The 72,089-nt window shown below is 38.7% G+C and overlaps 5 protein-coding genes across 5 annotated transcripts; 4 read left to right on the top strand and 1 right to left on the bottom strand.

Annotated features, from left to right (window-relative positions):
• Positions 1 to 10,242: 10,242 nt before the first annotated feature.
• LOC147498532 (protein FAR1-RELATED SEQUENCE 5-like) lies at positions 10,243 to 11,259 on the top strand. The gene is made up of 2 exons (XM_086563262.1): positions 10,243 to 10,394; positions 10,605 to 11,259. Exons 1-2 carry the CDS (start codon positions 10,243 to 10,245, stop codon positions 11,257 to 11,259), a joined length of 807 nt encoding a protein of 268 aa, XP_086419388.1.
• A 26,413-nt stretch (positions 11,260 to 37,672) lies between these two features.
• On the top strand, positions 37,673 to 38,158 carry LOC147498531 (uncharacterized). Its single transcript, XM_086563261.1, has one exon. It carries the CDS (start codon positions 37,673 to 37,675, stop codon positions 38,156 to 38,158), a length of 486 nt encoding a protein of 161 aa, XP_086419387.1.
• A 270-nt stretch (positions 38,159 to 38,428) lies between these two features.
• LOC147498530 (uncharacterized) lies at positions 38,429 to 39,121 on the top strand. Its single transcript, XM_086563260.1, has one exon. It carries the CDS (start codon positions 38,429 to 38,431, stop codon positions 39,119 to 39,121), a length of 693 nt encoding a protein of 230 aa, XP_086419386.1.
• A 1,332-nt stretch (positions 39,122 to 40,453) lies between these two features.
• Positions 40,454 to 41,080, top strand: LOC147498529 (uncharacterized). Its single transcript, XM_086563259.1, has one exon. The coding sequence runs from the start codon at positions 40,454 to 40,456 to the stop codon at positions 41,078 to 41,080; it is 627 nt and encodes a 208-aa protein (XP_086419385.1).
• A 21,105-nt stretch (positions 41,081 to 62,185) lies between these two features.
• Positions 62,186 to 63,066, bottom strand: LOC147498528 (uncharacterized). The gene is made up of 2 exons (XM_086563258.1): positions 62,979 to 63,066; positions 62,186 to 62,748 (listed from the first exon to the last, which is right to left on the bottom strand). Exons 1-2 carry the CDS (start codon positions 63,064 to 63,066, stop codon positions 62,186 to 62,188), a joined length of 651 nt encoding a protein of 216 aa, XP_086419384.1.
• Between the last annotated feature and the right edge of the window lie 9,023 nt (positions 63,067 to 72,089).

The raw sequence follows: 72,089 nt of genomic DNA, 5'->3' as shown, positions 1-72,089 counted from the left end.
AAACAAAAATCAACTAGAATTTAATTATAAAATTTATCCTACAAGATGTCAATTAAGATCAAAACAAAGTGGTGAATAAAAACTCACTACTATGCCGCGGGATTCAAAGAAAGAGATGCATCGATTTGCGCATAGATTTCACTTTGGACTTTGGACTTTGGACTTTGTACTATTCTCCAAGTTTTATTCCATCGTGCGCTAAAGAGTAAGGACTTCAATCTCAATTCTCAAACACCAAAATAGAGTTGGTTCAGTTGGTTGTAATGTTCTATCGAAAAAAAAAGAGTTGGTTGTAAATTGTAATGACTAATGTGTAAGTTCTCATCACATGCATCTCATTACATTGTGCACATAATTTTGTTAGCCACGCCCTTGTCACCTCACATCACATCACATCATCATATTATTTCTTTAGCAAACAGAGAAAGTTGAAAGCTCTGACCTCGTCACATCACTCACATGCGTCTCATTTTTATTCACAGTTTGTCCATATTGGATATATATCGGTAAAATTGCCGATATATATCGGGATTTATTGTTTATATCGCAATTTTAATAGATAATATCGGCCAAAAAATCAAAAGATATATGTCTAATAAGTTGAAAATATCGATTATATCGTCGAAATAAAGATATATTTCGGTTTTTTCGATATATATCGGGCTAAAAAGGCTTAAATATTCGGCTGCGAAATATCAAATATTTTGATTTCGGATTGCTTAAAAAATGAAATATTTCAGCGACATATCGATTTGTCGCCCGAAATTTTCGGCCTTGGTTGAATTCATTAGTTTTTCCACTTCCTAAAAGTGAAATGATGATGATCCTGATTATCCAATGGATCTACTGATGCTAGGTTTGCTGTTATGGGATTATTAACTTCATCCCCAATTTTAACTAGCTGGTAATATTTTATGCAATCTGTTTTTGTTTTTTAATGAATTTTAATTTTATTTGTGCTTAATTATATACTTATTTAGATTATAGAGTTGGATACTTGCTTAGTTGCATACTGGTAGCAAGCGTTATGTGTTGTATTCTATTGTTTATTTGACTCCTTACCTAAGGTTAGTTATTTTGTCATTTATCAATGTATAGCTATTAAGTTTGTTTGTTATTATGTCCATGTGCACGTTAAGTGATGGTTATGTGTTTTAAATCTCTTGCAGTTTGAAGTGTTGTGCCTATATGTGTGAATTAGCATCATCAAGTGTCGGTGAAATAGTCCGTGGCATTATTTAGAGTATGTCACTTGGATCAATAGTTTGCTTAAAAGAATTAATGAGTTGGTCTAGAGCCTATGAACCTGATAATGGGGTTTTTTTTTATAGGCCGGATTCCTTAGATAGCAGTAAGGATTAAGGCTTAAATAGGTACATATGTAGCTTAATAATAGCTTAATCCATCTCCCCCAAATTACCTACTCCAGTAAGGTTAGATGAAACATATCCTTTACACGAGATAACCTTAACCCTGACCTTCTGTTCCAACTGGTTTCTGGATAAGCCTTCTTCTTTCCTATCTTAATTGAACACCTCAAAAGAAAATGTAAGTCTGACTCTCTAGGGATCCCTAGCGGAGTCGTCAAAAAACCTGTACGCACAAAAATGTGTACCTAGGTCTATGCAATTGATTTTAGAGTCGCCACTAACTTCATTAAGGAAAAGTTGAGTAAAACCTATGTGAAAGACTAGCCCTCGAAACTAGATGATTATTGGGTTTGGGAGTCAAGGTACGATGTGGGAAGGTGTTAGGCACCCACGCTCGCCTGGTAAAACCAGCCTTACTTCTATTGAGGTGTAATATTTTGAGATAGGTGAATGAAGACAACTTGAAATTTTATTACCATGTTAGATGATCTTCACTAAATTATTTAAAGCTAATAACTATATGCTATAATAAGACTAAAAAATAATTCTAATATGCAATGCTAAATAAAAAAAAGAAAGATATTACCTTGTTTGGAATGTTGCCTCATACTTGATTGTAGATTGATTGATTGATTGTTGTTGAATGATGATGATGATGAACTTGATCTTGAATTAACAACTTTGATGATTGAAACAGGTGATTTGGGAAAAGAAACAACTTTCGATGAAATAGAGCTTCTACTCAGGATTGAACTAGGAGAAGAGATGGCTAAAATGAAGAACTATAAGAACACTAAAGAAAAGAAGACTACTAGGCTATTAGCTCTGAATAACTAGCTGAAGATCATCTTTTATGAGTGAATGAGACCCCTATTTATAGTGTTTGGGCGTGGATTACAATATGGTAATGAGTTTGATCTAATGGCTGAGTGTTGATTAAGAAAAATCCAATGGCTTGATATCTTTCTGGATGCACCTCCTAAATCTGGCCCTTGATTCAAGAGGTGGAAAGAGAGGTCCGATCTCGGCCCTTGATTTCTAGGTCTTGTATATGGATTAGGGAAAAAAAAACAAACCTTAGATGTGCTCAATATTCCCACAATCTTGAGTTTCCAAACATGGCTCCAAAATAGTATATTCTCTAGAATATTATTGATTTTAAGGATCAATTCAAATCAAACAATCAAGGAAGGTTATCTAGGGATTTGGAGGCTTGAGAATAGTCTAGAAACCCTAATGAAAAGTTCCAACATGAGCTGGATCCACAGCCCATGAGCACATGTCCAGATCCAATAAAAAAGGCCCGTTTTGACCATTTTCTTAACATTGCAAATTCCCTTTGACTGGGTCAAAATTAGGCAAACTTTTCTTCACAAAAAAAGATCCTTAATCCATTAGGAAGGCCCATGAACTCTTAAAAATACCCTTGGGTTGAAATCTTACTTCAAAAATAATTTGCACTGAACAGCGCGTACAATGGGCTGAAACGGGATAGGGCAAGATTAGGGTTTCTGAAATCCAAAAAGAACCTAGACAAGCTTGTACTCATTTCAAATGATTTTTTTAGAGGAATTCAAATATTAAATAACCAAAAGCTAGTGTGCACAGGGTGCATCTGTGTGCAGGGCTGTGAACCACTCATTTTTAAATTTGTGACCGATTGTTTAAGTTTTGTTAAGTTTTAGCCAACATCAACAGTGAGGGTAAAAATGTAAATGCACCCTCTTTCCAAAACTCGCTCTCTCTCTCTCACTGCGAACTCTCCCCAAAAACTCTTTAATAGCCGAACAAAACTCGCTCTCTCTCTCACTGCGAACTTTCCCCAAAAACTCTTTAATGGCCAAACAAAAACATTTTTTTCCTCTGCTTGCTTTCTTATTTTAGTCTTCTTCTGCTATCTTGTAGTAGGGTTTATACATCTGAGAGAAGAAGAAGAAAACATGGTTTTCTCTACTATGATTAGATCAACTGTAGCAGTATCACCTCCTTCTTTCATTGAACCTCCCAAGGTGATATATCTTTAAAGAGCTTTAAATATTAATATTATTTCATTTTTCTATATATGTAGTCATGATTACTTGCTTGTTTTGGTATGATTTGATGAGTTGAACTGTGGAAATAATTTGTTAATGAATGATTGACTTTTTTGAGCTTGAACATGAGTATTGGTTATTTGGTTAAAGGTAGTATTTTGTGTTATGAGTGGAGATATAAATGAAGTTTCGATACTATCACCTTTCTTGTTGCTGGTGTTGTTTGTCTTGCTTAAGTTGCATCCCCAATTTTTATTGATTCATAGTGTGATAGTGCCATTACAATGTTTGTGAGTTTTACATCAAGAGGAGGATAAAATAATATCATATGGGCATGTTTGAATTAAATGGTTATCATTATAATGTTTTGAATATGAATTTTGTAACTTGTTATTTTGACTCTTGGTTTCTCAGTCCAATTGGAACTCTTCTCAGTTAAATTTTGAATCGTGATTTTGCAGGTTTTTTCTAATCCAAAGTGGAAACTGGAAGTAATCTTACAATTTTTCTTGAAGTACTTAAAAAAGGTGAGCCAATTGTAATAGCTTTTCGGTTAATAAATTCTTCCAATGTGACACTTGACTGCCTGAGAAATGACTGTTAAAATGGTCATGGGTTGGTTAATGGTATATAGTAACACACCCTTTCAAGATTGAATGTGGCCCAGGGTTATCAGTCATCACCATGAGAAAGCCCCTTATATTTTGTTTTCACAACCTTGGTTACAATGTATTAGCTTGCAGTTTTTGAAGTACAAAATATTGTAAGAACTGCAAACTAATCTAATTAATCAGAAATTGATAGTAAGTCCTCATGGATGCAAAACAATGATCCTTAACCAGTAGGGTAATATGGAGGATCCATAGCAGGCGTTGCATCGGAAGTCGGAACTTGTGGCTTGAAAGAACCTTAGGCATCTTTGAGGATACATTTCAGGATTCTCATCTTATTGCTTGTAGATTTCAATTATTGATGTGGGTATGAGTGTTGAGAGAACTAATAATTGAAAAGCTGATTGCTATTGCTATAATTATAGGGAAATAAAAGTTCATTCAATGCACAAGTGTTTAAGAATACCAGTAGTTTCAGTTTATTGCTGTGCTATGTCATAAGTATTGCATCTTACTTTGAGCAATCATGATATTTTAAAGTGGTAGTTGATGGGAATTTTTTAATTCCTGGATCAAGATATCGAGTTTGAGTATCTTGAACTTAATCTCTTTATTTTCCTTGTAGCCATCCATTCACACTCAAAGATCAAGCGAGTCCACAGAGGATGTAACACTGACTGATGTCTTGAGGTCCTTTTCAAGTGAAACAAGCACCAAAGCCATAATAAAAAAGATCAGCGCAGACGTAGCCCAACTACTTCTCGCACATTCTTTTCAGGTAATAAGTTGTTGCTTCTTTAGTCCTTTAGCTAAGTTGACTCTGCCTGTTCTTCAATATATTAACTGTACAAAGCTAATACCTAATATCTTTAACTTGGATTGCATGGTGATAAAACTGTTGGCGGGTGGTATGATAGGGTACTGGTGCTGTTAACTTGGATGGTCTTTGGGGGTCTCTGTATTTTGATGTGGTCGCATGGGGTGGTATGATCTTCCCTGGTGGGATGACTGTATTAGGGGTTTAGGTGGGGGTCTTGGTCTTGTTTAATTAGCTGCTGGCTAACTACTTAAATATTAATGTAATTTTTTTTAGATTAACTTTCATGGATTAAAAAAAGGAAAAAAGTGTCTTTTACTTGATTTGTCTTCTTCACGTACCTAGAGGCCATATTATGAGGGTTTTAGTCCCCGAGCTTTTAGTGGTCAACACAATTTGGGAGGAGATTATATAAGAAAGAAGGTTATAATAGAGTTGGCTATCCCGGTGGTAGTCAGGTTATAATGATGTCTTCTCAAATTGAAAATAACTTTCAATTTGAGAGGAAATCATTGCAACCGGACATCCTCTTGGGGTAGCTACCTAACTCTATCATGTACAACTTCTCAAATATTTCCTTGTATTTTAGGTTAAGAGTTGTTCCATAGACATGGATAAACAATGTCATAGTACTACATCACATACACAAAGATTAAGTGTGACCAAAATAATGTGGGAAAAGGACGAGAAAGCTGGCCTACACAAAAAGTGAACAAGAAGAATGAGAGAGAGAGAGAGAGAGGGAAAACAGAAAGTGGTTACGGTAATCATCATCTACTAGATGGAGCCTATGACATGGGGGACTTGGGTACTGCTAGTGGTGTGTCATTAACCTCTACTCGTTTATGTGATCTAAATACTATGACAATTTTTTTCTCTAACTTTTCTATTACTGAACAATTAACCTAAAGGTATGAGGGTTTCATTATGTCATTTCCCTATTATTTGAATTCACATTCAAAACACGACCTAATAGGTATGGAAATATAGGAAACTCATATAAGAAAAGAAGGTTATGATAGAGTTGGCTATCCCGGTGGTTGTCAAGTTATAATGATCTATCTTCTCAAATTGAAAAAAACTTTCAATTTGAGAGGATAGATCATTATAACTTGACAACCTCCTGGGGTAGCTAACTCTATCATGTCCAGTTTCTCAAATATTTCCTTATATTTTAGGTTAAGAGTTGTTCCATAGACATGGATAAACAATGTCATAGTACTACATCACATACACAAAGGTTAAGTGTGACAAAAATAATGTGGGAAAAGGACGAGAAAGCCGGCTTACACAAAAAGTGAACAGGAAGAATGAGAGAGAGGGAAAACAGAAAGTGGTTATGGTAATATGTGTTGACGATTGTCCGACTACAACAAAGCTTGGTGAAAAGCTACTTTCAGTAGAATCTTCAGCAACGTTTCAATGTCTTGATTCCCGAAAGCAGCTAGTGGTTGGGAGGTTTTTCAAGTCTGCACATGTAAAGTATGTAAAATGTAAGTCAATTTGAAAACCTTTTATGATGCCTACTGTTCATTTGACTATAAAGAATGAGTAGTCGTATGTATTTGCAATGACAATTGAATTTTCCATCACCAAGATGTATATGTTATTGTATTAACTGGTGTACGTAATGTATATATTTCATTGCAACACGATTGCTTGGGATGGAGACACAATTCAAGTGCACTGTAAACAACTAGAAAAATTGATGCTTAACAGATTTGTTAATGGCCAGGTAAGCTATGCACACAATTTTTTCTCATATATCATCGATGAAAATTGACTTACTTCTGGGATGCACTATGCAGGTATTAAATTGGTATCCTCGAGAGATAGAGAAGATAATTGATAGTGGTCGTAAGCCTCATAACAGAGCACTTACCAATTGGTATCTCTCTGTGTCTCTCTCTCATAGGTACCATTGTATGTGACCTCAACATCCTTTTCTGTTTATACCTCATTATATAAAACAAAGTGTTGGGTTTTATTTATTTAATTATTTATTAATGGCATTTGGTTTGGAAATGCAAAAGAAGAACTATTGTGTGATGGGGGTTGTTTATGGAGTATTACTTGTGCCTAAAGAACTTGAACTTGAAAAAGATACTTCATTTATTGCTGCTGACCTTAAATTTCAACTGCCCAATGTTGGGAAAGCTACCAAAGTGAGTTTTTTTACGTTATTTTTAGTGCTTGTTTGGATTAATGTTTTTCCCGCCATTGGAAAAAGAAGAATCTTTTATGTTGATGTTTGAATGGAATTTGGAATAGTAAGGGGTACCCAAACACACCCTTGATTATAGAACTGAAAAATGCTGAGTCTGCTTTTTCAATTTTTTTTTTCTTTTCTGCTTCAATGGGTTATACCAGTTTTCTTCCTGTGGACCAAATTGATTAGTAGCTGAAGAATAGAGATTGTTGTATGTGGATGCAGGAATTTTTTAGAAGCAGAGAGGTTAGATAGTTTTTCAGTGGAGCCTTAGCTGGTGCTATGACTAAAGTTGTTCTTGGTCCCCTAGAAACCATAAGGTGAGACATTGCAGTTTCAGTTTTACTATATAGTAATGGGATACTCACTTTAACATGCAAATAAAGCTTCATCAGTCTCTGTTCTGCTTCAAAACTTTGAAAGTTTCAACATAGTTTTTCTTAACTATAATACGGTGCCCGTGCCTTTATGATTGCTCTAAGGAGTTCAAACACACAATTCAATTCATTGTTGATGGCATAGATACATCTTTTATTTCTTCTTCTGCATAATTATCTATGGCATAGTGATGTGTATGTTACTGGAGAATAATTGCATTACTGATATTTGGTTTGTTCTTTGCACACCAATTAATAGTTGATCTTCCAAATTCCAACCCTCTGAATATTTGTGCCATCTTTTTTAGATAATATGCAGTATTTGTATTTGTAGTGAATCATATTTACAAGTTTGGTCTGTCTTCCTCTCGGATTTTTGGCATTAAATGGGACATCAGTACATTACTAAGGTTTCATGTTCGTAAATTGAGTGAATCAGCTGAAATTGAAGCTTTTTTTTTTTCGATTTTAGTTTTTTGGTATGAGTAGTTCTTGTAGAAAATCAATGTATGCTTGCTACTTTTGGTCATCTTTATAGGGCGAAAACAAAAGTATTTTCAGATATGAAGAAGTGCTCTTTCAAGTGATGCGTCGTAATGACATAATATGTGTTGTATTGTTCTTGAAATTGCAAGCAGTCCACCTATGTATTTGTTGAAAGATAAGTGGTTGAAAAGTCTTAAATAGGTTTTATTTTTGCGAAAGACAAATGCATGGCTTTTTCTTAAGATCTACAGTTGTGTTAACATATCTTGTTCTTGCTTATTTGGACCATGAATTCTCTTCATATTAGTTTAGTTTACTCTGCCCTTTCTTTTATGTTCAGCAGAAGCAATTAGCAATTGCATCCAAGAGCTCTACATGCCGGTTTGAGATGAAACATATTTCATATCTCCTCATGAGGCTTTAGGTACTTGGTGAACCTGTTTATTGCTTATGTTGCATGTTCATTTAGAATTACGCCAAATAGAATTAGATTAATGTTTTGTTTATGCTTATGTCTTGAGTTGAGGTTATGGAAATTTTACTTATGAACTCGGGTTATTTATATCCAATTTCTTATACATCATGTTTCTAAAGTTTAAGACTAACATGATTTTTTTTTTGTTGTGAAAATAGGTACACACCCTAGAATGTGAGAGTGCAGGCGATGGGGCTACTTTTAAATGTGATACTTGCCGTTTCGTATTTGTCGCATTGGAATCGATAACTCAAATGGCCAGAAGAGGAAGCTCTTTCGTAGATTTGTTGCTGTCATTTCCCATTGTTAACCTTTACCTTAGATTACCTATGTACTCCATATGTACTTCATCTTGCTTGAAATAAGTGATTTGCTTTCAATGACTCATATGGTCCATCTGTACTTCATCATGCTTGAAATAAGTGACTTGCTTTCAATGACTCATTTTTAGTCCTCTAGTTTGTATTATTGAAATTGTGGTTTGAGGATTTGAAATTGTGGTTTGAGGATTTGTTCACCTTCGTCAGTGTAATACAATGAGAAAGCTAAAACAAGAAAAAACCAAAAAGATTAAAATACCTAGAAATAGAAACAAGGGGAGCCTAGAAAAACAAAGCACACAAACAAGGGGACAAACAAACCTTCTAACAGTTTTTAAACATTGAATTTGATCGGTTTTTACTTTTAGTGTAAGATTCCTATGCATTTATCGAAGTTGGAGGAGTTATCATCGATCATGTTATTATTCCCTCGGAAACAAATATGAATAACTTTCCATTGCGTAATGTCGGTGGCAATTCAAAATATTTCAGAAGTTTCTCCATCCTAAAACCCTCCTAAAAAACCATCATTAGTAATAATGGAACCAACAACGAAAACGCTTTCCTTATCCCTTTACTAAAAAAAACCCTAACAACAATAAAACGAAAAACCCTAACATCATAACAGAGAGGAAGGATTATAGGTTTAGGGACTTGGTTCTCCACTGGGAACTTCTTATTGCTGGTGACTAATTAGTTTTTGCCCATTACTGAGGGTGCATTGCTGTTTGTAACGATGTCTTGTTATAGGTGAGGCTCTCTCTCACTTCCTCTGTACTGTCTCCAAATTATCATATTTGAGGTCGGATCATATTTCAATAAAACGAATTCACTTATAAAAAAAAAAAAAACAAAAATAGTATGATATATGAGGTCGGATGATATATCTAATGGCAAATAGACTACAATGTCATTTGTTGTTGGATACTTAATTATATGCTATATCTAATAGTTTAATATTAGTATGCTACATATAGTAATTTAATCGTAGTATGCTATATCTAGCACTTTAATAGTATTATGTTGCATCTAGTAATTTAATAGGCGTATGCTACATCTAGTAGTTTAATAGGAGTATGCTACAAGCAAAAGGAATAGTTAAGGGTAAGAAAGTAACAACACATCTTCTCTCCCTCTAACCTCCATATGGCGCGAACTAAACTTTTCCCTCTCACTAAAATCCGTTCAACTTGAGAACTCTTGCCTCCATTTCTCGTAGTGTACTTTGATCTTCAACAATTATAAGTATGAGGTTAGTTGATTTCTCTTTTGGCTCATTCTCTTTTTCATGTCTAGGTAAAATTTCACAATTGAATGGTGTGTGATTTAATGTCAAATGAAGTTGACATTGAATCAAATGAAGTTGACATTGAAATTTTCCAAAGTGGTATATGGTTTGAGCACCATAGTTATTTGGTTCTGACCATTATACTATTCAAGCATTTATGTGTTTTTTTTACTATTACCACTGTGATTACTTCATAGAGTAAGAAAACGAGTGAACATGCGCTAAAAATGCACTTGTTTCATGTAGCAATCCGATGATGAATCACTTCTCTGATGACGAAGAAGATTGGCTTCGAAATTCATGTTTTGATAGTTTTACATATGAGGATAGTGATTTTGTGGATGTCACATCTATGGGGGAGGGTGAAAATGTTGAAATTCATGAGAACAGTGATAGAGACAGTGACGGGTGTGAGGCTAGTAGAGTTTTCAAAGCAAACAAAGCAACATTCTATTCTATGTAGTTCAAGACGACTGAGGAGGCTTTCGCAATTTACAATCAATATGCAAAGTTAGTAGGTTTTAGTGTTCGTAAAGATACTTATAGAATGCGTACATATGGTGTTCATGTTAAGCGGAGATTTCTATGCTAAGCTGTTGGTGAACGAAATGTAAATAGGGTGTCACCGAGAAAATGCGACATCGAATCCAGAGAGTCGAAGGCCATCACTAGGTTTAAATGTAAAGCCTGCTTTGAAGTTGGTTATGATTTTGAATCAAATTTGTGGGTTGTGAAGGATTTTATTGGGGAACACACACATCCACTTGTACCAGATCCGAGCTCGATGTTTTTAAGATCACATAAAAATGTAAGTGAAGAAGATTTGCAATTTGCTACGAGCCTAGTTGATGTTGGTATTCGTAAATGCAAGGTGATGGATGTCTTTGTACATAGGGCTGGAGGTTTCTCAAGTGTTGGTTTTTTGGAGAAAGACTTGTATAATCATATGGGGCTTGATAGAAGAAATCGATGTATTGATGGTGACGCCAACACACTGCTGGCTTTCATGGATAACAAGGTGAAGAGAGATCCCTTATTTCATTACATTTATAACTTAAATAAGGGTGGGCAGTTGGTTAGACTATTTTGGGCAGATTCCACCTCACGTGCGGACTACAGTTGCTTTGGAGATGTATTGTTGTTTGATTCAACATACAAGAGCAACCATTACATGATGTCGATTGTTGTGTTTGCTAGAGTGAACAACCATCGACAAACAGTAGTGTTTGGTTTTGCATTGTTAACGAGTGAGTGTGTGGAGTCTTACGAGTAGGTATTGAAATCTTTAGTTGGCACGATGTATGGCAAACACCCTAAGTCAGTGATCACTGATGGTGACCCGGCGATGCGCGAGGCTGTGAGATCTACTCTCCCAAATTCGAAACACTGCTTGTGTTGTTGGCACATTATGAAAAATTGCCTAAAAAATATCCACATCCTTGGATTTTCAAAATATTTCTGCTCTATTATGTTTATGAAGTGCTCGTCCAATGAGTTCGAAGAAAGGTGGGAAACACTCGTGAAGAAATTCCAAGTCAGTAATAACAAATGGGTGAACATGATATACATGAAAAAAGAGATGTGGGCAGAATCATATCTCCATGGTGAGTTATTTGCCGGTTGCAGAAGCACCCAACGTTGCGAGAGTATAAACTCTATAATCCGGCTTCATGTGAAAGTTAGAATGCAGTTGTTTGAGCTGTTTGGAAAAATGGAAGTGGTAGTTGCAAATATCCAACACCGAGAGCACGAGGAAGAGGTGATGACGAAAGTAACCAAACCAGTCCTTCATACCCACTTGAACGATTATGCAAATCAGGCTGCATCTATATATACGCGAGCTGCTTTTGATTGTTTTAAGAAGCAATTAAAGGACGAAGTGATGTACACTGCAGATGGTAAAAAAGATATGGGTGACAATATTCGTGTGTACACCATGAGTCGCCATTTGAATAGGCCAAAAAAGTCGACTGTGAGATACAATGTTGTATTACAGGATGCTAGCTGTTCATGTGGGCTATTTGAGTTGTCTGGATTTCTATGTAGACATATCATTTCAGTTTACAAACATGAAGACGTTTGTGTGATACCTCAGGGCTGCTTTTTAAGGAGATAGACAGGGGATGCTAAATCGGTTGTTCCATTAGGAGAACCCAACTTTTCTGACCGAGCGGCCTCTGTTATATGTTTCAGTGATCTTACAACCAAATATAGCCAAATATGTTCGTGGGCCTCCCAAACAGCGGAAAGCACTGAAGCTTTCAAAGTTTTTTTTAGCTTCTTTTTCTAGAAAGAACCGAACTCCATCTGCTTCTGAAGGCAGTCGACATGCTCCTTTTGAGATGCCTAATAGTCCAACGGAAAATCCAATAACCGATGAGACTTCACCAGCTTATGAAGGTAGCCCACGTGTTCCTTTTGAGATGCCTTTTACTCTGCCTAAAACAACACATCGGCAATCGGTTAATGATCCCCCACATGTAAAATCCAAAGGCCGACCGCAAAATCCTAGCAGACTTCAAGGTCACAATGAGACGAATAAGAATAAGTGTGGCCATTGTGGTGAGACAGGTCACACAAAACCCACATGCCCACTCTTGCATCCGAAGGACGGAGGTAAGTTTTATTTACCTTTGTGATTTTTTCTTTGGTATGGTCCCAACTTTGTAATGTCTATATTTCCAATTGTATCTTTTGATTAGTTGTTGATTCTACTTTATTTCGGCAACATTTTTCGTTATGTTTCACTATTTTACAGGTCCAAGTATTAACCGCAACTATGTTGAACGCACTGCTCGAGTTGCCGACCTACGTGAGGAAGATGACGAGTTGAACAGAGATACAGGGTGTAAGTTGAAAGTTTGACGTTATAAAATTCATTTCCGTATAGACTTGTGGATAACGTGCATTGATAAGAGTGTCCGTTTATCTTTTATCGACATCAAAATATGTTACTACAAGGTGTGGGAAGACATAATAACATGCATGCATGTACATCTCACTTTTAGTTTTAGAAATATCCTTTTGGAGCACGTGACATTTTATTTCTTTGGGTTATAAGTAAGTAAATGTTGTTTGTTTCGTGGCCTTATTGAGATTGGATAAAGGAACACCAGGATCTCGAAGGTACAAGTGTACAACTGCCAATCTATGGAGCATACAAAGCCTATGTGTCCACATCAGCATAAACACAATGGTCAACAAGGTACGACACATGTTTTGGTTTCACACTTGTTTAACTTAGATGGGGATGACGTTATAGTGTAAACTTAGATTGTATGGTTCGCGCAACTCTTTTATTTTGATTTTCTGTTGAACTTACAGGATTTTGTGGTGGTGATGTTCCTAATGGTGAAGTTATTGGTCATGTTCCTAGTGGTGATGTTCCAGGTTATGATATTGGGTACAACACTCCAGAAAAATTCAATGTTGAGAATTTTTGTAGTGAGGATGGGCGGGTGTTTTTCCACATAACAGATATTTGATGTAAGGGAAAGAGATGTGCAATTGAACAATGTAGAGTATTTTTGTTGTTAGAAGCAGTTGTTGCTAATCTTCTAAGAAGATTTAGCGATTATTGTAATAGTTAGAGCAATTGTTACAACGGTATTTATTTTGGCTTCAGGTAATCGGATAGATATTGTGATTTTGCAGTTCAGGAAGAAGTTGGAACTTGTTAGTCCATGAGTCTTTTGAAATGATGAAATGTCTTCATATCATACTTTATGTGGTATAATTTGGAATATGATCCTCTATATGACATATTTTAGTGTTAACTATTATGAAAGCGGTTCTCAGTATGATACTTTATGTGGCATATCTCAGTGTGTTAAAGTAGAGTTTGGGCCTAAAGCCCACAATTCGAATGTCAAATCCCATTTAGCCTTGTTCTTTTCTCTTTCTTTCTTCTCTATCAACAGTAAAAATAGCAAACTCCAAACTTTCGACAACAGTTAAATGGTAGAACGTAACCAAACTCCAAACTTCAAACAACCTAAAAATATAGAGCTTGCAAATCCACTACAGAAGATGAAGAAGAAAACGACCAACAATAAAAAACCAGCAAGGATGAAAGCAACACCTATGAAAGCAGTTGATAGAGCAAAGAAGAGAAAAAACGAGGAAAATGTGCATTTAGAGTCAATGGGGAGGGGGAGCAAAAAGCAATGCCCGGGAGAGAAGGTCAAAGATAATTTTTAAGCTTGTTGTTAATTTATGGATTTTTAAGCATAAGCATTTGAGTTTTTTGAGGTTGGATTATTTAGAGGAATGTAATGCTATTAAATGATCGAATCTGAATAAATTCTATTATATTACTTATTTCTATACTTAATCTACAGGAAATACAGTTAGCAGCTAAGAAGAGGGAAGGGAAGGAAGTGGTAGTTCAGAGAGTGGATGAAGATAACAAGAACAAGAACAAGAAGAAAGAGAAGGTAGTGGACGAAGATAAGAAAGAAACGAAATCTTATCCTTTTCGCTCAAGCTTGTTACCAATTTTTTATCTTGCCAATAAACTCCGTGAGTCAAAAGTTGGTGTTGATTTCAATGATTTAATGGGTAGAACACCATTTGGGCACATTTTTAGAGTGTTCTTTAATGATTTGTTGGACAAACAAATGTTAGTAAAAAAAAAGCATCATAGTGGATATTATTAAAACTTACGATGAAAGGGAAGAAGCATTCAAGTTAGGAGAGGTGTTTGTCAAATTAACAACTGAAGATGTTTCTAGAGTGTTTGGTATGCCAATGAATGGGAGTCATGTGACTACAAACGTAGATGCGGACGAGTTGAGTAAAACGGAGTTTGTGACTTGTCACTTTGGCAGAGAAAATAACTTGTCCAAGGAATTGATTGTAAATGCTATTTATAAAGTGGTGAATTCATGGAATGGCAAGCAGGATGAAGAGGACTTCATCAAACTTATTTCATTATACATTATCATCACTCTTCTCTTTCCAACACCATCAAGAACACAGTGGTGGTTTTTGAAGTACTTAGAGAGTGTAAAAATAATGAATGAAGTATCCTGACCAAAAGTGATACATCAAAACCTTATGTGCCGAATGAAGATGTACTATCGTGAGCCTACAAAAGTAAAATCTTGCGCAATTCTTTTTTTGGTAACTTACAATCTGAATTCACTCTAGTTTAGCCTTGTTTTTTGTCATTTTATTATTAATTTCATTTTTTACATGTTTACTAACTTTTTTTTTGTGGCTCTTGATATCAGTACTGGTTGTGCGATCACGTCAATTTGGTTGATGCAATGCCAAATAGATCTGTTGAGTATGTACTTTCGTTTGCAAGATGGGATATTGTAACACTCAACAAAATGCTTCGTACCCAGGCCTTGTCAAATTTGACCATGGACAAGGTGAGCGAATGTATTAGAATTTGAAGTCATTTCCCTTCCCCCTATCAGTCTTCTTCGAAATTTCGATGTCGTCAAAATTTCATTCTAATTATGGAAGTAGTTTTCACTGTTCGGAATTCTGTTGCAATGTCAAGTTCATTTCATATTGATTTGATTTTTTTATCACTTGTGAAGTTTGGCTTCTTTCCCATGTCAAATGAACTTGACACTGATCATGACACATGTCAAATGCATTCGACAGTAGTTTTTTCCAATGTAATTTTTGTCCAGACAAATCCCCTATTTTCAATGTCAAATGAACACTTTACATTACATTCTTATTGTGTGAAGTAATTATCGGTGTTTTCAGGTGACCTCCGAAATCAAATTTAAGGAAGTGGAGCTTGTTACGTTGACAAGTAATCTGATTCCAACAGAAGAGGACTTAAAGAGAAGGTGTATTAAGTTGGAAGAAGAAAATCAAAGCCTGCGGGCAGAGAATGAAGCCTTGAAGGCCAAATTAAAATAAAGAAAAGAGGATGCTAAAGAGAAGTCCAAGAAGGAGTCTGTGGTTGAGGTTGAAAAGGAGATGTCACATTTTAGAGATAATGATATCCAAGCATTGCCATTGACACCATCTGTTCCAGTGGATGTGATGCTAACAAATGAAGCCAACCAAGAGGAGCTACAACCGGAGTTGCGATCAATGGTTGTAAATCAAAAGAAAAAGATGAGAACACCTACAAAAAAAGTGAAGAAGAAGAATGAGAGAGAGGGAAAACAGAAATTGATTACGGTAATATGTGTTGATGACTGTCCGCCTATAACAAATCTTGGTGAAAAGCTACTTTCAGTAGAATCTTCAACAGCGTTTCAATGTCTTAATTCTCGAAATCAGCTAGTGGTTGGAAGGTTTTTCAAGTCTGCACATGTCAAGTATATAAAATCTAAGTTTATCTGAAAACCTTTTATGATGCCCCTTTGTTCATTCATTTTGATCAAAGAATGCGTAGTCGTATGTATTTGCAATGACAATTGAATAGGCCATCACCGAGATGTATATGTTATTGTATTAACTGGTGTACGTATTGTATGTGTTTCATTGCAGCACCGTTGCTTGGGATGGAGACACAATTCAAGTACACAGTAAACAGTTAGTTAGAAGAATTGATGCTTGCCAGATTTATTAATGGTCAGGTAAGCCAAACACACATTTTGTTCTCAACTTCTCATATATCATCGATGAAAATTGACTTACTTCTGGGATGCACTATGTAGGTATTAAATTGGTATCCTCGAGAGATAGAGAAGAAAATTTATCCTGGTCGTAAGCCCCGAGCGAGCACTTAGCCATTACTTTGACACTATGACTTGCGTATGTTCGAAACCTAGGGTTATATAATACACAGTATTGCATACTATTGGTATTGGTATATTCATTACATATTCTTATCAGTATTCTTATTAGGTTATTATTAATATTTTTCCCCTTATTAGTGTAGGAGATGTTATAAGGAGAGTCCAATGGTTATATAATACACAGTTTTCCCCTATTGCATACTATTGGTATTGGTATTGGTCTTTCCTATAAATAGTGGAAAAACAGTCAAAGAAAATAGGGGATACCATTGGACTCTCCTACATTATAACATGATGGATAACGTATGGACACACTTTGATTCAATGAACACAAGATATCCCCTCACATCCATTCCCTACAGGAATGCCACGAAAGTAGTGAGTTACTAAACTTGAGTTTGTGCACTTGCATATGAAACTATTTTGTTGTCGATTTTAAGTTGTAGGTTTTGTTAGAGTATTTCTGACTGATGATATTTGTAATATCTTCTATCAATTTGAAATGGTAACACAGATGTAACGTGTCTATATAATTTTAAATGAACACATTGCGCAGAAAAAGAGCAAGAAGCCCCTTTTAAAGGCTACGTTGTTGGAAATTGGAAAGTGCCCTTAATAACGACCAGATTCGTAAGTACTTATAGACTAGTTCTTTTGTGATAAAGTTAGTCTAACACTAGAAATGTGACGTGAGATTTAATACTTCTTTTGTTTGAGCTTTAGGGTAGACTGCGGACTATTTGTGTGCAAATTCATGGAGTGGAAGGCACGTTCCATTGATCACTTCCCAAAATTACACCAAAACGTGATGACTGATTTCAGGGGGGAGTTAGTGTACAAATTTCTAACCGATGAACCATACTGCTGGAAAGCATATTAGAAGCAACACCCCCGAAAAGCAAACGAATGTTGATGAGATTAACTGGGGCTTACAACTGAGGATGCTATGGATTTGACTGTGGATGCTATGGATTTGATTGTGGATGCTATGGATTTGACTGTGCTGACGTTGGAATGAAGTATCCGGATTTTGTTAGATTTAGGGCTCGAGTTGGTCTTGTTTTAGTTATGTTAGCTAAATATCGTAGTTGTACTTGCATGAGCTACTTGTTTGAAGAATGGACTAATTATATTAGCTTATGAGTTGTTTTATGAAATAAAAAACTTGGCTTGTTTCCTTTTCCTTTTTAAATGGTGTCTGTTCTGTTAAACTGACTTCATTTTATTTTTGGAATGATAATATGATGGTTGAAAGTAGTTCTGACAATATCACCTTTTATGTGGTTTACTTTTCAATATGACACTTTATGTGACATATTGAGATGTGTTTACTACTATGAAATCAGTTATGAATATCACACTTATTGTAATATAATTTTGAATATGATACTCTATGTGACATATTCAGGCGTGTTTAGAACTATGAAATCAGTTCTGAATATGATACTTTATGTGGTATAATTTTGAATATAATATTCTATGTGACATATTCAGGCGTGTTCAGTACTATGAAATAAGTTCTTAATACCATACTTATTGTGATATAATTTTTAATATGATACTCTATGTGACATATTGAGGTGTGTTAAGTACTATGAAATCAGTTCAGAATATCACACTTATTGTGATATAATTTTCAATATGATACTCCATGTAACATATTCAGGCGTGGAAATCAGTTCTGAATATGACACTTTATGTGGTATAATTGTTAATATGATACTCTATGTGACATATGCAGGCGTGTTAAATACTATGAAATCAGTTCCGAATATGATACTTATTGTGATATAATTTTAAATATGATACTCTATGTGACATATTCAGGCGTGTTCAGTACTATGGAATCAGTTCTGAATATGATATTTTATGTAGTATACTTTTCAATATAATACTCTATATAACATATTAAAGCTTGTTCAGTACTATGAAATCAGTTATGCATATGACCCTTTATGTGGTATAATTGTCAATTTGACAGTCTGTGAACATCCCAACCAACAAACCATAAATAGATCAGACTATAAAATCGTACACAAGTCATGAATATGAAAGTTAATATAAGTAGAGAAATAATAGCATTGTATCCCATCATAAACAAAACAGACCACCACAAGTCAACTTACATTACTTATCTCACAATAAGTTTCCAAAAGAACAACACTATGATAGAGATGTTGTGTTCAGGCTAATTACAATATTCACAAAAAGCGAAGGTCTTCGAGTTCCAACGTCAATTTGGTTGAGGCAATGCCAAATAGAACAACATTACGATAGAGATTAGAGCAAAGGCTAATTACAAAATTGACAAAAGCTTAGGTCTTCGAGTTTCAATGTCTTCAAACTATTAAGGCAATAGAAAAGACGTGCAAACTTCTCGAAGCATATGTTCTCCATTTCATCTATGGGCGCATTTTGTTTAGTTTCGACATTACCATTGAGACATCAATGTGTTGCCGGAAATAAGGCATATCCTCCTGCAAGTTCATAAACAAATCCGCGTGGTTAGTCAAAATGAAGATTTAAGGTAACCAAACTATAGATAATTAATTGGACATATTGAGAAACATACTAGATTGTGTCAAATTGTTACCTGATCAAACCAATGTACCAACTTTTCCCCGTCCCAAAGCTCCATGAATTTCATCATGAACACCCCACAGTCGAAACTATACATATAAAGATACGTAATTACTATACTTTCAAAGATTGCACTAAACTCAAATTTGAAACTATAAGTTAATTAGGGCCATAAGATAAGATATATACCCATTGTATTGTTGTGGCACATATTTGCATTTCTCAATAACCCAATCTTTCACACCACAATTTTTGGCATGGAAATATCCAATTAGAGACAAAGTGTAGTGCATTTTGGTAACCTAAGAAAACACAAAAGTCAATTATAGTTTGAAAACATGAAGCGTGGACTGTAAGATATTCTCAAATGATCACAAAAAAACTTTAAGTTACAAAACAAACCATAGACTTCATCGAATCCGTCCCTCCACAAATGTAGGATGCGATACCCGCAAGAGAGTCCAATATCACAACTTTGCGAGCACTAGGATCAAAGACATATAGCCACCAGTGATTACTGTCGACGACAGGCACAAACCACCACACAACCACAATCAAAAGAAGTTCAAGGTGGAACTTTCTACCAAAGTTGGGAACTACCTTATCAAACCATGAGTCATAGTAGAATCATCTTACCCTTCGATATTCGCTAATATCATTGTCCAAGTGAATTGCACAAGCCGCGAAAGTTAGCTGCTGCTCATTTTTGGTTTTAACCTATAAAAAACAACATTGGGTACTCAAAAGGTACATCATCATGTTAGCATTTTATTTTAGAACAAAACCATTTGCACTTCACACCTTACTCGCACCCATTAGGTAAGGGTAGTAATAGTGCCTACTGTTGTTCGTAGGCTTGCTGTTTTGCTCCTCGTTTAGGTAGGCACACCAAGCAAAGACCAACTACACCAAATATAACAAGTAGCAAGGTAATTAAATTATTTTGTAATCCCAAAAGCATTAGTAGTTTCTAATTAAAAAACATCACAACAAAATGCGATCGTAACATACGAAGCTAGTTACTCTGCCATTCCCAAGTAAACACTTAAATGTGGATCTGTTCTCTGACCATCTGTTGAAGTCCAAGATGAAGTCCCTACACCAAAGAAAAGGAATTCAGTATGGGTTGGATGAAGTTCTACTGAAATTAACCATGTACATAAGCCAACACCGTTTACCCTGCTTTTCCTCAAGGTGAGTATATTGAGCGGAATACAGTTGCTTCCTCCACTGTTAGCAGTACGTGAGGTTGTACCTAGTCTACCTTCACATCTTTAAATGGATAATCTTCAACCTTGTTGTCCGATTCAATCTAGAAAGCGAATAAATTACTATGTGACATATTAAGGTGTGTTCATAAATATGAAAGCAGTTTTGAATATGACACTTTACTTGCTCTAATTGGAAATATGATACTCTATGTGACATATTGAGGTGTGTTCATAAATATGAAAGCAGTTCGGAATATGACACTTTACATGCTCTAATTGTAAATATGATACTCTATGTAACATATTGAGTTGTGTTCACAACTGTGAAATCAGTTCTGAATAGGACACTATATGTGGTCTAATTTTTAATATGACAATCTATGTTACATATTGAGGTGTGTTCACTACTATGAAATCAGTTATGCATATCCCACTTTATGTGGTATATTTTCAAATATGATACTCTATGTAACATATTGAGGTGTGTTCAGTACTATGAAATAAGTTCTGAATATGACACATTATGTGGTATACATTTCAATTTGACACTCTGTGAACATCCCAACCAACAAACCATCAATAGATCAGACTATAAAATCGTTCAAAAGTCATCAACAAACCTCTGTTATTATCCTCCTCTTTGCAAAAAGAGTGTCCGGTGAAGGGAACATATTGCATCTTCTCACAAGGGGAGGTGTCTTAAACACATCTCGTTCATAGCTCTCCGCATCAATTATCTCAATGCCTTCATGTATATCTTTCAGTATGGGTTCCTTCCATTCATAAAACAGGCTACGAAGTGTTATAACACTGTCCTTGATTTCCGCTAGCACCGATTCGAAAGCCTTTTTCAGATCTTTCACATAAAGTTTAAGAATCTCCAACTCTGATTGCACCAAATTGACCCGTTCATAAATATTATAGTTGTTACTAGGTACTCTGGGTGGTCGGTGGTGTTGTGCACCTACAATAGAAAACAAGTCCAAATAAAACAGCTACCAAGGTAAGAGATAAGATCATAATATATGAATATCAAAACATATGTGCTCAACACAAGTATCAAAGAAGCAAGCTAAACACAAACACACCAAATAGGATACTAGTTCGAAAACATGTTTTATTTGTCCAAGAACCAATCTTTCACAATTTAATTTAAAATATGTGGACAATATGCCAATAATCAAATAAAATCCACAGACTATGTAACTATTAGTGATTTAATTTGAACTAAGTAACAAGTATGTCATTTGAGGTCCTCGGATTCCTCATATGCAACAAAATATAGCATATGCATATTTGAACCAAGTTAAGAATATGCAACTCGGGCAGATTTTTTCCTTTTCTTATAGTAATATGTTGTAACATATGCTATATTCATAGATCTGAAGAACCAAGAACACAAACCATGTCAAGTGAGCACTAAGTTTAGGGACGTTGATTCACATTAATATTATGGTCCTCACAACACTAATCATTTTCACTTAGTGTTGGCAATAGAAAAATTGAAAGCCAAACCAAGTTTAGTCAGCACAAGTTTAGTCTCTTTACTTTTCCTTAGAAGAACCATGTTTGCTTCGGAACTATGAAGACCTTGAAAATGTTAGAGTTTCTCTCTTAAAAACTAGCCCTTGTTTCTCTTAGTTTGTAAAGAGAGCTTGAGAGTGGTAATTTTGAGAAATAGATTAGAGTGCTGGAGAGAAGTGGTTATGGGGAGCCATTATATACGATCAGAATAAGAGCAGAAGTGACATATTGTTGATGGCGTCCTTGTTTGTTTTGAGTCCCCAAGTCTACTGTGAGAGTAATTATTTACAAAACAGGGCAAAAAGGAGAGTGTATGCGGCTGATACGATGTGCATTAATTGTTGGTGGCAAAGGCGCGAAGAAGAAAGTTAATGGGTGTGGGGTTTTGATAGAATGATAACAGAGGTACTTACAGTTGTGTTGTTTGATCTCAAATACACCCAATCAGAATAAGAGATAGAGGGAGATATTCCCACGTGGTGCTTTTATGAACAAGGTGCCACTAAAATCGTGTGGAAGTAGGTGTAGCATATTGACTAATTGGGTTAGTGAAGGCTGTGAAGCAAAGCCCAAAATATCGCTGATATATCCGATATATCATCGATATATATTGTTTTTTTTGGTACATCGACATTGATATATTCGATATATCTCAACCAAATATTGAATCTTTTTTTCCGATATAACGATATATATCGACCGATATATCCGATATAAATTGTTGACTTTGACCGATATATTTACGATATTTTCGATATAATATTTCCTATATCTCGACATACAAAACAAAATTTTGACTGGTCAACAAAAAAATAGATATCTCTGATATATCCAATATTTCTGATATATATCGGTTTTTGGGTACATCAAAATATTCACCGAATTCAATATTTTGGGCCTTGCTGTGAAGTAGGCTTTGATGAGGATCATGATGTAGGCCTCGATGACCATCTATGATGACCATCGCATAGTGGTTAATTACTATTACTATGACTCAATTACTACGGTGTTATTACGAATTAAAGTATTAATTATTGGTGTTAATTACGAATTAGTACTAAACAAATTTATTTCTTATTTGGCCCTCTTCTTATTTTTATATTTTGTTCATTACTAGGGTATGCCCGTGTTGTACGACGTTGATGAACTCGACGCGCCTTCGACACTATCTAGCATGAACTTGATGCGCCTTCGGCTTTATCTCCTCTACCAGTCCAATTGGTCATTATCCATAAACCCAATAGCATCAATTGGGCCAGCCTTATATATAGTACCATGTTAAATTTGGAGGCGCAACAGTTTATAGGCTAGCCCAATGTTTATAAGCCCAGTCGCAATTGTTTCGGCAGTAAACTGCTTCAACACAACGAGAGCAATGGTGACGAACGCACTAAGAAACAGAGGATTTTGATGTTGGGGGAGATGAAACTGAACCAAATAATGGCTGCCTACGTACCCAAGATTCATTCTCTAGGGATCAAGTTTCCACGTAGTTTCTTATGAAAAATGGTTTGTTATTTATATCGATAGAGTAAAGAGTCCTTGTAGCTCAAGTAATCTTGTATCTTGAGTAATTGTGATAGAGTATGACTGTCAACTGATAACTATCTCTTTGATAAGAAATGAATCTGGACATAAATCAATGTATATTAGTGGCAAGCCATGTGGCTAAGGTTCAGCCTTAGACACATGAGTTAATGGGCCTGTACATTGATCCATGATATTGCGAATTGGGATTTAGCCCTGTTGATTAAATGAATAAAATAGAGACCCCTACTAATGGACGTTTGCCACGTAGGTGGGGGTCGAAACACCACCCCCTCTTTGTCAGGCGAACAAAGTTCACATGGCAAAGAAGAGAAGATAAATCACGGAAAACGTGAAATAATAAAAGAGTAAGCGGAATGTATAACAAAGTGTCGTGTGAACGTAAACGATAAGAAAATGGACAATCGGAAAAAAATTCGGGAATTAGCGGAAATGAAAAAAATTCAAATTAACGTATACGGGACGCAATGACGTAGTTAAATAAAAAACGGCCGAAAACGCATAGATAGAATAAAAGATGCACATAAATAAAATTGCAAAAGAAATTGATTGGCGAAAACTGTACCGAACGCGTGACGTGATAACGCGAAATCCGAATTCGATGAAGCGTGCCAACGGAATAGCGATATTTGGATTATACCGTTGAAAATTAAACGTAGGAAAAATCCGCGAATTATCCGACGGAACGGACATAAATCGGCGAATTCGATATATGTCGAAATAAGTGGGAAATAAGTGGAATTCGATATATGTCCGAAATAACGAGAAGAGGTGCACGTGAAAATACCACAGAAACTAGGACTCATAGTTTCTATCCGGATTGGATAATGCTTATCATCAAGTCTTGCACCTTAAATCGGTTTGGATGGTAGAATTACATAGGGACTTAAACACCGGACGGTATATATAAGCGGACAACACAGAAATCCATGCTTAGCACAAATCTTAGAAGAAGCCACGATCTACACCGATAAACAAAAGTAAACACCACCGTGTTGACAAAGGTCTGAAAACCATTGTGGCGATGAAGTTACCGTCTTGTGCGGCGTTAGTTTTGGATGAAGAAAAGTTTTGGTCGACGAAGAAAAGGTTAGTACTTTTATCTTTGTTGCAATCGAGTCAACTGACTTATTAATGTGAACTATTGATCGACTTTAACAAGATAATAAGGTATCATTACCAGGTCAATGTCAATATAATTAAAGGTTTGAAATCTGAAAATCTGAAACTTCATGAGCCACAATCTTTATTCGCCAAAAGCAGAGTTGGTCTTAAATTGCCACTATGTCAATTTGCGTGAAACCTATATAAGAACTTGCCTCTTCAGGGCTTCAGCCTTCATGCCTACCCGATAAAATTAGTATTATCATTGTAAACTGCCCATTTTGCTAGTAGTGCGCTGAAGTTGGTTCTCCCACCAAGCTCTGGCATGAAAACGAATGTGGAAGAAGACGCTGTGCTGGCGGTTTTAAAAGTTAAAAGTGAAACTTTAAACACGATCTAGTGCATCGCCAGGAAAAGAGGGGCACCGTAACCACTGTTTGATAATCCGGCTTGGTGCATGCGGAAATATGAAATAACAAACAAGATACGGTGCAACACCAGCAAAGGAAGGGCACCGTACCTGTGTTACATTAATCTGGCCCAGTGAACCCGGTTTTTGAGCTTTCTGACCCGATTTTTGACCTATCTGACCCGGTTGTATTTGCTTTTTTTCAGGTAGAAACTACCGTACTATACGGGCGAAAAAACACTCGAGAAGAAAACTCGATGACGATCGCAGACTTGGTGAGGTGGAAAGAAGGTGACAGATACAGCGACTATCTGGAACCGCGTCGATGGTCGCTTAAGGAAATACAGAAAATACTAGGAGTCGAGAAATTTGAGATGGATGAAGTGTACGAATTTGAAACGAAAGTCGAAGAAGATGAAGTAGTAATGGCTTACACACAATTAAATTGCAGGAATGCAATCCCGTTGAGCAAAGAAATAGCGCAATTACTGGAGTGGTGGCAAATTGCACCGGGACAACTGCCAATATCGTTCTGGTTAATCTTTACAAGAGCGCACCGTTTACAAAATGAATTTAACAGAAGGTTCGGGGCTCAAGAAATCTTCGCGTTGATACGACCGAAAGCCATACTGACGAAAGGGTACATAAAATTTGAAGTTGAATTCAAAGATTCAAACAGAAGTTTTAAAGGGTTCCCAAAAGTATACACCGGATGGGATAGATTTATGTACCGCTTGCGAGGGAAGTTGAATCCGACAGAGTTTAAAGTGTCGAACAAATTTCGAGGTAAGCCAAAACATAAGTATTGAAAATAGTACTATGAGTAAACTGTTGACTAACACGAGTTATTTTTGTGTCTAACAGAAAACGCGAGTATACTACCAGATATTGAATCGGACAAAGAAGTAGAGAACAACCTTCGTTTCTTCTTTCATGAATGCTCTGACGAAAGATTGGTAGATCTGAGCTACTTTGATGATATCGTTGATTTCCGACATTATGGGGGTATCGAACAACGGCCCGATAGGTCCAAGGAGACACATAGCGAAATGGCGAAGAAGAGTAAGAGTCTCAGAAATGCAATATTCGGCAGCGACAATGATAGTGAAAAAGAAGATGGAACGGAGTTAACACAACAAGAACTAGTGCTGAGTTTGCCAAGCAAAAAAAGTGAATTGTACAAAAGAAGATGTGCCACAAGAAAACGGGCGAACGGAGACCAAGAGAGACAACCAACGTTACAATGTATGATGCCTCGAGGGACGAGACTACAATGCACCAAACATCCCAGACGAAATATAATACATACGCAACATCAAGAGGAAAAGGTATGTACCGTAGAAAACAGAGATATGTAAAAAGTGTGGTGAAATGTAATATCTCGTTCTGGTTTGGTATATACAGGAAAAGAATGAAACAGTGATACTTACAAAAGATAGTGCAGCGGAGAACACAAAGTCGGTGAAGGTGAAAGAAAATAAACGGCAAAGCAAAATGCAGGAGCAAAGAATCCAACAAACACTGGCAGGTGGCGTCAGGGGTAATACTACTCATGGAGGAAAACCACAGAATCTGTTAATGGTAAGTTGACGTTGATTTTTACTATTGCGTTAGGACAGTAAAGAAATTTGTGTCCAACACTAATCCGATGAAATTGGTAGATGAAGCAGAGATGTTCAAGTTTGGAAGACGAAGTGAAGGGATCGCCCGGGATTACGCCAATGGAAGGGCTCGAAAAATATAAAAAATGTGACCAGAATACGGAGAACATCGGAGAATATGACAGAGCAGTGTCAATGATTTTCGATAGTATAAAACAGGTATGATAGTATTTTTTTTTATTAGTTATTGCAAACTTGTGTTTAAGTCTGAAAAATGATGAAATCAGATATTTTTGCCTTGAGTTAAAAGGGGTAGTAATGGGACCAAAGAAATTCATGAAAAAGTCGCGAAAGAAAAATATCGATTCGAATGAAGTCAATGCCTTAGAAGAAATAAAGAAAGTGAAGATACTCAACCAAAAATTGGAAGAGGCAAACAAAGCGTTAAAAGCGGAACCATCGAAAGTTAGAAGGCGAAAACAAAAACTTAACCGAAGCGGACGGAAGAAGAAGAGGAGAGGAGATGGTCTGAAAGAATTTGGGAAAGCCTGTGAGATAATGGAGGAACACAAACACTTAAAAGCAGATGTGATAGAATTGAAGTCACTCGTGGCGACCAAAGATCAGGAACTTAAACGTGCGCAAAAAGAGGTTGAGAAAAATAACAAGCGAATGACAGATTTAAACGAGCGGCTCGGCCAAGATCACGTGCAAATGGCACACTGTGAATCGTCCGTAAGACAACTGACAGAGACTTTAATAGAAATGGGAGATGAATTAGAACGTGAGAAGATGAATTACAAGGATTTGTACGAGTTGTATATGCGAAAAGTTGGGAAGAAACCATTAGATTGTCCCCAACCAATGATCATGTGATTGCGAGTATGTAATATCGTAGAACTAAAAATTCTTTTTATGAAAATAAAAATAAAGTATGTGTTGGCTATTGAATATCATTGTGATGTCAGATAACATACCTGTATAAAACTTAGTGTTGTTGATTTATGAATATAAAAGAACGAGACGCCCCCATGTAGAGAGAAAAACCTCCCAATATAGAACCATTGGAGAAAGTTATTGAAAGGTAAAGGGGACATGATCGTCCTCCATGAACCTAGCTATTCAGGTGTTAAAATATTTGTACCGAACGTGAAGCACGGCCTGACAACTGTTGGAGTTGTCACAGGTTCAAAGTCGTCACCCGTCTGCTTTGGGACCAAACTAAAACACAACGTCATTGCCTTAGTAGTGGAATTAGCACGGATATTGTATTGTGGGAGTATTGCAATAATTGTTCGAAAGCAAGAATAACCATCTTATTGACTTGGATTTTTCGTCAAGTAGGCATGAATCGACTTACTTGGACCGAAAAAGGCATAATATGAATGACCTCCGTAGAATGAGCGTTAATGAATGACATTGTTTAAAGTAAAAGTACAGGCCGAAGAAATGTAAAATGACAACCAAAATAAGAGAATGGAAGTTGAATGCCTTTATTGATGGATAACATAAGCGAACTACATAGATGGATAGATTTGTTATTGATGGAGTAATGTAAAATTGCAAAAAATTTCCTAACGGTAAAAACTTGCGAAGGTGGTAAGCATTCCATGGCTTCTCTATTATTCTTCCGAAATAGTGCGGAGGAAATATGACCCCTTAGATCTTTGGATGATCTATGATGTAGGGTCCTTGCCAATTTTCCCCAAACTTTCCGATTCTATAAGCTTTGGGTTTCTACAAAGAACCCAGTCTTGGGGAGCAAAAGACTTAGGATGGATCTTCTTTGTCGTAGTTCCGTTTCATGTCGACTTGATATTTAATAAGCTGTTGTAGTCCCTCGAGCGAACCTCATCAATAAGAGCTTTTGGTGAGCCAAAGTAGTGTCATTGGAACTGTTTCAACCGCCCGACCGAGATGTCTTGAAATCAGTTACGTAGGTAAGACTGCTTGACACCATATGCAAGGTTAAAAGGTGATAATGCGGTTGAATATTTTGGCGTTGTTCTATAAGCCCCACAAGACGGTGGCAACTCCTTGACCCAATTTCCTTTGGCCGGTCAAAGCGCCTCTTTAGGTTGGCCAAAATCACCTTATTGGTTGCCCGGCCTGCCCATTGGCTTACGGATGATAAGGTCGCGGAGAAGTTATGCCGTATCTTCAAATTAGCACGAAGGCCCATTTAATTTCTTCAGCATCAAATTGTTTACCATTATCCGATACAAGTGCGTAGGGATGCCAAAGCGACAAACAATATTTCTCCATAAAACATTTTGACGTTGGAAGCATGGATTTGGACCAAAGGCTTTGCTTCTACCCATTTGGTAAAATGTCGGTTGCCACAAGAAGGAATCGATATACTACACCGGAGCTTTAGGTAAATGACCAACAATGTCTAAGCCCCATTTGGCAAATGGCCACGGGCTTAGCATGGGATGCAACTTCGAGAATGGTAGTTTACTCATATTATCGTGTTTTTGGCATGGCTCACACCTCTCAGATAGGTGTTTTGCATCCTTTTGCATCTCTGGCCACCAATAGCCCTGTGTCATAGCCTTATGAGCTAAACTTCGCCCCTTGGAGTGGCTTCCGCATAAGTCGGAGTGAATCTCTTCCAAAACTTGAAGTCCTTCCTGTTTTGAGAGGCATCACAACATAGGGTTTAAGTCCGAGCCTTTGCGAAATAAGTGTAAACTTCCGTCAGTAACAGATATCACCAAAAACTTCCATGCATCGCGTTTGATTCTTTCAGCGAGTTTTGGTTCTGGCGGAAGCGCAGAAACTTGCAAGTAGTCTATATAAGGTAGACGCCAATCTTGCGCATCGGAGATTATCACTGGCTCTGATAGTATCATATCGGGAACTTCCGGACTATCATCTGCTTCATGTACCAACTCACTATCTGTTTCGGGAGCGAATTCAGGAGGAACAAATGGATCTACAGATTCTAATGGAAGATCCAAAGTATGGTCATGTTGTGAATTTTCCATCTCCCTTTTCCGCTTCCGAGTCATGATTGGTGCGATTATACGTGGGTCGTATTTCGCTGTTGCGTACAAGCAAAACAAGTAATTGCTTTCGTGTACATACAAGTCATGCAATTCTTTTTCGGTAAAGTCAATGCTTGGCTCTTTCTGGAACTCCACAGTGATGTGTCTTGACTCTTCGCTTCTAACGGCGGCGGATAGATAAGCCAGTGAATCAGCATGACGTATGTCATTTCGGGGTCTTTGAGTGATAGAGATGCTATCAAATTGTCGAGCAAGGCTATGTATCAAACCAAGATAAGCCGCCATACGGTCATCTCTTGCTTCAAAAGACCCGCCAAACTGATTGGCTACAAGGCGAGAATCCGTGTATAACTGGAGCTTTTCAGCCCCGGTTTCAAAGTCGTTCTCAAGGCACAAATGGCAGCCTCATACTCGGCCGTTATTTTGAAGCGAAGCCAAGTCACAGATTTCTTAATCTTCTCTCCGCCGGGTTTAACAAAAATGCATCCAATTCCAGACCCATATTTATTATGGGAGCCATCTGAATAAACAATCCATAAGTCAATTGGATTAGGAATTGCGTTTGCAAGTTGGTCTTCGTCGCCCCCGGTTATTGGTGGCAGAATGTCTTCCATAGATTCTTCTTGGTGCAAGAAATCGTCAATAGGAGAATCATCAATCGGAAAATCAGCTATCAAAGAAGCTAGAGCATGTCCTTTTTCAGCAGTACGACTTTCAAAGACAATGCTATATGCACTAAGATAACTTTCCCATTCGCTAATCTGCTTGATTCCGTGCATTCTGAAAGATCTTGCGTAAAGGGATACTTTCGATATAAACTCGACCAACCTCCCTGGAAGTATGGTTTTAAACGACGGCGGCATGAACCAATGCAAGTGCCATTTTTCCATCTTTGAATAACGAGACTCAGCTCGGTTAACGTCTTCTTGATAAAAAAAGCGGGTCTACCATCATCGACGAAAAGAACAAAGACTAACAGCTTGAGTTGTAGCTGCTAGGTACATGCCAATTGGTTGACCCGTTGAAGGACTTGTCAATATAGGAGGACCGACCAAGTATTTCTTGTTGTTGCAATGCCATCTCACAATCAATGTTCTAAGTTGTCGCCCCTTTAAAGTCCGGAAGAAGGGATGACAACGATCGAATATTTAGAAATAAATCTATGAAGAAGCGGCAAGCCGACCGGTAAGAAGCCGTTGAATTTCCTTCTTATTTTTGGTGATGACATATCAATAAGCGGCACGGATCTGATCAGATTAGCCTCAATACCTCTACGAGTCATGAGGTATCCCGAAATTTTCGGAAAGAGGCCAAAAGAACATTTGGCGGGATTGAGTCTCATGTTATACTTGTTAAGCCTATCAAAAACAAGTTGAAGATCGGAAAGATGATCACCAGTAAGCTTCGATTTAACGACTATATCATCAATATAAGCCTCCATTATTATCCCCAACAGATCGGAAAAATTGTATTGACAAGCTTTTGGTAGGTTGCACCGGCATTTTTTTCAGACCAAAAGGCATAACGATTGTAGCAGAAAATGCCTTGGTCGGTAATGAAAGCGGTGAACTCTTGGTCATCAACATTCAAAGAGATCTGGTAGTACCCGAAGAAGCATCCATGAAAGATAGGCGTTGGAATCGAAGTGGCATCCACTAGTTCGGAAATTAAATTGGCAATGGATATGGATGAATCGGACAAGCTGCGTTAAGGTTTGTAAAGTCAATACAAATTCTGATTTGTCCGTTCTTTTTGGCATCGCGACGACATTAGCAAGCCATTTCGGTAAGTAACTTCGTCGGATAAAGTTAACCGCAAGTAGCTTATCAATTTCCTCTTTAACTTTGAGCTTCGATCAGGTGCCATTCTTCTTGGTTTTGGCTTAACCGGCCTGAAACTTGGATCAATGTCAAGTTTATGACAGAACAAACGAAGGGTCTATTTCGGCATTTCCTCAATTTTCCAGCGAAGATACGCTTATTTTTGTAAAAAGGAAACCAACTCTTGTTGTTCTACACTTTCGAAAGTTCATGAAATAAAAGTGGTTTCTTCGCTGAATCTCCTACTTGTACTTCCAAAAGTCGATCAGTTTCGTCGGGCCCCTGCACATGAGCCTCAATATTATAGATGGAGGGCACGCTTGGTAACTGTAACTTGGGCGGGGGCACTTGCAAGGATCGTATTACCTCGAACTTCAGATTTTTATAGTCATCCATTGCTTTGTCATGACAGGAATGGGCAGATACCTGGTCACTACTGAACCTTGCAAATATGCCCGAGAATGGGAACTTGACACCGATGAAATGTGGAGACTACAGACCCCATGGAATGTATCCATCTCTGCCCAAAATTGCGTTATAGTGGGATCGACGATCCATCAATAAGAAATCGAGCTCAACTTCTTTGTTCATTAATTTGATTGGTAAGGTAATTCTTCCAACCCGCTGAAGATGTTGTCCCATCAAAACCGATGATAGGATTGTCTTGGCGATGATCATACCCTCGCGAAGTTGCATCGAGAATAACATCCACCGAAAAATGGCTGAAGTGGCCCCTGTGGTCGATCATTACCCATTGAACACGAGAAGCACCTATAGACACAGAAATTATAAGCTGCATCATAGTGAGGGTGATATACACCACGGAGATCATCATCGATGAATTGGAGGGCTCTTCTGAGAAGTCTCGGTGCGGATTCCTTTGACAAAATCGACTTTGTTGATACGGTTAAATTCACCAACATAACTAACTTTCAAACGCTTTTGATTCTTACTCGACTTTTGGAAAGAGACTCAACATGAGAATGGGAGACATTAATGACATGCTCATAAGTTCGCAAAGATTTGCTGTTGAGAGTTTTTCGTAAGATATTCGTTTAAAAGTCCTTTCTCCACTAATTTCTGAATCGACCCGGAGAGAGCGACAAAGTTACGTCTCATGGCCATAGTCATTATGAAATTTACACCACAAGGCTTTGTCCCTTGTCGCTTTGGTATCTTCTCGAAAGTGGATACGGTGGGGAAAGAAGATTCCCACTTTTCAACTTCTCATATATAGCAGTACTTGGCATTGGCGGGGTCGGTTTTAGCTCGAGGGTAGAGTTTTTCCATCCGATTGAAATTGACTTGCTTCGATTGTCATTCTTTCCATCGTTATGTTGTTGATCGATTGTCCTTGCCCCGCTTAAAATTTTTGCTTTTCGGAAAAATCTTTACTCGAATATCTTTGTCCCTTGCTGCTTTTCGCCCGATAGGTTCTCCTCGATCACGGATGTGTTGTTCAGCCCTAACATCTGGATCATTATCGAGTTTTTAGGGACATCTTTAATTAGAGAGTGGTAAAGATCCCTTACAATGAAGTTCGAACTTCGTCTCTTTCATAATATAATGCTTCTTTAAAGGCTTAAAAAGAAGCATCCCATCGAAAACTTCGGAACATCTGCTGCGCCTTCGAACCTAGTAACAAAAGTACGTAACTTCTCGTCACGTTGTTGCTTGATGTTCAGAAGTGAGTCGACATCCTTTGGCGTCTTGCAATTGTGGCGGAAACGATTAACAAACTGATTTTCTAGTTCATTGAATTGGTGAATTGATCTTGAAGGCAACTCACTAAACCAGCGTAATGCTTCTCCTTTTAGAGTCGATGGAAAAAGCTTACATATGAGCGGATCATCTCCACCCCATAACACCAACTTATTTTTGAACGATAGAACATGCAAGCCAGGATCTCCTTCCGACCCATCATAATGTTCAAAATCGGGTTGTTTGAAGTCGGGATGGTGGTAAGCTTCTTAAATGTCGACCGAAAACTTATCAAGTACGCCATCATTGACTGTCAAGTTTTTCATTCTTACATCCCTTGACTCTCTATCGTTAAGTTCTTTTGCAATCAACTCTTTTCAATTGCTTTGTTACGTTAGAGTTAAAGTATTGGCTCGAACAACTGGACACCCCGGTCGTGCCCATGTGGAGAAGGATACCTTCCATTATCTCTTATTGGAGTTAGAGATCTTTGGCGATCGCATACGATCACTCCGACCGGTGATTGTCTTTGTCTATCCCAGAACCGACTGTATAGGCCGGTAGTCACCCTTGGCCGGGTGGTCGGAATAATTATACCACTTCTCCATGTTTTGTAGATCTTGTCTGGGATGCCCGCCTTCCCAGTCATGTCGGACATATCTCGGAGGACGGCGGTCTTCCCTGAAATTGCTTCTCAGAGGTAAATCTTCCCTTTGAGATCGGACATGTCTAGGATAGTAGTTATCCCTGCCAATCCGATTCTCCCCATAAGTATGGGTAATAGGGTCATTACTCCTAGAGCGTGCACTGGTTGATTGTGCTTGAGAAATAGCACGTTGCTGAGGACGACGAAGTGGATCGTCAAGACGGTCCCATACACTGGAATGGCCTGCGTCCCTTCGTGGTCGCCTTGATGTTGTTGAATTTGCAACATCGTCCACCGGCCTTTGCCTTTTTGCCAGCTTCCTTCTCAAATTCCTATTTAAATTTTTGACTCGTCGTAACTCGCACTCAACCGTATTAGGGGTGAATTGGCTGTTATTATCACCTTTTCCGCTAGTTGGTGTGAGAGTAATGTCCACGTCCATATCCATGTCAACTGAAGGATCGACATGGACAGACGGCGGACCGCATGGAGGATTACTGACTTGTCGATTTTCTTGTTGCAAGGCTGTTAAGGGTGGCGGCACTTGAACTGCCTTTTGCGGAGGCGGAGGCGGTGGCGGTTGCGCTGCTACAGTCGGATGTTGAGAATTGATCCTACTACTAGGAGCAACTTGATTGTTCAACGGTTCATGCATCGGCCGATTTGAATTTCGAGGGTTGCGATTCTTGTTAGTAGGAGGAATATGTTGACTATTTGGTCTACTTCTCGTGCTTACCATCTTGATTGTTTCACGTGATAATGAATTCTTTTTCCCCACAGACGGCGCCAATTATGTTTCGGCAGTAAACTGCTTCAACACAACGAGAGCAATGGTGACGAACGCACTAAGAAACAGAGGATTTTGATGTTGGGGGAGATGAAACTGAACCAAATAATGGCTGCCTACGTACCCAAGATCTATTCTCTAGGGATCAAGTTTCCACGTAGTTCCTTATGAAAAATGGTTTGGTATTTATATCGATAGAGTAAAGAGTCCTTGTAGCTCAAGTAATCTTGTATCTTGAGTAATTATGATAGAGTATAACTGTCAACTGATAACTATCTCTTTGATAAGAAATGAATCTGGACATAAATCAATGTATATTAGTGGCAAGCCATGTGGCTAAGGTTCATATTTAGAGACACATGAGTTAATGGGCCTATACATTGATCCATGATATTGCGAATTGGGCTTTAGCCCTGTTGATTAAATGAATGAAATAGAGACCCCTACTAATGGACGTTTGCCATGTAGGTGGGGGTCGAAACAGCAATTGTTGACTCAATGAACTTATTATTCAGATATTTTATTTTATCTGATTTCAATTTAGTGATTTATGTCCATAATATTTAGACGGCGTTATACGAATTCCAACTTGTCAGTTAAATTTATAAATGTTTTAAGGTTTTAAGGGTTGCCATGTTTTAAGACCCAATGTCGGGTTATAAATTACTTAATTGTGCATTTATAAAATAGAGGTCGGTATAACATATGTGTATTTTCCATAAGGACATCAACAACGGAATTTCACGAAATGTCATTTGAATTCGAAATATCAGAATTGATGTAATTTCACTAAATGTTGGAAATGTTGATGGCACTGTGCAGTTTAAGCACTAATCGGGAGCAAGTCGCTCCAAAAGCTTATAGCGATTAATCAGAAATAATCGGGGATTAATCGGAATTAATCGCCTTAGTTAACCTATATATAATACTATCGTCACATATAAGTGATATAACAACCTAAAACAAGATAAAGTAAAAAAACCAAGGACCAAAATATCGATATCGGTGAATATATCGGTGTACCCAAAAACTGATATATATCGGATATATCCATTTTTTTTGTGACCAATCCAAACTATTTAAAATATCAGAAATATTGGATATATCGGAAATATCAGAAATATATTGGAAATATCGGATTTATATTAAAAAATGGTAAAAAAGTCAAACGATATATATCGTATATATCGTAAATATCGATTATATTGGTGATATAAAGTTATATATCGGAAATTCCGATATATATTGGAAAAAAGGGTTCAATATTCGGTGGATATATGTCAGAAATATCGATGTCGGTGTACCAAAAAAACGATATATATCGGATATATCGGCGATATTTTGGTCATTGAAAAAAACTACAAGCCTGAGTGGTGGAGTGCTAGTTGGCCTAAGAGTTTTCTTTGGTGGTTTTTCACTTTTTACGGTTTTGATTATTTCCTCGGTGAAGTGAAACGTTTTCAATATACCAACCTCTTCAATATATAGATTCGCGGACTTTTCTTTTTTTGGGTTTTTTGTGGGCTTAAATTTAAAAAAAAAAAAAACCTATAAACCTATTAATCGGTGCTTTTTTTTTATACCGATTTTCCGATTAATCGCCGATTAAGCGGAAGGAAATCACCCGTTTTATGACACCCGCTCAGATCTCTAAATTTTTTCTTGATTGGATCGGTCGAGGGGCGCAAAGCATGTGTCAATTAAGCGGCGATTAATAGGCGCTTAAACTGCCCAGGATTTGGCTTGTAATGTTGGTAAATCAGATCAACTAAAGCTAGTGTGGTTCACTAGTTCAGCAGGTATTAGTTGACTATGGGTTATGTTACATTAAGTTTCAGAAAACATGAGAAAACCATGAATATCCGGTTGCAGACTTGTAGGTACGCACATATTGTTCACTGACTTCACTCAATCCACCAGCTTCTTACATGTGGCACTCTTGCTCAAGTCTCTAACCCTTGGTTTTGAGCAATAGAGCCAGCACACCCTACCTAGCTAACCCCCTAGCTAACTAGCTTTAGCCATGATTAATTTGACCTCATGCCCTCTTATATGGCTTGTATTAACCCCTTTTTGGGCTACCGAGGTGGCATGTCCGCCGGTCCGAAGTAATATAAGAAAAAGAAGGTGTGAAACACCGGATCGGAGCCGCGACTCTACAAAAGTGGTCGGGCCATACATCAACATGTGGAAAGGGAACGGTCAGAGTCAAAGAGGAGGCAACTTAATAGAGAAGGAACGGGGGGTATAGGGGCAAGGCCGCAGAACCCTAAGAGGACAGGTGTGTCAGTGTGGACCAGAGGATAGGAGGGAGATTAACGGATAGGAAAGAATGGAGGAGGATATAAATAGGAAAAGTAGAGCAGAGAGAAAGGAGGGAGGAAGAAAAGGAAAAAAAGAAAAAGAGAGTGAGAGAGAGATTAGGACATTGGATCTTAGAGGTGGTAATTTGTGTGCATACATTTGGCGCCGTCTGTGGGGACGAGGTAGGTCCACAATTTGAGAAGAAGGGGAAGGTGCGAAACATGGCTCTAGCTAAGAGAGGGAGAGGAAGGCTGGCGAGGGGGAGGCCGTTCAGAATGAAACGACGAGTGTGGAAAAATAGAGGTGGGGGAAGATGAAGTCGAAGATGCGGTGGCTGAGGCAACTAGGTTGCTTTAGGAGGAGGTAGGTAGACTTAGGGAAGAAAATGAGGAGTTTAGGAGAGAAAGAGAAGACACTCAAGGAGGAGCGGAAATCGCAGTACCTGCGGGCAGTGAAGTGGAAGTGCAAAGCGAGGAACTTCCTCAGAAAGCCGGGGTGGACCGTGCAGGAGGCATTACCATGGAAATGGTGCAGAGAGGCCAACCGCACGGTGGAAAAGGAGAAACATGGCGTGGCCAAGAAGGTGGTGGACAGCCTGAATTAGAATCTACTTGCTGACTCAGTCTGGAATTCGGAGGTACCCAAAAGGTTCACCCAGCCGCGGTTTGAAAGGTACGATAGGAAAGGAGATCTAGCGGACTATTTGCATCACTTTCGGCAGCAGATGCCACTGTGGCAAGAGGCGAAGTATGATGGCCTCCGGTGCATGATGTTCCCTGCCAGTCTAAAAGGGGGAGCATCCGACTGGTACTATCGGTTGGCGTCGCGGAGTATACAACGGTTCGAGGAGTTGGAGCAAGCTTTTGTGAATCACTTCATCCATCAGAAGAAGAGGGTGGTAGACGTAGCGGATCTTTTTAATGTCAAACAGAAGTCTGTGGAGACACTCAGAGACTTTTTGTGTAGATTCAAGGAAGAGACCCTGCGGGTGGAGAGTTTGGACGAGCTCACCGCGGTCATAACTTTCCAACATGGACTAAAGCAGGGAACTAGGGTGCATGAATCAGTATCAAAGATTGAAGTTACCACCTTGCATGCTTTGTACTTGAAGGTAGAGAGGTATATCCGATACGAGGACATTTTGCGGAGAAATAGTAAAGGAACCCAAGAAACCCGACAAGTCAGTGCATGCTGTGGCCGCGGAAGATAGGAGGGAACAGAGATAGGGCCGCGGCACGGGACGAAGGAACCTACAGGGGGGAGACACAGAGGGCAGAAAGGGGCAGGGACTAAGCCCGAAAGGAGTACAAGGAGAAAAAGCTTTACCGTGAGATAGACTTGACTCTGCTGAACAAGCCGTTGGAAGAAATCCTGCCCCTGATCAAGGGACAATGACATTGCGAAGAACCGTGGAGCTCTCCTAAGGAGATAGAGGGAAAGCCATTTTGCGAGTACTATCAGGTTAGGAATCATGCTACCAATGAATGCTTTACAATGGTTAGTAGAGAGAATGATTGGGAGAGGACAGCTAAAGGAACATGTCAAGGAAGTTCAGCCGATCGAAAGGGTTCCTGCCGCGGCCAGAATCTTGGGCACGATAAATGTTATCTTCAGCGGAGAAACACTGGGGAGGAACGCCCACAGGGATAAGGTGAGGAAGACAGCCAGTCTGCAGCAGATAAACGAAGTGGTGAGCGGTCTGCGGCCAGTTCCAGGAAGTAGCGAAGGAAGTGACAGGATAGAGTTTACTCCAAACGACCTGGAGTTGGTGAGCTCGCCGCATGAAGATACCCTGGTGATTACCATAGCAATGGGGAATTACACGATGAAGAGGGTGCTGATAGATTGCGGAAGTTCAGTGGATTTGTTGTTTCAGAGTGCGATGGAAGAGATGGGAATAGAAAAGGAGCAGATGAAGCCTCCACGAACTAACTTGTTCGGGTTCAACATCAGCATGACTAAGCCCTTAGGGGAGCTAGTACTGCCGGTGACCATTTTCACCAAGTTTATGGTAGTGGACACTAACTCGCAATACAACATGATCCTGGGAAGAAAATGGATTCATGAGATGAAGGCAATTCCCTCTACTTATTACCAGGTGATCCGTTTCCCGACGAATAGGGGAATGTACGAGATAAGGGGTGATCAGGTCGCGGCTCAGAACCTCCACTAGGTGACAGCAAAGGGTTTTGTACGCGCACCTGGTAAGGGGATGCCGGAGATAGGGGACAGTCTGGCATAGCAATTACAGATCGCGGCCGAAGAAAAGAGGCCGCTGATCGGGAGCAAGATAGTGGACGAGATTGAGGTTGTGAGCATCGGAGTGGCCGAGGAGGAGAGGTTTATGAATATCGGGGCAAGTTTGTCAGAGGATTGGAAGGCGAAACTGATTACCTTGTTGGCTGAGAATAGCGATGTATTTGCATGGACCATCGAGGATTTGGTGGGATTGGACCCAGAGTTTGCGTGTCACAGATTACATATGCGGGAAGGGGCCAGCCCGGTCCAGTAGAAAATGAGGAGCATGAAACCACAGTATGCACAAGGAATTTGGGAGGAGGTAAAGAAACTGAAGGATGCGGGGATCATCATATCCGCGAATGCAAGTTCACTGAATGGCTGTCGAATGTAGTAGCAGTGCCTAAAAAGAACAAGAAAGTGAGAATGTGCGTCGATTTCACAGACATCAACAAAGAGTGTCCCAAGGATTGTTACCCGATGCCGCGAATAGATGAGTTGGTGGACCGAACTGCAGAGTATAAGTTCTTTTCATTCATGGACGCATTGATGGGCAACAATCAAGTTGTGATGTACGGCCCAAACCAAGAGAAGACGGCGTTCATAGTGGAAGGGGGGAACGTACTATTACACCAGGATGCCTTTTGGTCTGAAGAATGTGGGGGAAACATTTCAGAGAGTGGGAGAGAAGATGTTCGGGGCTAAAATAAAAAAAAGAAGATGGAGATCTATATAGATGACATGGTAGAAAAGAGTATGACTGAAAAGGAGCATTTGGAGGGGCTGAAAGAGACATTCGCCATATTACGAAGACATAAGTTGATGTTAAACCCAGAGAAGTGCACATTTGGGGTAACATCCGGAAAATTCCTAGGATATATAGTCATATACCACGACATAAAAGCGAACCTGGATCAGATTAGGGCTTTGCTAGAGATGCCATCCCCGTAGAATGTGAAGGAAGTTTAGAGGCTGGCTGGTAGGGTCGCGGTGCTTAATAGATTTATATCCAAGTCATCGGACAAGTGTCGGCCTTTATACCTACTGTTAAGAAGAATGAGTGACTTCCAATGGACTGAGGCATGTGAAAAGGCGTTCCAGGAGTTGAAAGAATATTTAGGCAAAGCCCGATCCCCGCCGTGGCTAGGGATGTGGGGAGAAGTTGTACTTATACTTATACCTGGGGGTGTCAGAGTGTGCGATTAGTTCAGTATTAATAAGGGTGGTGGGAAAGGCAGAGAGGCCGGTGTACTTCCAAAGCAAAACAATGTTGGACGCCGAAACAAGGTACAGTAGAATTGAAAAGTATGCCCTGGCGCTGGTCTTCTCAGCGCTGAAGTTGAAGCCATACTTTGATGCTCATTCTGTGGTGGTAATGACTAACTTGCCACTCAAGCAGGCATTGAAGGCCATGAAATCAGGAAGAATGTTGAAGTGGGCCGTGCTACTCAGCTCTTATGAGATTAAGTACCAAGTCAGGACCACTGAGAAGGCCCAAGCGATGGCGGAGTTCCTGGCCGAGGACCCCACTTGGGGGGAAGAGATGGTTATGGAGCAGGAGGCGGACCAAAACCACGACCCCTTGGATCCGTGGGACATGCAAAATGGTTGGAGGGTATTTGCGGATGGTTCAGCTACAGATACTGGGAATGGAATTGGGGTGGTGCTGGTTACCCCCGAGAATACTCGCCTGGAGTTGTCAATGAAACTGGGTTTTGCGGCTTCGAACAACGAGTCTGAGTATGAGGCAGTGATAACGGGGATGGATTTGGCCAAGGATTTGGGTGTGCGCGAACTGACAGTGTATTCGGACTCTAATTTGGTAATATGTCAAGTCAATGGAGGATTTGTGGCGTGGTGCCCTCGGATGGCCAAGTATCTAGAGGTGGTATAGAAAAAGGCAGGAAAATTTGAGAAGATCAGTTTTGCTCATCTAGGCAGGGGGGAGAATAGACACGCCGATGCCTTGGCGTACGTGGCCGCGGTACTCCCTGGGACAGAGGGTAGATCTATTGAGGTCAGAGTGTTAAGCAAACCAAGCACCGCGGAGTACGAGGATGTATGCCTAGCTACTGAACAAGAGCATGGATGGATGGAACCCATCAAGAGTTTCCTATCGGGGACAGATATAGGGGACAAAGGTGAGAGAAAGAGAATGGAACAGAGGTCAAGGAGATACATTCTGACAGACGGAGAGTTATACCAGCGGAGCATCAGCGGACCACTTTTGAGATGCCTGGGGCCGCAGAAAGCGCGGGAGGTGTTAGGAGAGGTTCACGAAGGGGGTTGTGGAAGCCACTTGGCAGGAAGGACGACGGCCCACCAGTTGCTATCTCAAGGGTACTTCTGGCCCCATATGAAGAAAGATGCGACTGAGTACTCCAAGAGGTGCTGAAAGTGTCAGACCTTTGCGCCGCTGATACATTCACCTGTAGAACCATTACACAAGGTCTTTAGTCCGTGGCCATTCACTATGTGGGTGTTGGATGTCGTCGGGCCCCTGCCTTTGGCCAGTGGCAAAATGAGGTTTATGTTGGCCGTGACCGACTATTTTATGAAATGGGTTGAGGGTGTGGCCCTACAGCAGGTGAAAGAGGAACAGGTGAGAAAGTTTTTGTGGGAAAATATAATATGTCGATTTGGGCTGCCACACACCATCATCACGGACAATGGCACTCAGTTTACGGGGGGAAAAGTGAAAGCCTTCCACCAAGCCTATAAAGTGAAGCAAGGGTTTTTAGCCCCGTACAACCCTGAGGGGAATGGTCAGGCAGAGTCTTCCAACAAAGTTATCATGGATAATTTAAAGAAAAAGTTAGAGGAGCGCAAGGGGTGCTGGGCAGATGAGTTAAATCATGTACTATGGGTGTATCGGACAACGCCGCGGACATCTACAGAAGAATCCCCCTTTGCAATGGCCTACGGGGTGGAGGTAGTGATCCCGGTGGAAATGATGGCTCCGACGACTAGAACCAAGGAGGTAGAGGCAGGGGTTAACGAGAGAATACTGGCCGAGGAACTGAACCTCACAGAGGAGAGGAGAGACATTGCGCGCATCCAATTGGAAGAGTATCACCGTAGGTTGCAGAGATAATATAACAACCGGGTGAAGCCGCAGACATTTCATGTTGGAGATTGGGTACTTCGGAGGGTGACCCCAGCCACCAAGAAGGAGATAGACGGGAAGTTGGGACCCAACTGGGAGGGACCCTATACCGTGGTGGAAGCAGGGGTGGCCGGGACTTACAGGCTGTAGACACCCCAAGGGGAGAACATCAAGTGGCCGTGGAAGATCCGGATGCTGAAAGAATTCCATGAGTTACTTTTGTTATGGGTGCTTTTAATTAAAGAGAATTGTAAATGTTTCATTCAAGCCTTGTAATGTTATTTTGAGTTAGCTACCATGTTAACGAAAGCAATAACCAATGTTTTCCATCTGATGAATGTGCGTTCGCTCATGTGAGTGTTAGGCCAGGAGCAGCGGATAATGGTTGACTCCTTAGTTGACTTGGGGGCAAGCTGAGTGGCCCGGGCTTACTCAGTGGTGCTCAACATCTCCTTAGTCAACTTGGGGGCAAATTGGGTGGCCCGGGCGTGCTCAGCTGCCCTCAACCTCTCCACGGCCAACTTGGGGGCACGTTGAGTGGCCGGGCTTACTCAGCGGCACTCAACATCTTCTTAGTCAACTTGAGGGCAAGTTGAGTGGCCCGGGCGTGCTTAGTTGCCCTCAACCTCTCCACGGCCAACTTGGGGGCACGCTGAGTGGCCCGGGCTTACTCAGCGGCCCTCAACATCTCCTTAGTCAACTTAAGGGCAAGTTGAGTGGCCCGGGCATGCTCAGCTTCCCTCAACATATCCACGACCAACTTGGGGGCATGCTGAGTGGACCGGGCTTACTCAGTGGCCCTCAACATCTCCTTAGTCGACTTGGGGGCAAGCTAAGTGGCCCGGGCATGCTCAGATGCCCTCGACATCTCCACAGACAATGTAGGGGGGGCTCGCTGAGTGGCCCGGGCATACTCAACGGCCTCCTACATCACCAAAGCAAATTGGAAGGGGATGAACGCCATGGTGAAACAAGGCAGTAGCTAAATAGGGTGGGGTGGCAACACATTACAAAAGATGAACACTTGGAGTGCAATGAGTTTTCACAAAACAAGAGTTAAACAGAAACGGAGACCCACTGCGGTCTGCTAGGAGTACCCAGAAATCCAAACCCAGGGGTTGAAACCAAAAAGTTAAAGCATCAAAATATCAGATACAAACTGTGCAACTGGCTAGGCCAATAGACAAAGAGAAACCTAGATGCACTTCATTTCGGATTGCCCGAGGCGTCAGCTGGCAGACCTCCCTCCTCCGCCACATTGGTGGATTCGTCCACGTCAATAGGAGACGTAGACATCCCAGGAATGGCAGTGGCTTCCATCTCAGGAGTGGGGGAGATGGCCGCGGATTTAGTTGAAATCAAAGCAGGAGATGGGTCAGGGAGAAGACGCCCAGCGGCAGTAAGAGCTTCCATCTGCTGGTTCAGTTCTCGAGCTATCTTCTTGGCGGCAAGGACTTTGAAGTGTTCAGCGGCACCTTTCAGCAACTGTTCCAAGTCTGCCTGGGCGGCGGCCCTGTCGGCTTCCCTCTGGCTCTCTAGTTGAGAAGCGATGCATGCCGCATAGTCCTTGTAGGCTTCCTTGGCGCACTAGAGCTCCTTGTGATGTTTGAGGGCAGTGAGACGGGCGTCATCCCTTTCCTTCTCAAGTTGGGCACATTTCGCTTTCCACCCAGTGGGCCCATGAATCTCAGCTTTCACAGATTCAAACGCGTCCAGGGTGTTGGTTAGACCACAAATCATATAACCCACATCCAGGCTCAGCTGAAGGTACAGACCAAGTCAGAAAATAGTAAACAATAAAGAGGGAAAAGAGAGGGATGGGATGCATACCCGTTCCCAGCCAGTGTAGATTGTCGCTTGGTGGGAGGCGAAGGAGCCAGAATCCCCATACACTTGGTCCCTAGGGAGGTGGGAGCTGAAGAAGAGAGACGCAACCATTGCTGGATTATCCAGAGTGGAGTCATGGGTGGTGACGTCTTGCGGTCTTTGGCCTTGAATTGAGGATGCCAGATTTCTGTGGGCCCGTCGGGCAGGGGACCAATTTGGACCGCCTCTTTACCAGTGCGGCGGGAGGAGGACCGCGGTGATGAAGGTCGAGAGGAAGGTGTAGTGGCAGTGGGGGCAGTAGTCTTGGCCTTCTTGGCGGCTGCAGCGGTGGGCGCATCACCATCGGAATCGCTGTCCGAAAGCTTGAGTTTGGTAACATCCATGTTGTCAAAGGTGGCTGCAGGGGAGGCAAAATCATCATCCCAGTCAGCTATGGAAGAATAAGACCTAGGGACTGTAGTAGGAGGGACTGAGAAAGGACCAATGGAGGGCTTACGAGTTTGGGAGGCGGCGGCCTTCCGGGTGAGAGCTTGGGCTGGGGATCTTCGTGGTATACCTAAAGGACCGATGGGCGGTGGGTTTCGCCTTCCGTTTCTTAGGGGGAGATGGTTTGGGTTTCCTTTCTTTGGGCCGGGGCAGAAGGTATAGAGGACCGCGGTATTTGCCGATGTCTTTGAGGGATGGGTCTCGAAGGAGCGGACTCCCTTTGTCGGGGTCAATGCCGAGGATGTTGCATTGGCTGACTGACCTTGCCTCTTTTTGTGTTTATGTAGATGAGATGGTATATAGATGATGTAGATAGATAATGTAGATGGATGATGATCGTTGAACAAAATAGAAGCGTATCAAAACCTAATTATCCCTTAATAAGTAAAGGATGAGTAGGGTATCGTTCCACTTTTAAGTGTATGTTATGTGAAGGACAGGACTGGAAAGGGGGTTTAAGGGATTAAAAACTATGATTGTAGAGATTTTAGATTCTAATGCTAAACTAAACTAAATTAACTAAACTATTGAGAATTTATAAGAGAGGGAATTCAAGAGATTAGAATCCACCAATACTGTTAATCTATGACCTTCTGCTTCATGGTTGTTCTTACAAGTAGACTACAATTAGGCAATTGAGCGAGTGCCGATGCACACTTGGACGAAACATCATTAACAATTAACTCTACTTAAGGTTGTTCCTATGTTTATGCTATTAATATCTTCTTTCCTTTTATGTAAGCTCGGGCAGCCATTCAATGTATTACCAAGAGCAACATCAAGGAGTATTTCCTAATAGGGCGGCCATTCAATGAATCACCACTTAAGACAAACACAAAGAATACTTCCCCTAGGCAACCACTCCCTGAGCTACCCCTTCAAAGGCAACACAAAGAATGCTTCCCTAACTCTAAAGAACTATACTACTAGAAGAAAAGTAAAGAACACTAGCATGATATTAATATTGTAAAACATAAACACTACACCATAACAGTTTTTTTGTGACAAGGGTTTTTTCTGTTTTGTGACGCCAAATAGACATCAGAAAATTTGTGACGCCATAATAGCGTCACTATATGGGTTTTGCTGTCATAATAAATCAAATAATTAATTTTTTTATTTTTAGAAATGTTTAGAAAACATAGTGACGGCAAGGAGGCATGAGATAATAATGCACATGATGGGCATGTGTAACCAGAAGAGCCGTAAACTCGGAACTGTTTGCAAAGAATTGGATTTCTTCTCGACCTCAACTCAATTACACAACAAAGAGAAACCCTTCCCTCTTAACTCCGCATGATGTTTTCTCCATGTTTCTTGATCTATTCGAATTCCACCTCATTTTCGTTCATTTTCCCTAAATTTCGATGAAATTGAACTAAAGGAAGCAGTTTGTTCATCTCAATTTCTTCATCTCAGACAAAGGTACCATCTTTCCTATTTTTTAAGGTATCCATACTACTACTTTCGACGAAGTTCAATTTTGTCTTTCGCTATTTTGGTTTTGTAATTCTTGAATTCGTTTTCTAGGGTTTATAAATTTCTTATTGATTGAGTTTTAAATTTTATTGTTTTTACCCGCCTATATCACCGTCATGGGGACTAAGAGATTACCGATCCTGGCAGTGGTCTTTGATCTTGTCCATCGCGTGTTGTAGGGTACCGCGGGCACATTGAAAGTATTGCTATCTTGCAATGGCTTTCTGGTGATGTTATTTAGTATAACTGCTCTTCTGTTATGGAATTCATTGGGATTTGAGTATCCAGGTGGCAAACTTCTTTTAGAGTTAAACCGAGTTTTGCAACCTGGTGGTTACTTTGTGTCGTCGCTACTCCAAAGATACCGTGGTCGCGTAAGATGTTGAAATCTGGATAGGTATATTACGTTACTAGTTGTCTATTTTGAATAGGGAATTGATAGATCGCTAACTCTATTCTGCAAAATTGATGCAGCCATGTCTGCACTAATGAAGAAGATGTGCTGGGAACTATTAGTGATTAAAAATGATATAGTAAACCAAGTAGGTGCTGCTATATTCAGGAAACCCACTTCAAATGAATGCTACGAGCAAAGAGCAGAAAATGAACCTTCACTGTGCAAAGACTTTGTTGATGCAAATGCAGCCTGGTATGTGTGTGTGTGTGTGTGTGTGTTTTTTTTATGTGTAGTTTTATATGTTTGACCTGGTGAGCTATACGTGTGTTAAAAATAAAGGCGATTCAGTGTCCTTGTTTGATAAGTTTCTAGTCTAGTTAGAACTCATTGAGCTAAGCTTCCTGACATGTGATTATTTATCGCCGTAGGAATGTGCCACTGGAGGCATGTATGCAGAAGATCCCAGTTGATGCATCTAAGCGGGGATCTCAGTGGCCGTAACAATGGTCCAAAGGGGCGGAAAAGGTGCCTTATTGGTCAAGAGTTCCTGTGTTGGTGTTTACGCAAAGCAGCCCCAGAAGATTTCACGGCAGATTACGAGCATTGGAAACATGTCACCCCTGTGTGCTCTTTAGACTGCCCTAAAGGGATATTATTTGTTGCAGAGAGTAGCCTACATTTGGTATTTATTGTCTTCTAACACCGTCATGCGTGTCTTTTTTATTGTTTGGACTAACAATGAAAAGTTTCTTTTGTTAAATCTGGTGATTATCAGTCATCTTCATTATTTATATAATTAGGTGTGTCATTGATCCTATTTGTGTGATGTTACAGGTGGAGATGGTCCACAGTAAGGCTTAATGTGCTGAAATTCCATCTTGGAGGCACCCCCCGCAAGGTTCTGTATCACAATGAAAGCAGGTTATTGCTTGTGATGAGGACTCGAGGTGGGTTCTTATTTTCGCTCGTCGACATTTTCTTTGGTTGATCCTATAAGCGGTTCATTGCTCTCAACATATAAGCTTGATCCTGGAGAAACAACAAAATCAACTATTTCTCATTACATTTTGTCTTTTATTCTTTTGAACCTATCTACTTGTTAGAGACTATGGAATTTATTTATCCCTCAGATTACTTTTCTTTTGAAACATAAAAAAATGAAACAACATATATTCCAAAGCCGGCTACGTCATTTTCTTCGGGTTTCTTGCAAGGTTGTCTTACATAATACAAAAAAAAAAATGTTGGACTTGGTAACCCCCCCTCTCTCTCTCTCTCTCTCTCTCTCTCTCTCTCTCTCTTGTTCTCTCTACTTGAAAATGGAGAGGACACTACAAAGTAGCTTGATCCATTCTCATGACTTGTCAATTGTAGCTTAATTTTCTGCACAATATTTAATTTATCTTAGGAATTGCAATTTTGACAGGGTGATAGCAAAGGATCTGTGAAGGGTGGTCATGATAGAAAAGAGGTTTGGAGTTCAATCAGTCAAAGTTCGTGTATTATTACATTTCAATGTTCTTTTTGGGATTTAAAGAGTTGTTGTAAATACGGGTAATTGAATTTCACAGCTCACTCATCAGGGATCTTTTGGGCAAGGGGCAAGCTACATCAACTCTCCGGTAAGGATACCTTCTCTGATATTACTTTTTTTTATTGCAGTGCAACTTAGGAAGTAAATGATTGGTATTTTTTTTCCTAGTTTTCCATTCATATTAATTTGGTTTTGAAGATACTGCGAACCACCTTATTCCTTTTTGTTTCATAATGTGTCAAGTTGATGATTATCATTGAACATCATTACCATAAAAAAATGTTTATTTATGGATGGAGTAAATCATCTGATGAGGGACCTACTTGTTTACCCCTATTACTTGGTGGTGTTTTGCTTTAATCTTTCTAGGTTCTTCGATTCTTTTTCAATGCATCTATTCTCAAACCTCTTGGCAGCCATGTGTGAGGTGAAAACCTGTATGTACAAACTATGTGGGAGTGAATCATGTTTCGCTTAATAGAACATAGGTTAGTTTCTATTGGTTGTCTCTAAACCTTGTGATAACATGGTTACCTATAGGCTATCTGTTGTCTTTGTGTTTTATCTTTGATTCTTTTCACTTTGTTTGATCCTGTTAGTTCCTGTTTATATTTCAAATTTTGTACAACATAAGTAAATCTTCTAAGACAGGTACTTGACACAACACGACAACATAAGTAAATCTTCTCATACTATGATAGGTACTTGACACGACATCATTTACAAAACTTCATTGTTTTAGTGAAATCATGCATGTGGCAGAGCATATTATGTTACGACTGCATGGTTAGTGAAAATTGTGTATATTGACTAGTCAATAGCTTGTTTTAGTAGTTCCTTAGCTTGTATTGACTAAGGTCTAGTTGAAATGAATTTTTTTCTTTTTATGAAGGAAAAATGCACATCACCGAAGATCTGTAGCTGGCAGCTTGGTCCAGGGTATGTGTTTTAGAGAAAGACCGCCAAGAGAATCGTCAAGGACCCCATGCTCTTGCTTCTTAGGATGTGATCTTGAGTTGTTGTATAGGAATTATATTGAAATAGTATGTTGGTAGATTATGCTATATCCATACATCTATATCTTTTAATTTATATGTTATTCATTTAGTGATATGTATACTTAGTCAAATTTTAGTGATGGTTATTACTAAGATTTTCCTTGTGTATAATTGCTTGTCAAGTCTTAATTATATTATGTGTTTGGGGTTTATGTGGTTGTATTTATACATGCAATTTCAGGGGGAAAAAAATATAAATATTAGGATGGAAACAAAAAACAAATATTATTTTTTTTAAAATAAAAAATAATTTGTGACGCCTGACAGGCGTTAGTATGCATTTTAAAAAAAAGGTCAAATTTATAATTACTGACGGTACTGAGGCGTCAGTAATGCAAATTTAGTGACGGCGTAGAGGCGTTAGTAATGCACATTTAGTGACGGCGTATAGGCGTCAGTAAATATGTCAATTGTGATGGCATATTGGCGTCACAAATATTTCTGACACCAACACAGACGCCTAAATTCCAACGCCTTGTAGGCATCACAAAAAATAATTCTGACGCCTCCTAGCCGTCACAAAAGTGTTGTTTTGTTGTAGTGAAACCCTATTCTATACTTCCATCCCCTGGTGTGGGCAATGGAACTAATAACTAAAAACATAAAGAACTAACCTGATTGAAGAACACCATGAACCAGAAGAATCATTAAACCTTAAGCACTGGCTTCATCTCCTCCCTTGAAAGAGAAGATTAGCCTTCCATAAAGAAGGAAGAACTCGAAGAACGAGAAGAAGAAGAGTCGAAGAACATAAGACTAGAAAGACTAATTTATTAAGACTCAACTAGTTAAAACCGAATCTTTTATTATTAATCTCTCTTTGCCCCAAGTTCTGGAGCCAAGAATATAAGTGAATTGGCAAATTACATGAGGCACTTAGGTCCTCTATTTATAGGGGTTACAATGAGCTCTAGAAGTATTCCAAACCTCCATTTGTTTTCTAATACAAATAGACTTCTTTTAGAGTCCAACTTTGTCTCCAAAACTGAGAAGGAATTGGCTACAGTGTCGTTTCATGCGTCTGGAGGCAAGATCCATGCGTCTTAGATGCGATCAATGCGTCTGGACACGCATACCAGACGCGGAAGTCTATTTTGTCTCTTCTGCTCTATCATTCTATCCTCTTTTGCGGGCTTTGGTCCAAGCAACGAATCCTTTGGCCTTGGGCTTCCAAATAGGCTTTAAAATAGGTCCAAGTCGCATCTTTAATAGCTTCAATTCCTTGGCCTTCTCCATGATTGTCCACGGGCTTCCCATGTGATCCTTAATGCTCGAATTGTCTCCGCTTTTACCCCTTTTTCTCTAATATTCCACAAAACTCTCTCTTTCACCTGTAGAATCATAAAACATAACTTACAAACACTATTAGTCCACTAAGATGGCTAAACGAGAGGCATAATCGAGGGTTAAATTGCACCTTTTGAGCACTTATCACTGGCCCCTAGGCTGCGGAGTCTGGTGAAAATCACGGAGGAAACACCAGTGTATATCTAGGAGTGGGAATCCGGGTTCCAACCTGAAAAACAGAGGAAAAGATATGTCAAGGAGATAATAGTATGTAAAGCCAACAAAGCAATCGACTCAACTCACCGCAGTGGATAAAATGGGAGTGCCTCAAGGACAGTTCAGGGGGCAGAGCAGCGGAGAGGAAGTTCCCAGACACATAGAGGGGATAATGGTGCCAGACCTTGTCGGAGGAGGTGACGCGAATAACAAACGACTTTTTCTGCGGACGCATGCAGAAGGATTGATACCCCACGCTCCAAACCTTGGTGCTTTTCTTGATAAAATAGTGGGAAGTGATGTCCTGAAGAGAAATCTGAGGGGTATTCGTGGTATTGTAATAATTGGCAGCGTACATGATTTGCCAAAAGTTACCGATGCCTTGACACGCCAAATGTTAAAATGGTTGCAGACTTCAACATCTAACAAGGATAAGGGGAAGTGGAGACCAGCCGCTATTTGCCCCACGGTTGCTACCAAAAACCCTGGCCGCGGCAGTACTAAATGGGGAAAATGAGTGACCCCAGGCACATGTTCTAAGACCACATCCTCAGGGATGTCGTAGGCAGCCTTTACAATTGGTAGGTTGGGTTGGCGGTAGCGAGATGGAGGAGAAGGTAGTGCAGAGGGTCTACCGGAGGTAGATGGGACAGCGGCCCCATGGGTTGACTCCGTAGAGAGAGATTCTGGGTGGTCGGCGGAGGGGCCGGAAGATTCAGACTCCGCTACAGAGACAGATGATTTGGAGGTCGGGGACACAGATCTAGTAGATCTGGTGGCAGAGGAGCCACCAGATTCAGAGCCAGACATGGCACCAGAGTAGGATGAACAAGACAGACGGGGCGGGTAAGAGTGATGGATGAACAGCAGGAAGAAAGAAATGGTCACGAAGGAGCAAGAACTAAAAAGAAAGAAAATGATGACCAACCAACTTACGCTAGCAAGGAAAGAAAACTGAGAGTTATGGACGCAAACCTGAGTAAAGAAGATGATCCGCGCGTGAAGCGTAAGTGAGATGCAAAGAGAGCTTCACCGAAGATGGTAAGACAGATGCAAGGAACTCACAAGGAAGAAAAAAGCACAAGAAAAATGGAGTGAGGGAAGTTGAAGGTACAGTTAGCAAAATGAAAAGTGAAGAGTCGGGAAGAGAGAGGAGTGCATAATAAAGGTGATGGGCGGGATTTGTATAGTCAGGGGCAAAATGGTAAAAAAGGGGTGGCACATGTGTAAAAGAGATCCATTAAAGAATAAACGCGTGGCATTGCGAGAATCAAGGAGGCAGGGCTCGTTGGGCGTGCGCCGCAAGGCACGTGCCTAGGGGCGCGTGGCAAAGGTCCGGAGGTCAAGGCAGTGGGTAGCGTGATGGTCAGAATGATTCGAATGATTGATGGGTGACAAGATAGCATGGTAGTCTGACAGCTGGGGAGTCTCAGCCCACAAATCCATTCAGATCTGCAGACCGAGAGGGGGCATTTGTATTAACCCCTTTTTGGGCTACCAAGGTAGCATGTCCGCCGGCCCGAAGTAATATAAGAAAAAGAAGGCGAAACACCGGATCAGGGCCGCGGCTCTGCAAAAGTGGTCGGGCCGTACAACAGCATGTGGAAAGAGAGCGGTCAGAGTCAAAGAGGAGGCAACTTAATAGAGAAGGAATGGGGGGTATAGGAGCAAGGCCGCAGAACCCTAAGAGGACAGGTGTGCCAGTGTGGACCAGAGGATAGGAGGGAGATCAACGGATAGGAAAGAATGGAGGAGGATATAAATAGGAACAGTAGAGCAGAGAGAAAGGAGGGAGGAAGAAAAGGAAAGAAAGAGTGAGAGAGAGATTAGGACATTGGATCTTAGAGATGGTAATTTGTGTGCATACATGGCTGACGTACTAATAAGTGGGTGGGTAAAAGTCAGAAAGTGTAAAACTCAAGAAATGAACCATGATGATGGCACCTATCTATCGACATTGTTTGGGCTGGTTGGGTTCTCATTTCTATCCATTTCTATACTCATCCAAAAAAGATCAAGAGAAAGCAAGAGAAATGGTACGAAAGGAATACCCTATTACAATACCTCATTACAATATTGTTCGGGTATGTCATTTCTTGTGAAATACTATAGTCCATAGTACAAACAATCGCGATATATATCGAGATATTAGAAAATGATACATATTATATAAATATCACGATATGCTCCAGGATATATTCAACTGTAAATATCGACAATATTTAAACGATATTTACAATATATGCGATATTTTGTGTAGTTAACAAGTTTATTTAATATTTGAGGTTAATATTTATGAGAAATATTTATCATTATATTTCAAATAAATATAAATTATAGTGTGCGATATCAAAAAATATCCACAATATCCATAATATTTGTCGATATTTTGGATACAGAAAAGCAAGTGTGCGCAGGAGAGAGAGTATGAGAGAGAATATAGGACACTCATCAGGCAGGCACCAAAAAGTACTACAATCAATGTCTCTTAATCCTATACACCCATACACCCTGCGCACCCTAGATGCCATCTTTTGGATATATCCACGATATTTGTATGTGAAACAATGTCAAATATCCCTAAAGAGGGAGGGGATATATCCACGATACATATCCATAAATCAAGGAACGATATTTCTTGTCATATCCTGATATTTTGTACTATGCTATAGTCATCCCAAAATTTCCTTGTTGAAAAATACACATAATTTCAAAATTTCATTAGCCACCTCATTTCATTATTGATGTCCATGAAGAAAATATACGTATTTAATTAAGTAATAATTTAAATAATTTTAGCCTTAGATATTTAGATTTTAAGTGACACATTGGATTTTGTTTTGTAAAATATCGCCTAAATCAATTTGGACAATAAAGAAAAAAAATAAGTTTTGTCCCTATTAGGGGTGGCAATGGGTTGTATTGGGTCGGGTTCGTGTCATGTCATATTCATGTCACATGTTAGGAGAGCAAACCGATACCCAACCCAATTACTAATCGTGTTGAGTTTGTCAACCCTAAACCCAATCCACCTATATAACAGGTTACCGAACATATGACCCACTAATTAAGCCAGCGGTGAATTCAATTTCAGCTCAAATTCATAGATAACATGTAGAGGCGGTAACATGTATGTAAAATACACCATAAAATTAACCAATTAATATTGAGCAATAATATTTAGTAAATCATATATTAATCTGTATAAAAAATCATCAATAATTCATCTACATATCAATGAAAATTGAATAACAAAACATATCTTTATCGAATTAATCTGACGGCTAATCCTTCTAATTTTTAGTCATTTAGTTTAGGTAGTTGGGATGATGAGATCTTAAAAAATAGGGAAAGTTATCTTAAAACATGTTATATTGGTCACGGGTTGATGACCCGACCCATTAGACATGAGAACAAATCGAGTCTACTAACGGGTTACTTGGGTTAACATATGTGCCCTTACCCAAAATGACCCATTTATTTGACAGGTTCGGCGAGTGAACCTTTAAATGACCCAAAAGCGTTTTTTCCAACCCGAACCCACTAATTTTGTGTTGGATTCATGTTGGGTTAGTTGCACTACACCATAACAACCAATTAGTAATGGATATACATCCGTTGCAAAAAATAATTAGTAGCGGTTATCTTGCGTTGACACAAAAGCATGACAAATTAATAGTAACGAAAATTAGTAACGCTTAATATCCGTTAGATATCTTACTAACGGTTATCAACTGTTACTGGAATTAATTTCAGCAACACGTATCAACTGTTACAATTTTCGGTTATTACTTAATTATGAGGTAACGGTTATAAATTTTGTTCATGATTTGTTCCCAACGTATGAAATGGTAAGCAATTCCCCCTTCTAACGCTTTTTATTTCTGCTACATTAAAACATTACTAACGGTTTGGAATCCGGTACTAATAATTTATTGAGGATGTCTATATATCGGATATATTAGAGATATATATTTTTTTGTTGACCAGTCAAAATTTTGTTTTGTATGTCGATATATCAGAAAGAGGGCATCTAGGGTGCGTTGGCTTAAAAGACATTGATTGCAATATTTTTTGGTGCAATACACCCTCACTCATGCCTTATGAGTGTCCTAGATTCTCTCTCACACTCTCTCTCCTGCACACACTAGCTTTTTTGTATCGGAAATATCGTCAAAGTCAACAATATTTGGGCAAAGTCAACAATATCGGTCAAAGTCAACAATATTTGGGCAAAGTCAACAATATTTGGGCAAAGTCAACAATATATCGGTCAAAGTCAACAATATTTGGGCAAAGTCAACAATATCGGTCAAAGTCAACAATTTATATCGGATATATCAGTCGATATATATCGTTATATCGAAAATTGCGATATATATCGGGAAAAAAAGGATTCAATAATCGGTTGAGATATATCGAATATATCCATGTCGGTGTATCAAAAAAACAATATATATCGGCAATATTTTGGGCCTTGGTTTATTTTAGGTAGTTGGGATGATAGATGAGATTTTTTACCAATATATTAACGATATTTCAACACAATCGATATATTAACAATATTTCGATATATTAACGATATTTTTGATATAATAGATGATATTTTCGATATATCGACATACAAAACAAAATTTTGATTGGTCAACAAAAAAATAGATATCTCTGATATTTCCGATATATATCGGTTTTTGGGTACATCAAAATATTCACCGAATTCGATATTTTGGGGCTTGCGCACAAGTACACCCTGCCTTATCTTAAAACAGGTTATACATGTCATGGGTTGATGACCTGACCCATTAGACCTAATCAGGTCTACCAACGGGTTACTCGGGTTAACATATGTGACCCTAACCCAACCCATTTATTTGACGGGTTTGGCGAATCAACCCTTAAATGACCTAAAAGCCTTTTTTCCCAACCCAAACCTGCTAATTTCATGTCAAGTTAGCGGGTCGTGTAGAAAATTGCCACCCCTATATATAACATAGCAAGGCCCAAAATATCGCCAATATATCTGATATATCGCTGATATATATCATTTTTTTGGTACATCGACATGGATATATTCGATATATCTCAACCGAATATTGAATCATTTTTTTCCCAATATATATCACAATTTCCGATATAACGATATATATCGACCGATATATCCGATATAAATTGTTGACTTTGACCAATATTGTTGACTTTGCCCAAATATTGTTGACTTTGACCAATATTGTTGACTTTGCCCAAATATTGTTGACTTTGACCGATATATTGACGATAATTGCGAACCGATATAATCGACGATATTTCCAATATGAGGGCATCTAGGGTGCATCAGGGTGTATGAGTGCGTAGGAATGAGAGCCCTTGGACACTACTTCTTTGTTGCAATACACCAGTACTTGTGCCTATATGAGAGGCCTAGATGCTATACACTGAGTACACCCTACGCACACTAGCTTTTCAGTTTCCGATATAATCGACGATATTTCTGATATATCGACATACAAAACAAAATTTTGACTAGTCAACAAAAAAATAGATATCTCCGATATTTCTGATATTTCTGATATATATCATTTTTTGCGTACATCGAAATATTCACCGAATTCGATATTTTGGGCCTTGTAACATAGTAATCCTAACTGAATGGGATAAATCGTCGATAAGGACCGATATTTCGTGGGTTGATGGTAGGAGTCCGTTTGATACTTTGATATATGACCCAAATTTGCCGCAAGTTTTTGGGCGGTCTTTTTCGTTGTTGACGCTCAAACCAAAAAATTGAATTGAAAGCCACCTAAAACACTGTCGGGCACAAATATCATTATTTCAACTGATATTTCATCGGTATTTCAACCGCCTCATATTTCAAATTTGAAGTCGGTTCAAATTTTCAATTCTGAACACCAACCGACTCTTCTTCTTTTCTTTCGCTCCTCATGTCTTTTTGGCTCCCTTTTCTTTTTTCTTTTTCTCTGCAATAACCCCGTCTCCTCATATTTCTCTGCATACAACTTTATTTCAGGCCTCTTCAAACTTCCGTCTCCTCATATTTCTTAAGCGATTATTTCCATTCAAGTAGGCATTACAACCCCATTTGGTGATTTCTTATGTTTCTCACTTTTATAGGATTTTAATTAACCCCCCCCCAAATTAATTTGTTACAGATTGTCGTGTTCATTTTTTGGTTGGAGACGGCTTTGGCTTTAAGACCAGGTAATTTCCAGTCTTCTTTTATGTTCATTTTTATATTTTGAGTTCAGTAGCGGAGTTAGAAATTTGAGTGAGGGGGTGAGCAAAGCGTGAAGCCAAGAATATATTCCAGGGTGAGCCGGTGAGCACTACAAGTATTCAACCCAAACACAATTGAAGTGTACAAGCCTTTTCTTTATTTTATTTTTTGGTTTCTTCTTAATTTGTCTTTTGTGAAAAGCAAACAATTGTTAGTTTATTTTGTCAATTTTTGAAATTGAAATCATATGAATAGTTTTTAGGTAATGAAAATTATCTATTTGGATTACAATTACACCTAGTCGTTCATAAGACTAATTAAAATTAGGTTTCAGAAGATTGTGTCTTGCACTGGTTACTTCTCATATTATTTGTTTTATATTAGTTAATTTTTATAGATAAGGTTTCTAATTGTCTATATTATATTTTTCTGACGATAAAAGGTAATTTGTCGGATGCCAAAACCCCAATGTTCATAATGGTTAGAGGAGCATCCAAGCATATAGTATGACAAGCTTCAGTGCGTTAATTTATTGGGGTTTTTAGTTGAAAAGGAGGATGATATTACACAGTACGTAAGACTCTGAATCCACTTTACCCCATTGTTTCATCCTCTGCCTTGTCTTCAACCCATCACTCAGACACAACCAGCTTATAAACGAAAACTTTGGTATCATGTTTGTGAACCAGACGATGCTGTGCCAATCAGTTTTCTGTCTTGTTTGTCTCATACTCTCATATGTTTCTTTTATCCCATACTCTCCTCCCAAAGTTACAGACCATATCACCTCATCCCCCCTCGCGGTGAAGCTTCACTCTCCTTCAATACCTTGAATCAAATCAGGGCAGTATACCGTAAATGGTTGTGGTATTTGCCACTGCCCATTCTCTATAAAACTCCCGACCTTTGCATTCCTGTTACAAGCTGATACATAAGTGAAATTTAATGGAAACAAGTCCATCAGAATGCCTGCTGGATTGTTATAAAAGTAACTTAGATTATCACTTTGGGAGAAGAATTTCCAGCAAATAACTCAGTTCTTTGTTTCTTAGTTTTCTTCTTAATCCATAAACAGATACATAAATGGCTTATATAGCCTTTAAAGAAGACTCTAGATACTAGAAACCTCATTAACTATATCACACATTTGAATTAGACTCTTCATTATCCTAAATACAATTAAACTTTCACCAAGACTCTTTGACTTCTAGAAATTTGGTTTAGTTTTCCAACAATGCCTCCCGTAAACCAAATTTGCTTTTGATTCCTAAACTCTCGAGGTTTTGTTTGAACGCTAGTCCACCAAGTGCTTTCGTAAAGATATCTGCCTACTGCTCATTTGTCTTGCAATACTCCATACGTATTTCACCTTTGTTCTCCCTTAAGAAATGAAACCTAATCCGGATGTGCTTTGTCCTGCCATGAAGAACTGGATTCTTCGTGACTGAAATTGTAGAGTTGTTATCACAAAATAGAGTTGTTGCATCCTTTTCCTTGTGCTTAAAGCTTTCCAAAATTCCTTTCAACCAAAAGAGTTGACATCCAGCACTAGACGCAGCAATGCATTCAGCTTCCGTAGTAGAAAGTGCTATAACTGGTTGCTTCTTCGAGTTCCATGAGATAACTCCACTTCCAAGATTAAAGTCGTAACCTGAAGTGCTCTTGCTATCATCAATGCTTCCTGCCAAGTCGCTATCCGTATAGCCAGCAAGATTAACCAGAACATTAGCTTGATAGAAAATGCCATAGTTTACGGTCCCTTTGACATATCGCAATATTCTTTTAGCTACTTCCCAATGATTTGAGTAAGGCTTTTCCATGAATCTGCTCACTATACTTACTGCATACATTATATCAGGTCTTGTGGCCATCAAGTACATAAGATTTCCCACCAAACTACGGAACATGGTGGAGTTAACAAGCTTTCCTTCACCATCTTTACTCAATTTTATACCTGCTACACATGGAGATGAAACTGGATTTGCATTCTCTATCTTAAACTTCTTCAAGACTTCTTTCGCATAACTCTCTTGAGAAATGAAGATACCTTTCTTGAATTGATGAACCTCAATACCAAGAAAATGATGTAGCTCTCCTAAATCTGTCATCTCAAACTCCTTCATCATGGAAAGCTTAAATTCTTTCAACATCTCCATATTATTTCCAGTGAAAATGAGATCATCAACATAAAGACTTATCTCCATATTATTTCCATCTGATCTTCCTTTTGTGTAGAGAGTATGCTCATAACGACATTTCTGAAATCCACTCTTCTCAAAGTACGAATTGATCCGACTGTACCAAGCTCTTGGTGATTGTTTAAGCCCATACAACGCTTCCTTCAATTTGTAAAATTTACCTTCTTCTCCTTTCTTAACAAAACCAGGAGGTTGCTCGAGATACACCTCTTCTTTTAGAACTCCATTTAAGAACGCCGACTTCACATCCATTTGGAATATTTTCCAATTGTTTTGAGCTGCAAGAGAAATCATTAGTCTGACGGTCTCAAGTCTGAAAATAGGAGCAAATACTTCAGTATAATCTTCTCCTTCCTTTTGTTTGTATCCCTTCGCCACAAGCCTTGCCTTGTATTTGTTGATAGAGCCATCTGGATTCTTCTTTATTTTGTATACCCATTTCACTCTAATAGGAATCTTGTGTGGTGGTAGATCTGTGAGCTCCCAAGTGCCATTCTTCTCAATGGACTTTATCTCTTCTATCATTGCTTGCTTCCATGTTTCTTCTTTACTTGCGTCATCAAATGAAATTGGATCCTCTCTCGCAAAGAAACCAAAGTAAACAACATCATCTAGTTCAATTTGCTCAATGGAATTGTAAAGTTCTCATATACTTCTCACTTTTCGGGGAGGACTTTCATAGTCATCATCTCATGATGAAGTCGGGGGTGCACTGTCTGTGTGAGAGCCAACTTCTTCACTTTCTAGCATAGGAAAATCAGTTCTACTTGTACCACCATTATAGGCAGAATTTTCATCAAACCGAACATCCCGGCTGATCACTATCTTCTTTGTTACTGGATTGTACAACTTGTAGGCCTTGCTCCTCTCACTATAGCCAACAAATATACACTTTCTGCCTTGTCATCGAGCTTGCTCCTTGCTGCATCACGAATGTGTGCGTAAGCAACACTCCCGAAAATTCGTAAGTGTTGAACACTTGGCTTTAGTCCATACCATGCCTCATGAGGTGTGTTGTCCATCAAGCTCTTCGTCGGTGATCTGTTTATCAAATAAACAACACATGAAACAGCTTTAGCCCATAGTACTTTGTCTAACTTCTTCCTACTAAGCATACATGATAATTCATAAAAATGATAGTTTACCTACGAAATGAATGATAAAACTCAAAACGTAAGTAAACTAAAACTTAATTACGTGCCTATGATTTATCAAAGATTTCTACTCTCAATCCTATGAGATATAGTGGAGTAGATGATTCGTTCCACTCCTAGTCCTTCCACATGCTGTGTTTTCTACGTATAAATAATCTTCTTAAAGTCTAATGAGAGATTTACGAAATGATAACTAGACTACGATGCAACTACCCACAAGATGTAACTAGTCAACTATTGAACAACTATGGGAATGCTACGTCAATTCTATGATAAGGAGTTAGAGGGGGATTGATTCCACCTTAACTCGACTTAATCCTACTAACAAAGAATCGTCGTAATCCAAATTGAACGCGCTTCAAGAAACAACTGGTTACTCCTAATCCCTAATTACACATGGCATTTATACCAATTCATAACTAGCATGTGAACGATTACACCCATTCTCATGGTGAACTAATCATTTCTAGAGTAGAAAGGAAATTATAACGACTCTACGATAATCGGAATCAAGCTTTCATCAAGGCTTCTCAACCCCCTCAAATGGAGGTTTAGCCGAGAATCATCACGCTTATCATTCCCAATGGAATTTAACAAGACATGATATAAAGATTTGAAATTTACTTGTTTAAACTCAATTCAAAACTACTCATGCAATAATTGAAGTAAACTAATAATGACAATTAAGTAAATCTAAGGATTTAAGCTAATAAATAAATGAAAATGAAACTAGATTATCAAGAACACTATTTTATTAATCTAATGAATAATAAAACAATGATTCAAATACTAAATTAATAATCTACTTTGTTCGAAAGTAATTAATTAAACATGAAACTAGATTTAAAACAAGATATGAAAAACTAATTAATTAACTAATTGAAATTCTAAAACTAAGTTCTAAAACTAATTAATGGAGGCTAACTAATCTAGGTCTAACTATCTACCATTAACAAAGAGTCAAGCTCTTGTTTTATACTTTCAGATCCAAAAATCGTGCATGGGCTTGGAGCCATGTTTTGGACCAGAGAATCAGGCCCAAAACCCAATTCTTTCAGTCCAAAAAGGCCTCTTCAACTGCAGTTGGCTTCAACAGACTTTTCGTCCACTTTTACTCCTTTGATTGGGTCAAGGCTTAGACCATTGGAAAGCTCTTTCCGAGCCGGTCATTTTGACATAAGGTAGGCCCAATTCCGAGGTCTGAGTCCAAAGATACGCCCGGAAGTTCTCACGACTTTGTGTCTTTCTTTTTACTCGCGGCGTCGACTTTTCAGCTTTTGACCAAGCTTTAGAAAGGCTTTGCCTTCTTGAATCTTGGCCTTTAATCACAGAACTCCTTAGCAACCGACCTTTTCTCCTTTATCTCGCTAAAGTGGCATATTTCTGCACATAATGGACTTTGAAGCCTGAAATGCATAAAAACACGTAATCAGTATTAACTCTTAATTATTACTCACATAATTGGTCTAAAAGTATGATGGTTAAGGGGTTAAAACTACAGTTTTGGGCTCTTATCAATACACCTCACCATGTCCATGATAGTGCGGTTCTTTCTTTCACAAACACCATTATGTTGTGGTGTATATCGAGTTGTCAATTGGTGTCTTATTCCATGATCTCTACAATATATTTCAAATTCAGCCAGAAGATATTCGCCACCCCGGTCAATTCTCAACGATGGTATACGCAAACCAGAAAAATTTTCAACTTCAGCTTTGAAATCCTTAAACGCTTGAAAGGCATCTGATTTTTCCTTAAGAAAATAAACCCACACTTTCCTTGAATAATCATCAATGAAGGAGATAAAATATCGATTACCTCTGTGAGATGTAACTCACATTGGACCGCACAAATCTGAATGAACAAGTTGTAGTGGTTTCTTTGCTCACCAAGTGGACTGCGAAGGGAATGGAGATCTATGAAGCTTGCCAATCTGACAATCTTCACAAACATCATCTGTAAGAGAAATTTGAGGCAATCCTTTGACCATCGCCTTCGTTGATAATTGCTCCAAGCTTCCATAGTTCAAGTGCCCAAACCTATCATGCATAGCTTTGAGTTCCCATTATCAACACTAGTGAAGCAAGACAAATTCGAGTTCTGAAGTTTTAGAGGGAACAAATTATTTTCAGCAACGGTCATCTTTGCAACAAGCTGACTTTTCTTTGACAAGAAACAAGCATTGTCTCGGAAATGGATATCAAATCCTTTCCTTAAAAGATGACCTGCACTTAGAAGATTACTTTTTAACCCCGGGACGTAGTAAACATCAGCCATTGTCTCGATGTTCCCTGACTTTGCTTTGAAAGCTATTTCACCAACTCCTTCGATTTTGTATGCTTTATTATCACCAATCTTTACTTGGCCACGATCAGATTTTGTTAAGCTTGTAAACAAATTCTTGTTTCCTGTCATATGCTTGCTAGCACCGCTATCAAGATACCACACATCATCCAAGTCATCACCATGACAAGCAAGCAACAAAGTGTCTTGAATACTTCTTTCTTCATGTTTTGTTTCATGTACATAACCTGCTTCATTCTGCTTGTCTTCCTTTTGCTTATACCAACACTCACTGATAGTGTGACCTGGTTTGTTGGGAGAGAGTGAATTTGTCAAACAACCGTAGCATACGCAGGGGCTCCGCTCATCCCCCCACTGCAATGTAGTATACTAGTTAGTTTTGTTTGGGTTCTAATAGATTTACAGTTATGCTATATGATTTTTAGAAGAGTTGAATACGGTTTGATTTGCTTGTTTGGGATTAAGGAAACAGAGCGTGCTAAGGTAATCCTTTGGGCAATTTCGAGTGGCAAACCACTTTCATTTACCCTTTTGTAGGCATTGCCAATGATCACATTGCGAGAGGAGTAGCCTGAACCCTTGCTGTTAAAAAACCTCTTCATCTTTTCAAACCAAGCTTTTGTAGCGTAATCACCAACAAGTTATCATAGTTTGGATTGTTTGAAGCCAAAACTCGTTGGTGATTACGTTACAAGAGCTTGGTTTGAGAAGATGATGATGTTTTTTTATCAAGTATGGGTTCAGGCTATTCCTCTCGCAGTATGATATGCATGTTACAAGTATTTATGGTAAAGGATAATAGAAAACTCAAGATGGCTATATTCTTAAGAAGATACCAGTAACAGGTATTTATGGTAAATGATATTATACTCAAGATGACTATATTTTCCAGCAGTTACCTGTTACAGGTAACTTTTGGAGAATATAACCAGCCTGAGTCAAATATACTTTACCAAAAATACCTGTTACAGGTATCTTCTAAGAACGGCTAACTTATTGTTAAATTATAAGAATATACTAGTTACAGGTATTTTTGGTAAAGGATATATTACTCAGGATGACTATATTCTTAAGAAGTTATCTGTAATTACTGGTATCTTCTAATAATTTATTCTAAATTTCCAATACCTGTTAAAATTGGCATGCTAACAATTGGTATACCATTTGGATGAATGAAGGGAAAGTTATTGCTTTGACAAGTTGCCTAGAAAACCTAGAAAGAGAAATAATTCGAGAAATGAATTAAGAGCTACGTAAGGCTTGATTCTAAACCTTAAAGAATTTGGATATGGCTAATCATTAGGAATATTTTAAAATATGTGTATTATAAAAAAAAAATTCTCTTAGGCTGAGTCCAATGGTGCATCCACCCTCTATCTCCATTCCACCAAAAAACAGTGTTTGAGGATGGGGAGTCAATTTTGATGTCCAATGGTTTGGACCATTCTACGCCACTTCAAGTGGCACCGTTTGGGTTTTTACAAACCACGCCATTTCAAGTGGCGGGGAATGCACTCTCTATTCCTTAATAACACTCTATATATGGAGAGTTATATTAAGATAGGGGAAAAACCACCGCCACTCCCTCCGCTTTTAAGGGAATGAGGAGCCATTGCACCCAACCTTAGTAGTTATTTGAGTAAAGTAAGTCAGGAACATGTGAAAAACTATTATAACACTTTGATTCAATATAGCTTGAAGCATCAAAAGACAGTGTACATTTTCAATGGAGCTGAACTCTCGGATCAGGTCTATTTCAGGGATTCCACCTGGAATCCAACGGTCTATCTAGGAGTTAAAATAGCTCAAACTTGGTAAAAAAAACATAATTTTGAGCAAACTAGAATTCTAACATGCTATCTTCCGGAGATCATAAGTCTTTCCACATGTGTACAAACGCGATAAGATATACGGGTGGTTTGAAGATTTTGGCTGGGTATAGACCGGCTTTTGATGCCACGGCAGTTAAGAAAGTGAGGGAATGTGGTGGGAATGTTTTTGGGAAGACTAATTTGGATGAGTTTGGTATGGGGAGTTCCACTGAACGTTCAGATTTTCAGGTAAGAGGTTTGAGTTTTATTGGTTTAAGTTTAGTTTGTTTTGATTTTTATGCTTTTAGCTTTGAATTAGCTGTGGAAACAATTAGAGATTGTACTCCAAATATATATATATATATATATATATACAGCCCCGCTCTCAGACGGACGTCCGTTTACGGACTTTACTTAAAAACCAAAATTTCAAAATTCGAAATATACTATCACGAAGGGTTTTCTCATGACTCGCTCCTTTTCTCTCCGAAGTCCAAACTTACCGTGACTATTTCCCTCCCTCCTGGTACTCTCTTTCTAGCTCTCATGGGGATCTTCAATCCATTAGGGAAGAACTCAGCTTCAGCAGAAATGTTACAGTGCTGGATCACTAAATCGGTATGCATGTTGTCATTAGGGCTAGTCATCGAGTCGAGCTGTTCGTGAGTAACTCGAGTTCAGCTCGTTGAATGCTCGACTCAAACTCATCCACATAAAGATATGAGTCGAGTTTGAGCTTAATTTAATGCTCATTCTAGATAGCGAGTAGTTCAAGTTCGAGTTCGAGTAGCTCACGAGCTACTCGTGAACTACTCGAGTCGAGCTTGAGCTCGAGTAGCTCGCGAGCTACTCGTTTTATAAGCACATAGATTATAGATATCCCACTATCCTAGTATCCCACAACCCATGAAGTTATGGCCCATTAGCCCGTACCCAGTTGCCCATTTGCCCAATGTATTTAAACAACGTAACTAAACACTTTAAACCCTAACACCTAACACTCCAACAGCCACCATGGCTCCATCTTGCTCCATCTTATTCTCTTTCATATTCTCTTGAACTCTTATCTCTTTAACTCAAAACAACTAACAATTTAAGGTTAGCAATTTGATTTATTTCAATTTCTACTTGTTAATTTATTATTTTTTGTTCACAATCATCTTCAATGATGGTTTTTTTTTTCCAGGTTAAGTTTGTGAAGTGGTTTTGCACAGTTGCACCAACCATCTTATTTATTATTTGGAACTCACATTCATCTTAACTTCAAGGTATTTCCTTTCCTACTTACTTTGTTTTTTTGGTTTAAGATCTGTTTGGTTTGCATATGTTTTCTTCATTTCAGTAGTACTACTTATTGATTTTGCAAGATGGGGTTTTATTTTATTGTTTGGAACTTGTGCTTTCAGGTAAAAGAACTATTTTACTTTAATTTGAAATGAAAACTGTGTATTTTTTTTTCTCTGCTGGGTGTTTTGGGTTTGTTATGAAATGTTTCTATATTGGTATAGGAATTGTATTTTTTTTAGTTTTGGAACTTGGTGCATTTTTATTGGTGGATCTGATCATATAATGGTTATAGTGGCGATTGTTGGAATGCTAGTATGCTACTTATATAAGCTGATTTTCAGTGGTTGCATTTGACTTACATGTTAGATTTGTCCATAATTTCTAACGTTATTTTACAGATATGTCACAACAAATGGCTTCCAACTCTATGCAACAACCCACCATAACTTTGTTAACTGATGATAGTGTGACTGCCCAAGCTGAAAATAGCGTTGTTCCACCTATAGGTGATCAGCCTCCTAACGAAGCCATGACGACACGAAAGAGGAAGGCACCAACTAAGACGTCAAAAGCATGGAAAGATTTTACTGAAGTAATAATAGGTGGGATTAAGAAAGGGAAATACAACCACTATTTTACAGAACTTGAGGTTACTAGGGGGTCTACGAGTAACCTTCTTAGGCACCGACTTACTTGTATACCTCGAAAGGCTAGCATCTCTGGTAAGGGTCAGCAACATCTACTGTATTTTGGTGCTGATAGTGGTAGTTCTTTAAGTACTTACAAGTTTGATAAAGACATGATAAAATAAGTAATTGCTAAGATGATTATGGTGCATGAGTACTTTTTAAAATGGTTGAACATGAGTGTTTTTTGTTGCTTTGTAAAATGCTTAACCCACGATTTGAGGTAGTGAAACGCAAAGCTATTAGGTAGGAATGCATAAGAATTTATGGTTGTGAAAAAGCTAAGTTGAAGTTAAAGTTAGCTAGTGTTGATAGAGTTAGTCTAACTTCAGACTTGTGGACCTTAAATCAAACAGTGGGGTACATGTGCCTCACTGGATGACACTCACTTTTTTTTGTGTATGAGATGGTATATGGATGATGTAGATAGATGATGTAGATAGATGATGGTCATTGAACAAAATAGAAGCGTATCAAAACCTAATTATCCCTCAATAAGTAAAGGATGAGTAGGGAATCGTTCCACTTTTAAGTGTATGTTTATATGAAGGACAGGACTGGAAAGAGGGTTTGAGGGATTAAAAAATATGATTATAGATATTGTAGATTCTAATGTTAAACTAAACTAAACTAACTAAACTATTGAGAATTTATAAGAAAGGGAATTCAAGAGATTAGAATCCACCAATATTTTTGATTCAATGACATTTTGCTTCATGGTTGTTCTAACAAGTAGACTACAATTAGGCAATCGAGCGAGTGCCGATGCCCTCTTGGACAAAATATCATTAACGAATAACTCTACTCAAGGTTGTTCCTAAGTTTATGTTACTAGTATCTTCTTTCCTTTTATGTGAACTTAGGCAGCTATTCAATGAATCACCATCTAAGGTAAACACAAGGAATACTTCTCTTACTCTAAAACACTACACAACTAGAAGAAAAGTAGAGAATAATAGTGTAATATTCAATTACAATAAATAAAACCCTATTCTAGCATTATATTCAATTGCAATAAATAAAAGCATGTCACTAGCAAATATTTAATTGCAATAAATAAAACCCTAAACTAGCATGATATTCGATTGCAATAAATAAAAACCTTAATCTATACTTCCATCATCTGGTCTGGGTAATGGAATTAATAACTAAAAATATAAATAGCTAACCTGATTGAAAAATACCATGAACTAGAAGAATCAATGAACCCTAAGCACCGACTTCATCTTCTCCCTTGAAGGAGAAGATTAGCCTTTCATAAAGAAGGAAGAACACGAAGAACGAGAAGAAGAACATAGGACTAGAAAAACTAACTTATTAAGAATCGGCTAATTAAAATCGAATCTTTTATTATTAATCTCTCTCTACCTCAAGTTCTGGAGACAAGAGTATAAGTGAATTGGCAAATTACATGAGGCACTTAGGTCTTATATTTATAGGGGCTACAATGAGTTCTAGAAGCATTCCAAACCGCCATTTGTTTCCTAATACAAATCAACTTCTTTCAGAGTCCAACTTCGTTTCCAAAACTGAGAAGGAATTGGCTACAGTGTCATTTCATGCGTCTGGACGCACGATCTATACGTCTCAGACGCGAGAGTCACGTCTGGACACACGATAGTCTGCGTCTCAGACGCGAGACTCTATTTTCCTTATTTTGCTTTATCCTTCTATCCTCTTTTGCGGGCTTTGGTCCAAGTAATGAATCCTTTGGCCTTGGGCTTCCAAATAGGCTTAAAAATAGGTCCAAGTCGCATCTTTAATAGCTTCAATTCCTTGGCTTTCTCTATGATTGTCCACGGGCTTTCCATGTGATCCTTAATGCTCTGAATTGCTCCGTTTTACCCCTTTTACTCTAATATTCCACAAAACTCTCTCTTTCACCTATAGAATCATAAAACATAACATACAAACACTATTAGTCCACTAAGATGGCTAAACAAGAGGCATAATCGAGGGTTAAATTGCACTTTTTGAGCACTTATCACAACTCCCAACTAGCATTTTGCTAGTCTCTTAACAAATAAGATAAAAAATTAGATAAGTGATCAAAATCACATCCTAATAACAAAAATAAAATCCTAACTCACTTTTGCAGGCATCGCGATTGCATTTATCATATGCAACAAGGCTTTAAACTTTTAAGTTTCCCAAAAAGGACGAGCTATAGTCTCGTGGTTTCAGGTGATATACCCACAAAATCAATCAACAGCATGTTCAAGAATAATAGTATTTTTCAGAGAGAGAAATTCCTTACCCACTTGGTGCTTACTCCAATAAACAGTCTCCATTGCTAACTACATTGCTGCAAAGACTCATATATTATGATGGGAGATAGTAAAAATTGACAAAATTCTCAATCAAAGCTTATGTTTGTACTTAGTCAATATCCTATAATCTCCTATCTAAGAAACGGAATCCCTAGTTTACCATAGACAGATGATCTCGACTTTCAATCCTCACCGATCATACTCTCAGAAAAGAATCTCTCAGAAGATGGTCTACTATTTTACCTCATGTATGTGGGGAAAAGAATAATGCATACGAACATCCCACATACTACCTTGAAAAACAGACTTCTGAATAAAAGTAGTCTCATGGAAAGAATGTCAATCACATATGAAGTGTCGGGTCCTTCACTTTAGCATTCTCTCACCTATTCTAGACTTCGTACCATACTGTAGTGATAAGTCATGGGTTGTAACTTGGATTGGGTATTAGTTTATGAAGGAAAGGTAAAAAGGATTCTAAGGTTGTTTTTGAGAAACACTAAGGGTTTTGCTTCATTCTTTAGAAGATTTCTTCAAATTCTATATTGCAGAGAAAATTCTTCCTTTGTCTTAGCTTTTCCATCCATTCTGTTAAACTTTTTTTTTATTTTTTATTTTTTATTTGTTTTTAACTCAGTGGTATATCCTTGATTAGTACTGGATATGCTTGTTTTCCACTAGCTTCTTTCACTTTGAACAGAATGATGGTCTTCATTGTATCTCTCTGATATTTCCTTGTAATCTTCCTTTTATGCTCTTTCTTCCTCTTTGTGCCCCTCGTATTCTCATAAACATATAGGTATGGCTGATAAAGGTTTTTGGCTATACTCCTTGTCTGGAGTTGGGTAAAAGGTAAAGGGTTTTATGAAAGAAAATGGCTTATTGTAAGGCTCAAAAAGGTTTAACATAATGGTCCTACTAGGTGGGATAAAGGTTGAATAGGTTCACTACTTGACTTATTAGTATGATACTCTATTTCGAATGGACTACAAGACTTAATGGCTATCTTCCCAGTTGATGTCACTTCGTGATTAACCAAATCAACAAATAATGAGATTATATTACAACGACATAAAGAACTGAAAGATGTTGAGTCACTAAGACTCGGATTTTTCGTAAGAACTCTCCAAAGAATGGGTATAAAGCTCAAGTCTCATAGGCTAAGTCTAAAAAATTATACTTCCAGTTTACTAGGGGTTAAATCTCTCTTCTAGCAAAAGTACACAAAGCTGACCAAGTACTATGGTAGTGCCTTGATAAAGAATTCTATCAACAAGAACTATGTCTGAGCATAATAAATAGTCTAAGTGGTAATGAAATCAACAATATCAACTATCTATCAAACTCAACACTAAGCAGTATAGAATCTATATCCCAGACTCATCATTAAAATTCATTTTTCTCAAGCTACTGATATAGAAACAAAAATATTTTTGTTTTTGAAAACTAATTTTCGAAATTCATTTCTCAAGTATACCCTCCCCCAACTTAACATATGCATTGTCCTCAATGTATAGAAATTAAGTAAATGAAATGAATGAGAAAAAAAGAAGATGTTACCATTGATGCCAAATATCAAAATTAATTCCAAAAATAAGAACATTTCCTTTTACCAATTTTTTTTTTAATTAGGTCTTTTTAAGTCAGATCCCTAAGACTATATATCATGCATTATCAATTTGGAGTGAGGAAATCAGATTTTCTTACCCAAATCTGATGAATGTTTGGAGGATAAGGAAGTCTCACCTTGTGGGTTGTCAAAAATACTCCTTGATATGCTGGAAAGATTGCTGGTGAAGTTGCTTTTCTACCTTGAACTATTTCAGGTCTGATGATTGTGTGATAGGCCTTATGGTTCCTCTGTATAGAAGATTGATGAAAATCTTTCTTTCTAACAGGACAATGATATCTGATATGCCCTTTACCACCATAGTAATGATAATGAATGTCTGGCTGACTGCGCTCAAGGTGGGTGGTAGACTGGTTCACATACTTCTCTCGTTCAGACAATGATGGTGTAGAAGAGGCTTCAACAATGTAATGCTTTTTATCAATATGGTCTACTTTCTGCTTCAGAAGACTCATTTCAGTTTCTAGATTTTGTTATTTTTCCAAAACTTCTTTAAGCTGATTCTCTAGTAACTGATTTTTCTGGGCAGAAGTCTGTTGTTCATCCTAAAATGTAGAGTTCATCTTCTCAAGGTATGATACTCTCTCTGCCAATTTTCCATTCTGCTCACTTAAATCCCGAATTTTCTGCAGAGATTCCAAGAACATGGCTAGCAACGCCTCTGTGGTGGGGTTCTCAGGTTCATCACAGTTTTCTGTAGATTGAGCACTCTCAATTGTATCTTCGAATGGGAAGGATTCTTGTATCATGCTATCAAGGAAGTACACCTCTTCACCTTCGGCGTCATCACAATCCTTATGCAACAGGTGAAAGATATTTATGTCCATGGACATCTTACCAAAGTTGATCTTCATTTCACCGTTGTGACAAGTTATCAAAGCTTTTGCGGTAGCGATGAAAGGTCGGCCTAGAATAATTGGAATTTTATCAAAGGCCTCCTGGGTGTCTATCATAATGAAATCTACTGGATAGTAGAAATCGGCTACTTGAACAAGAACATCCTCAACTATGCCTCTGGGAATCTTGGTAGAATGGTCAGCTAACTTTAATTTGACTTTTATAGGCTTTAGGTTCTCCAGGCCCAACGCTTGGTACACATGATATGGCAAGAGATTAACACTAGCACCAAGGTCTAAAAGAGCATTACTTGTGAAATTTTCTCCTATCTTGCATGATATTGTAGGACTTCTTAGATCTTTGAGCTTGACTGGAGCTTGCTGATGGATAATAGATGTTGTTTGTCCAGCTAGAAACGCTCGCTTTGGAACATAAATACTTCTCTTTATGTTGCATGCATCCTTCAAGAATTTGGCATATGATGGCAACTGCTTGATCGCTTTGAGAAAGGGGATATTGATGTTATCTTTCTCAAATGCCTCCTTCATCTCTAAAAAAATTGCTTGTCCTTTTTGCTTTGAGCAAAAACATAGGAAAAGGTTCCTTCGGTACAAACACATCGACGATAATGTCCTCTTCTTTTCTCTTTGGCATTCTTGCATATCTTGTCTTGGTTATCTTAACAAATGGGAGTTGAAAGGATTTCTCCCACTTCCTTTCGAACTTCATTTGAAATCTTGACCGATTGCTCTGTAGCAATGTCATCATGAGAAGGTAAGTCAACCTTATTATCTATCTTCAATCCTGATCTGAGAGTAGTAACTGAGCTGACATAATCATAGAGGTGATCAGTACTAGAAGTTGTCCCAATGTGGCATACATCTTCACTCTTCGATATTGGTTCCAATAAACTAGGTTTAATGGCTTGTGTCTTTACAGACAAAGCAGTAGTGAGTTGGTCGACCTTAGCCTCTAGAGACTCCATTCTAGAACATTGACTTGCCTGAGATTGCTGGAGATTGAGTTGAGACTATGCAAGAAGCTCTAGAACACTTTCAAACTTTTGATTTTTCTGTGATAGCAAAGTAATTGCATTCTCCAGGT

This window comes from Coptis chinensis, chromosome 5 (assembly GCF_015680905.1).
Source record: "Coptis chinensis isolate HL-2020 chromosome 5, ASM1568090v1, whole genome shotgun sequence".
Taxonomy (NCBI): Eukaryota; Viridiplantae; Streptophyta; class Magnoliopsida; order Ranunculales; family Ranunculaceae; genus Coptis; species Coptis chinensis.
Note: the sequence above shows the minus strand (reverse complement) of the source record. Positions and strands in the feature narration are given on the sequence as shown.

Coding starts and splice junctions, on each gene's coding strand:
- LOC147498528 (XM_086563258.1), bottom strand. CDS start 63,066: ATGAAGAGGTTTTTTAACAGCAAGGGTTCAGGCTACTCCTCTCGCAAT. Junction 62,749..62,978: donor CAAAAGGGTAAATGAAAGTG/GTTTGCCACTCG, acceptor CCAACAAACCAG/GTCACACTATCAGTGAGTGT.
- LOC147498532 (XM_086563262.1), top strand. CDS start 10,243: ATGAATCACTTCTCTGATGACGAAGAAGATTGGCTTCGAAATTCATGT. Junction 10,395..10,604: donor AGTGATAGAGACAGTGACGG/GTGTGAGGCTAG, acceptor AAATGTAAATAG/GGTGTCACCGAGAAAATGCG.
- LOC147498531 (XM_086563261.1), top strand. CDS start 37,673: ATGCCACTGTGGCAAGAGGCGAAGTATGATGGCCTCCGGTGCATGATG.
- LOC147498530 (XM_086563260.1), top strand. CDS start 38,429: ATGAATGCTTTACAATGGTTAGTAGAGAGAATGATTGGGAGAGGACAG.
- LOC147498529 (XM_086563259.1), top strand. CDS start 40,454: ATGTTGGACGCCGAAACAAGGTACAGTAGAATTGAAAAGTATGCCCTG.